Source organism: Phragmites australis, chromosome 5, assembly GCF_958298935.1.
Source record: "Phragmites australis chromosome 5, lpPhrAust1.1, whole genome shotgun sequence".
Lineage (NCBI taxonomy): Eukaryota > Viridiplantae > Streptophyta > Magnoliopsida > Poales > Poaceae > Phragmites > Phragmites australis.
The window spans coordinates 3,905,624-3,977,712 of NC_084925.1; the positions used below are offsets into that span (position 1 = coordinate 3,905,624).

Below are 72,089 nucleotides of genomic sequence, written 5' to 3' on the forward strand. Positions count from 1 at the left end.
AACATTACAAAATTAAAATAACAAAACATAAACATATTACGGATTATCACACAAAAATAATATCAAAGAATTTATCATGTATTTAAAAAAATAATATGAGATAAGGTGATGACATTAAAAACAATAATAATTTCAAAAAATCAAGGAACAAATAAAAGTCAATTTGCATAACACATAAAATGAAAATTATAAATTAGATCTATTTACAAATAATAAACATGATTCCAATATTATGAATAAAAAATATATTTATATTTTACATTCTAATAGTTAAATATAAATAATTGATGTATCTTAGCATAACTATTATTAACATAAATATCTATAATTCAATCGTAAACTAAATTTCTAGCTCGTGTCGTCGCACGAATGGATGCGCTAGTGTCTTACGAAGCGGAACACAAGAATTTCACACAAAACGGTTCAATTCCTGAGCCCACGAATCGGTAAAAGTTTCCAGCCTTCACCATCGTAATGTTTTGAACCGTGGTACCACTCCAGAATTGGCGTGTTAGAAATCCAGCACGACGCCGTGTCTTTCAATTCGCCTCCAATTTTAAGCAAAATAAATGCCGCGTACTTGTGCTATCGTGCATCCATGCCTTCCCATATATATATATATCGCGCGCGAAACACTGCAAACCCTGGTTAATTATTAATTGCAGGTACCAGCTGCCTGCTGCCGCACGTACAGTACGCGCCATTAATTTCTTCGCATCAACAGTAGTACCGTGATTAATTTCATATCCATAGGTGATCTTATGCCACCGCTACTAAAAAAAACCATCACTACTAGTAATTCATAATTAGCATTACTGTTGGAATCTGGCAGTGGTAATCAGATCCCAAATTCAAATTTTAGATGCCAATTTTTTTTTTTTGCTGCATTTGGACTACATCATTGTAGTATCTACACCCTTGCACAAATTGCGTCATTTTTGGTGCACTTGAGGTTCATGGGATCCAAACCCGTGGCCGCTCGCCTTGAAAGTCAGAGAAGAGTTTTGAGAAGTACATTTTGTATATACAGCATGTTAATCTTTATTATTGATTAAACATTGCATATATTATTATTTCACCATAGGATTACTAGTTTTTTCCTTTTTCATGTAGTTTAATAGTGCTAGGTACCATATGAGTGAACAACGAGCCCGATAAGTTACAGATGTCAAAGTATTTATAAACCGTATTTATGAACCTATATGACTTTAAATAAAAAGTTTATCAACTACAAAGTTATAGATCTCATAAAAAATTATCATTTTCATATATATAAAGATGGTCTTCATCCGATATAGTATAAGAAAGTTATGAATTTCTTAAAAAAATGCAAAAACCATTAGTAGTGTCGGTTTTTAATATGAACTGATACTTAATACTTCCTTTTTTTATCATTATCAATTTTTAACATGAATTGATACTGATAATAGTTTTTAGCTATCGATTCTTGATATAAACTGATAATAATAGTATTAGTGTCGATTTTTAATACAAACTCGAAGTGATACGTTATCACTGTTAGTTTTTAAATAATCAACAGTGATAAAAGATCGTGGATTAATGTTTCTACAGTAGTGCACTTTAATGCTACTATGTGGCGCCAACAATGAGACCCCTCGACAAAGCAAGATCCTACGTACGTAATGAGTGCATCAATTAGTTGCGTGCCTCTCATTTTAAAAATTAAGATAATGCATTGAAGGGATGTACTCAATCTCAATTAATACGGGGTGTGCTCCATGTGGTGAAGTTAATTTACTCGATAGCAAATCAAGTGTAGCTGCGTTAGCAAGCTAGGGAGGAATCCCGTGTGGGTGGGGTACGTTGCATCTCCCACCGGTTAAGCTAAACATAGGGGGCGTTTAGATGGCTGAATTCGTATCAAATGCGTCGATCTGTAGGTGATTTGGCTGAGAATTGGATCCGAATGATTCAACATTTTGGCATGAGATCAAGTATAACCTTAAAACTTGATGATTCACTGTGATTCTCGTCCTTAATGTGTAGATTTCCTTATATCAAATTGAATCCAGTTAGCTAGCTAAATGGTTTCCAGAAATGATTCTGATTCACACCAAAAAATCATTTTCAAAGAGATCCGGATCTGAAATGTTTCTTAAGAATCCAGATCCACCGAACCAGCCCTTAGTTACTTACAACCTTACTTATGTGTATATATACAGAGAAAACTCACTATGATGCAAATATCATTTTTGGGAATTTCTCCGATTCATAATCTAATTGGTTCCGGTCATTAAACCACTTCATCTAAATCCTGTAGACGAGGATCTCCACATAGAACATGCATGCCTTATACCCAACCCTTGTTGTTGCTGCCAGAGCTGACGACAATTAATGCGGCATCTGAGGAGTTGTGGTATAAGACCATCTCCAACGGTTTCCCTTCAGGGACCAAAATCCCTTCACGACGGGATTTTCGTTCCCTTCAGCGCTCCAACGGTTTCCCTTTACGGTTCCCGTCACGACGGGATTCCCAGTGTCATTCCCTTCAGGACAGGATTCTCTCTCCATTCCCTTCGCGATTCCCCTCGAGGGGAAGCTGTTGGAGATGAGAGGAAATAAAGGGAATGAGAACGGGGAAGGGAATCGGGAAGGGAACGAAATGAAGGGAATATAGTTCCTAATATAGGTCAAATTCCCCTCTAATCGATAATGTTTACAGTAAATTTTGTTTCGGCACAACAATGGCGTTGAGAAACTTTGCCATTTTGTATTTGCAGGAATTTGACCTATATTAGGAACTATTAATCCAATTTTTGTCACAAAATGGGGGAAGACCTTATAAGCCCCTCTATCCAAACAAGCCTTCATATTTAATCACAATTCAATGTGGGTTCCTTACCCTTAGACCTAGCTAGCTACAAACGTATTTTATTTTGGTTTGATCTTAAAAGTAGATTTTAATCATTATTTTCTCATAAGAATGTAGTTATATAATTTTTATACACTAAATATATTTATAATTAAATAATTATTTGATCAAAATATATAAAGTTTGACATTTTAAAATAAAACGCATCTTGCATCGTTGAACGGTGGGAGCAGTACGTGACGAGCAGCTAGCTATAGCTCCCATCGCATCGCATGCATATGTCTATGTAACAGTAAATTGGGTGGGCAGAAAGTACGTGCCTGAATGAGCACTTGAATACCCCTTGTGCTGTCAAATCTCCCCCCTTCTCTCTGGATTTTAGATACTCTCCGCTGAACGGTAGTGCCATGGCATGTGATGTTGGGCTCTGTTTGTTTGCTATTATTGTTTATAGTTTCTCTAGAACTAGAAGCTAAAAGTTAATAGTTCAAACAAATGGAATGGTTGAAAAATGATTTTAAAAAAGTTAGATGGCTCTTCTGGGGTATAAATTAGAAACTGTTGAAAAATTAAAAATTTATTATAAAAATCAACAGTTAAAATCTAAAAGCAATTTTTCAGAAAAACTAAAAGCATAATTTTTCAGAAAAACCAAAATCAAAAGCAGCAAACAAATATGCCCTTAGTACATGACACAGACTTAACTACTCTTCTCTAAATCTAAGTCATTGAAGAATTTCTAAGTATTTTTCTCTGTTCTTCTTTCCTCGCCATTGCTTAATAAATATCACCACTCTCACAAATAAATGAGGATGTCACTAATGCATGACCCTGCATGCACACTCCGATTAGGAAAGCACCCTGGGATAAGAGACCACTATTTCTAACCAACTTGCCTGCTTAGTTCGCGCGGAGTGTGCAAACAAAACATAAGAATAATCCATCTATTCTTTCCCTATTCACCTAGTCAGATAAGTATTTTTGTTAAAAGTTGTAAGCAAACCAAAATGAACTAGAAGCAAGTTGGAACAAATGTGCAAGCAAATTGGCATGAACTCACAAGTCATAAAAAGCAAATAAAAAAAATATTTGTTTCGGTTAAAAAAATAGAGCTTGCTGGTGCAAGCAATTGGCCGACAGTGACGACCCTTATTACTGCCGGTTTATAAGCCACAATAGATGATTCTTCTCGTGCGTTTTATGAACTGGCAATGATGCTCCATCACTACTGGCTCATTAGGTACCAGCAGTGATGGGCCAATATATATGACCGATTTTGTAGTAGTGAGAGACGCAAGGCAAGCAGGGGAGGTGATACCAGGGACGAACACTATGACAGGCGTAGGCACCAAAGCTGGGTGGCTGCTGCTGCGGGGGAGGAGAGGGCGAGTGAGGACGCATGCGAGTAGAGGGGAATGAGATAAGGAGCAACATGTGGATGCAAGCATCGACACATAGACGGCGCAATTGCGATCGAACGACAGAACGATGTACAGGCGGAACGACAAAAGAAAGCATGTTCTAAATTTAGTTTTTGCGAATAAATAAGTCGTCCTACTGTAAATAAAGGAAAAGTAAGATTATTTAATCTAATTTCTTAATCCTTAGGCACAAGTCAAAGAGTTATATACGTTTGCAATATACGGAGAGAGTGATGTTTCACCATCCCTTCTCTATATAATTAATACACGGTTTACGAGGGCATCTATCTGGCTATACATACCTACGTACGGTGAACATCAGGGGGCCCAGTCGGTGTCGTAATTATGGTCGGCACGTACGTATATGTACGGCCTACGAATTCCCTGCAAGGCTGCAACCATGCTGGTCTTGGTATGTAGTAGTGCATGCGTGCGTATTTACGTTCATGCATACGACTCGCACTATACTCGTCTTTTTTTATCTCAGTTAAGTGTAGGTTCGTGCGTGGTCCATGCTCGTTTGATCTTGTTTACGTGATGTATGCTTCCATGCTGCATGCATGCAAGTACGTACACATGTGTATACTTTTTTTTTTACCCTAACTGCTGGCTGCCTCTGATCTCACTAGTCGCCACTCACCATATCGGTCGACAGGCAGTTAGGTACGTACGAGGCATGGTAAAAATTTAAGGAGGATGGCGGGTCTAGCATTTTCAATTTGGGTGTATATATCTATTATGATCGTGCCCGTATGCAGCCGTGTGCGTCGCGCCTCGCTCATGCCCGCGCCGTCACCGCTCCCCACCTAGTGTTTGGATTCTCTCATAAATATTTTGGTTTTAGATTCTCTCTGAAACTTTTTTTTTTCAGTAACAATAATTGACATACATATACAACATGAGCATCATCTTTGATCATTTTTGAACAATTGTTGCATGCATTTGCATTTAATTAGAATTGATCAAATTCATGAAAAGTGAGGTCATATGAAGAAGCTTGAAATTTCACTATATAACTTAGATCTAGGGATAATTTTAGAAATTAGCCCATTAATTAAGATGAATATTGGCGATTTTTTCCTTATTTTTGGGAATTCTTTTAAAGCTCTAAAAATTCATGAAATGTGCAAAAACAATCAACTTTAATGAATTTTAATTTGAATTCTGTTCTAGCTTTTTAAGTGCAATCAGTTAAAATGGGTTGCTTATAGATTATACAACCTACACAAAAATTGGTAGATTTTTTGGAGTCTTTTAGAAAGTCTAAACTTATAGGGAAAAGAGATTGAAAATATGAATTTTTGAGATAATCTTGTAACAGCTGAACAAAATGGCTGAACCGGAAAAGAATGGGACAAATATTTGGGTGTACATCTGTACACCCATGTACACCCATGACCTCACGTGTGCCCGCCCCATGTAACTGGGCATCCATGCATGGTCATTCGTCCATCGACTGCTTTTGCTGTGTACATGTAGATATATACAAATGCCATTGCAGAATTTACCGAGTACTATACGGATTACTAGTAACGCGTTTAGGCGCGCGGCATATATACTTTCTCGTACTTTATGTTTTTTTATTTGGACCACACTAGTTTAAAATCCTAATTAAAAACCCCAATGTATCATGAAATGTTGAAACTGCACACTGGCAACAAATATTATATTGCCGACTGGAAAATCTTCAGAAGCTCAAACTAATTTCTGGCAGTAACCTTTAGCAATTAAGACTGAGGAGGGACAAATAATTAAGGTGAAGGAAAAGCAGCATATCTCTGGTCCCACCTGTGTCTGATCTTCAGAATTAAAAGGGGAAGAATTACTACAGGGCAGGCAGTGATAAGCTTGATCTTGATCGGCTTTCTTCTTTCAAGCATTAATTCATGCAAATTAAGGCAGTGCCCAGTGCATAGCATTTTTTTAGATAATTGAACAAAGTTCCGACCTTTTGCATCGTGTGATACATATAATCCTAGTTTATTATTACATCATCTCAGCTCATAGTTGAATGTTAAAGAAAATGCAAGCGTAAAAGATTATATGAATGTAAATAATTGATCGCATAGTCTAGTATTAAACCGTCACCCATTCTTGACGAAGAGTTCCATATACAGTGCATAGCATCCAATAATGCAAGCATGGTATATACATATTCAGGTGTGTGTGTTCACCTTCCGGATAGATATGTTCTCAGGAAAGTTAATTTGATTGGCATTAATGCAAAAGTCATCAAATTCTCCAGTTATAGTTGCTCCTGCCAGCAGATAGGATTTATACAGGATCTAGAGTTTTAATTTACAGAAACTTCCAATCATGTTCATCCAAATTCAGATCAGAAGCACTGGTGCAGTGAAGTACTGGCATCACTCCTTACTTCAAAAGAACAAAGCAAACATTTGGAGGGAATTGAAGATTAGTTGCCATCAAATTAGTGTCTACCCCTCCTAAATTTAGATCAGTGTTGCATGGCTTAGTGTTTTGAGCATGTTTTTTGGATTTATTAGTGCATTCTGAGATCTTAGAGGGCTAACTGGATATATGAAATGCTTGAAATTTGTACATGGTTCTTTTTGTAAAAATCCAACTGATGAACCATAGAATATATGCATTGTGCATCCTCTCCACTACATAATATAATGTTTCTCCCTTTGCTTGACTTTTTAAAAAATATATGTCCACTAGGAAAAGCAAAAGTGTATTGCAATGTTTCCACGAGAGGCGGAGCTAGAATCAGCCCAAGCTTAGGCTGGGCAGTGCCTTCTTTTCAATTCCTTGAAGCTTTTTTCTACTAATTTTTCAATCAAATTTCTATATGATTTTAGTTCTACACCTAGGGCTGGAGCTCAGGCTGACATAGGCCTGGCTCCACCACTAGCTAGTTCCTCTCTCTAAATGACTAGAGAGCTGGCATAGACAAGGAGACAACAAAATGATTAGACTACGCTTAATTACTCTAAAAAGAACAATATTCAATACATGCATGTACACATACAAAGTAATCCCTCCTTTTAAGAATACAAGTCGTATTTTGTTTTGGCTCGGTCTCTAAAGTTAGACTTTGACCATTATTTTATCATAAAATACACACCACTTCATAAAATATCATCACTACCAGTTCAAAATCAGTATCACTTTAAGTTTTTAAACTGGTAGTGATTAAGTAGTAGTCGATAGTATCACTGTCAGTTTTGGAACCTGTAATAGAGTTATCACTGTGAACTGGTAGTGATAGCCGGTCCTAAATCCGATGTTTTTGGGACCAATTTTTTAAAACAATATTTTTGGCCCCCAACCAGCCCCTCTAGATTACACACAGTCGTAACTCACAAGTCATAAGTTTTTTCGCACGAATTATGCATGTGTGGGGTTTGTGGGAGTCGAACATGAGATATCTCACCTGGTGCATAGCCTTCTTTCCATCTCACATATCACTGATTGCTGAGTGCAATGTGATATTTTTTTTCCTTTTGACTCTTGTCAACTAAAAGTTCTAACAATTATTTGAACATCAAAATTATTTCAAATGAAAATTTGTCAACTACAAAGTTATAGATCTCGTCAAGAGCTACAATTTTGATATAAAGTTTGTCTCTATCTGACTCTATTTGAAAAAGTTATAAATTTTTGAAATTGATCATCACTAATGATTCGTGTTACGGATCATCACAAGTTATGAACAATACTATCATTGCCGATCGATCCGTAGTAAGAACCGGCGCAATAAGGTATTTTTTGAATTGACTTTTATTATTCATAATTTGTGACGATTATTTGGGCATCAAAATGACTTTTCATGCATTGTTCAGTAAAATCGGCATAACTTTTATATACAAAGTCCAATTTTGATATTCGACCTCTATTTTTTAAGCTAACGAGGAGACGCATCTAAAAATACCGGTGTTTATTTGGGCATCTATATTGCTTTAAGTAAAAAAAGTTATCAACTACAAAGTTAGAGATCTCGTCAATAGCTATAGTTTTCATACAAAGTTTATCTCCATCCGGCTCAGTATGGAAAATTTATGAATTTTCAAAGATGAACTACGTTTTATTGTCACTACCGGTTCATGGCTAGAACTAGCGGTGACAATCAAATATCAATATGGGTGATTACTGTTGCTTTTTTGGGTAAAAATTAGTAGTGAAAGGGGGTACAAATGACCCTTTTTGTAGTAGTGATATAGTTTATGGCTGCAAAACCAATATAGTTTGAAAGTGTTTTGAAATATGAATCTAGTTGTATAACTTTTATACACTAAATATACTTATAATTTAACAAATTATTAGTCAAAATATATAAAGTTTTATTTTTTAAAAAATAAAATACATCTTGTATTTATGAATAGAGGGAGTCAAATGTAGCTATTCATTAGAGGCATACAAGAATAATGCACGTCTATTTTGCATTGGAAACACTACCTCAGAACAGGTTATTACAGACGTATTTTAATCCCTATCACACACACCATTGGTTCCATCTCTATAAAAGAGTATGTGATATTAATCTTGTTACAGACGACTACAACTCTGTTTGTAACAGAGATTTGAACAAATGGATTTTCTGAAAAACCATCTGTGAGTACTAAGAGTCACATACAATTTTTGTTGAAACTCGTGTGAATAAGATGTCACAAACAGATTTTTTTGGAAACTATCTATGTGACCCCCCTAGAAGCCATTTTGCTTCTTGGTTGCCCTCATGATATGGCATACGCACTTAATGATTCACAAATTAAACAACATCACATGCATTAATCATTTACATATCACACATTGCCACATTGTTTAGAACATCAACTACACATTATTCAGAACTTCATCACAGACATTTACATATTACAAAGTTTAATGACATCACATATTATTCAGAACACATAAACTTAACTAGCTATACACAATCCCTAGCTATCCATGTTTTGCTTCCAGAAGGGTGAGATGATTGACATCATTAACATCCAAGGGGCCCTTCACTACAGTGAAGAACACAAAGTCCACATGACCGAAATTGATGCTAAGCATCCGCACTGTGGTAGCAGATATAAGGACAACCCCATCCTGCTAGCACCTGATAGTGGTGAATAGAGACATTGCAGATCTGATAGCACCTGATAAACACCACATTATACTCAGTTACACAGACCAAAGCAATCACTAACAAACCCTATTAAACAGCGATGAAAACCCTATGATACTCACCTTAGTGCAAGGAAGGGGATTCGACACCCGGATCTCTCTCCTCCGAAGCTAAAAAATCCTAGCTAACCATCACAGAATGGGCTCACATATGGCAATGAGGAGAGCGAGGAGGTTGAACACTCATCGTTGCTTTATATTGAGTGAGTGAGGGAAGATGAGTGATTGTGTGTGTGGGAAGTCAAAGAGCGAGGGAGACAAGCATTCAAATTTAAAGCAATACTCGAGTCTTTAACTACATAAGTTTTTTTTTTGCAGAAAATCTGTTTGCCTATGAATGACAATGATGTCGCCTAGAGGGGGTGAATAGGTATTTTTTTAAACTTCAACCCTTTGTTCAATAGTTGGCCTAAACTTGCAGCAAAAATAAACTAACGAATTTTTCATAAGTGAAAAATCTAAATATGCTAGGATCAACTAGTGCACAATCATCCTAAACAAATATGAAGCTTACAACCCTATGGTGACAAAGATTATTCAAATCTGACAAGATAGGCAAGAAACTCTAATCGGAAGGACTGTACTGTTCATCGGATGTTCTGATATATTTAAAAATAGCTAGATTGAATCTCATAAAATTAACTCAATGCACATACAAATATGCATACAAGCAATTAAATCGATGTAATACACAAGAGTAAGAAAATACGAAGACAAATAATTTATTACCGAAGTTCAGATATCCACTGATATCCTACATCTCCGTTGAGAAAGCTTAAACACACTTGAGCTAGATCTCTTTCAACCATTTTCATCATGAGGTTGCACCCGTGCACTCCTCATCTCCACTATGGCCAACTCTTCCTCACCCCATAGATGGTGAGTTCCACAACCAGTTCTGGGACTCCTCACAATCTTCACTTGAGGAGATTGCTAGTAAACCACCACCAAGCCATCTAGGAGACGGTGGTCTCCAAGAGAACAAATTCTCAAACTCACACATGATCAACACCGAGTGCTCAAACGCACGCAACTAATGCACCAACCGTGGGCTACCAAAGCACCACACCTCTCACATCTCTCTCTACTCACCAAGACACAAAGGCCTTGGATATCACCAAGCAGTCCTAGGGAGAGAAGGGGAGCACTCAAAGGTGGAACACAAAGTTCTAACATATCTCAAATCTTTGCAAGCACTAGAAAAACACCTTAAACCCCTCCAAATACTTGCCCCCATGCAAGGAGGCAAAGGGGTATAAATACTCCAATTCTAAAAACTAGCCATTGGACAAACTCTGCACTGATCGGAATATTCGATCCTTTGAATCCCAACGGTCAAACCTAAGAAAAACAACACATCGGAACATCGGATCCAAAACAAGCTCGAACATGAGAACACCAAGTTTCTGAAAATTGGATGTTCAGATGGATCGTAACATCTGAAATTAGGATCAAAACATCCGATCAGCATAGCTGACACTCAGAAAAACAACGATAACTTTGACTCTGATGTCCAATTTCAATGATCTCGGACTCTACGGAAAGCTTACTCAGAGGGATACACATTCCAACTGAGTTAATGACCTCAACCACATTAGATAAAAACTAGGAACACTTCAAAAGTTGATTCGGAGACTTCCACTCATTGTACAAAGCACAATCTCCTAAGATTAAACTAGGTACCACATAGAACATGCCAAACACTACTAAGGCTTGGCCACTACCACTTTTCATCACAAAGTCTGACAAAAACAAAGGGTTAAATCTAAAACACCTTTTAAATACCTCAGGCTTTTAAAACAAATTCTCAACACAAACCTATCCCGCACTTAGCAAATGGTTTGAGCACTCGACATAACAATCGAGCAACGCTTTCGCCAGGCCCTCTTGATAGTATGGCTATCGATCCTATAACACGGTCTCCCACCAAACTACTTGAGACTGGTAAAACTAAAAAACCTATTCTAGTTATACTTTTCCCTTGAGCAATCCCATCGAACTTGACGAACACATCATCCAAGCCCCGATGCTTCTCATAGCTCTTCAAGGCTCGTCATCAACTCATATTCTCTTGATGACGATGATCATCCTGGCTTCCATCTCAATCTTCACTTGATCTCCGAAAGCTTAATGAAGCTCTCTTGATAGCTTCCCATGCACCAAGAATAGGAGACTTCACACTTCGCGTCATCATCATTTGGTTCACCACCAAGTCATGAATCGTAAGCATAAGCATATAACTTATCCACTAAGCTTATCTTGATCTTACTTTTTCAACTTGGCATATTGAATATCTCAATTCAACTTATATCTTCTTATAGAACTGAACCTCAACTCACTCTCAAGCACAAAGCACATGAGTTAGTCCTTAAAACCTAATTGACAACTTTATATCTTAAGTTACTTGATCTGCACAAGTAACTTGACATTCATTCTTGTTGTTAATCTTCACATGGAACCTAAATCCGCTCACTCTCAAGCACATAGCACATGGGTTAGTCTATAAAACTCAATTGATAATCTTATACCTTTAGTAACTTAATCTTCACAAGTGACTTAACATTTACGCTTATCGTCAATCTTCTTGAGCTTCTCCTTTATCTCATGAGCATCACCTAGAGCTCATTCATATTGATGCATCTCTCTTGATCATATGATATTACTCAATGAATTCATGCTCAATCATCCATGCATTACCTATGGAACAATTTACCAATAATTCTCAACACAATTGTTAGTCCATAGGTGTTATCATTAATTATCAAAATCACACTTAGGTGCTAGATAAACCTGTAGTCTATCATACAGGCACAGACATATCTTACAAGAAATCGTCCATGACAATATCACAGATGAGTTTCTCTAAACATTATCTATGTCTGTATGATAGAAATAGACAGATTTGTAAAAATTATTTGTGAATTTAGGTACACCCAGACGATGGTCTTATTACAGACACATTTGTCTTAACAACCGTTAAGGGTATTTTTTCAGTGACGGGTCCTAAAAACCATATGTGATATTTGATCTGCTTTCACTAATTTTGTGGTAGTAAAGGTGAAACAAGCATTGCATTTATAGACAAGACCATTCAAAATACTCACTCTTATTACAAATGTTGGTCATTTTAGCTTTCTAAACTCTTCTCTAAATGCAAATCACCTTATAACTTCTGTGCACCTTTTTTTCCTTAATTGCCCTTGCTTAATAAATTCTATCGTTCTCACAAATAAATAAGTCATCTTTTCTAATCTAGTATAGATGAAGGGTAACAAGATCATTTAATTTACTTTGTTAATTTTTGTGCATGAGTCTAAAATGGCATGCATTTGCAATAAGGAGTATGAGCATAGTGTTTTTTATGGAGGCACTACTAAAAAAAGGCCAAACACAACCGTCGTTCAAAAACATCATCTTAGTCGGTTCTTTGCCCAATCAGTTTGTCCAAAGAACTAACTTGTAAAAGGTTTGTCCAATCGGTTCTTTGCTCCAGAGATCACTTAGAATTGCACATTTGGGTTTGAAGCCAATAACACAGTCAATTTTCTATGACAACTAATTATATCTTTTCCCAATCGGTTCGTGGATAGAACCAATTGTGAAATGTAAATTATCATAGTTGGTTCTTGCCAAGAACTGACTGTGATAATCCTCTATAGTATAGCATCTCCCCTGAGCATCTCCTATTTAGACCAAGTAGAGCTACCCGAACAGTAGCTGTTGTGTTTGAATAGGAGCTCCTCAGGGGAGGTGGCCATTTTCAAGATTTCATTTTAAGTGGCTCGGGTTTTGGAGAAGGCTTTAATTTTTGGTGATGCAAGGTGAGTAGTTTTGATCTATCAAGCTTGATTCCATATATTAGATCTAGAAATAGTTAGTTACCTAAGGTTTAGGTGTTGTATGAGATGCATATGGTCCTGGACATTTGGGCTTCAATTTTTGATAAATTCTTGGTGCATGGCAAAGATCGATCCATATGAATCTAGCCATCTAGTCATGTAGAGATCCAAAATATTGCTCTAAATTAAGGTGTAAATCTAGATTCGATTTAAGAAGGTTCACTAATGGGGAATTTTATATTTATTTAATTAGACGAATATGGCAAGGTAGCATTAGATGTGCAATATTCCATCTCCGTTGGATGAAATTCGATATATTGGGTTAGCTACATTTTTGTATTTTAATTAATTTTAATTACTTATAGTTTCATTAATTAAACTAATTGACACTTTTTTTTTCCTAAATTTATAGATGCATTGAGAATGGATGTACGAAGCGTTGAGACATGGCCAAGAGTACATCGATGGTGCATCTGCTTTTCTAAGAGCCGACGAGGAAGACAAGTTAAAGAAGAATAAACAGTATATACTTCGCCCATGCATTGATTGGGGCAATTAGAAGATGTGGGACGACTCAAAGCAGATCAGATCACACTTGATTCGAAGGGGTTTTATTGAGAGGTGTACATGTTGGACAAAGCACGGTGAAGAAGAGCAAGAATATGGTTATTACATCACCAATGGTGAAGAAGAGCAAGACAAAGGTGGTTATAACATCACTAACGTTGAAGAAGAGCACGATGAAGATGAAGTTGTGTTGGATGATGGCAACATTAATGTGGAACAGATGTTGCACGATGCAGAAGCTTTATGTAAAGATAAAGGGTTTAAAAAATTCGAGGCCTTGACCAGAACTTGAAGAAACCTTTTTGTTTCTATGTTGTGATGAGAAGTATACATTGTTGCATACGGTGCTCGAACTTCTGAAATTGAAGGCAAGGCACTGTTGATCCGGTAAAAGTTTCATGGAGCTATTACGTCTCTTAGTAGACATGCTTCAGAAGAGAAACGTATTGCCCACTAGCATGTATGGAGCAAAGAAGATTATTTATCAGTTGGGATTAGATGTGCAAAAAATACATGTATTGCAGTACCACTATATCCCTCTATCGTAAAGAGTATGCAAACATGGTTGTATGTCTGGTGTGCAAAGCATCTCGATACAAGAAAAATGATGACTCTGATGATGGTGAGGTGCCAAACAAAGGAACTCCAACCAAGGTGACATGGTATTTGCCTGTAATTCCTTGTTTGTAGTGTTTGTTCATAACCCAACAAACTCTTAATTGCTACATTGGCATTCCGATAAGTGTAAGAAAGATGGAAAGTACAATGTTAGTTCACAAAAAATGGCAACCAAGTGGCACCGTGCTCTGTGGATACAATGTTTACCATTATATGCGTGCAATGAAGATGAACCTCAAAGAACTCATGGAGGTGTGTCATTCACCAAATATGGTACTAGTTTCACCTTTTCATGTTCAATTGATTGTGACATGTTTTTTCCTTCCACAGTGCAAGGAACGTGATCAGAACGCACTTCGTGATTCTGAGCTCTCAAAAATCTGATGCGAAATGTGCTACTTCTTACTGAGAGAGGTCATCAACTCGACATGAGAGTTTTATGACAAGGGTTAGATGAAGGAACCATGATAAACTTGCCACTTATGATGGATTTGTAATAATGACTTGTGGTACTGAACTTATCTTTCGTCGATGCTCTTTTGATGAGCTTTGTGACTACATGTTAATATCTTTTGTTGATGCTCTTATTTTAGTGATTGAGACTGTCGGTCTCTATCTTTTGTTGAACTTGTGCTACTCTATGTTATGATTGTTTGTGTTTGTACATGGTAGCAGGTGAATTGTGAATGTATGTGTGTTTGTTGCTTTGTTTCAGAGGGCATGTCTAGTAATTCCTGATGCTAGCCCACATTTCAAATATATGTGATGCTTGCTGTACAAATCACAGTCAACTTTTTGCTTGAACCGACTATGAAATTGAATCACAAAACAATCGGTTCAAGCAGAAATCAACCATGATAATGTTAATACCACATTCGATTCTAGCTATGAACCGATTGTGATAATGATATTATCATGATCTGTTTAGTGTTGGAACAAAATGTGATAATGGTATTATCACAATCGGTTTAGTGCTAGAACCAACTGTGATAATGAATATCATAATCAGTTCTACAATCGATTGTGATAACCCTTAATATCACAATTTGAAACCCAACTGAGATATGGCTTCCGAATCGACTGTACGTAACCTTAGTGAGGGAGTACTATATGAGATCACTACTACAAAAACTATTTTTCAGGACATCCAGGGTGCCTTTCTACATGTGGCTCGGACCACCTATGGAAACAAATTTACATATGCGGATTTTTACGACAACCGCCTATGGTAATTGTTGATTTCCAAAAGTGGACGATAAAAGAAGCTGTATGTGTAAAAGGTCATTTTCAAAGGCAGTTGCTTATGTAAACCGTCTCTGGTAATGGATGATTTCTAGAGACGAGCGACATAAGAAACCGCATGTGTAAAAGGTCATTTCCAAATATGGTTCTTTATGTAAATCGACTCTAGTAATAGGATGATTAGTACAGGCGGGCCACATAATTCATAACTTTTTCATACGAAGTCGGATGAGGACAAACGTTATATGAAAATTGAAGCTCTCGATGAGGTCTACAACTTTGTTGTTGAAAACTTTTCATTTGATGTTATTTAGATATTCAAATAATCGTTTGAAGTTTTAGATAGAAGAGATCAAAATGATTACATATGCTATTAGTATCACTAGTACTTCTATTGTGGGATGGTAAGGATGTATCGCGCAAGCTGAAAGGTCCTGAGTTTGAGTGTCACGAACTGTATGCGCACGTATTTTGCGCGAAAAATAACATGACTTGTGATGACGCGGCCACAGGGGTGCCTAGTTGGGTCAATTTTTTTCCGATTTTTTGGGCCAAAAACGTTAAGGACTGACTACCAAAGGCGGTCTGCTTAAGAAACCGTCTGTGGATATGAGAATTATCACAAACGGTTCCTTAAGTGAACCGAATTTAGTAATCAATTTCCACAGTCAGTCTTTTTTACGTTTGTGAAAATCGTCCATTTCTACAGGCCTTCAGCCAGAGACGAGTGGCTAAACGTGTCTGTAAATTTATTACCACCCATCTTTGTAAACTGTTTCAGTAGTAGTGGATGAAGGGAGTAGTTAAGAAGATATAAATTTCGTGCTAGTAGTTGCGTTGTTATCATGGTTTGCGTTGTTGGATATAGTTAGATTAACTACAGCAATTATGTGAGGTGGAGTACATGTTTTGCCGCGGCACCATATTTAGTGCGTACTGTTATGGCATAACTATGCCAATCTTGAGCTTTCAGTGCAAACAAACAGACGCGTCCATCTTACGTGTAATCAGTTGTTAAAAAAAAAACTAAACTCTCGATGCATTTGCGTCTAGCAAGCTAAATCCAAACGAAGCTATGCATGCATGGGGGAAATAATTTTGCACGACGAACTTTGTTGGCCAATTCTAGCTATGCTGTTAATTCTGAAGGACCCACCAGTGATAGCATGATCTCTCCAGCATCTGCCTGCAGCCTACTTCATGTGTTTTTGTTGTGCGCCGGCCAGGCGAAGCAGAGAAAAGCCTACGCACCCGGAGCCTTCCCATCTCCTCTCTCTCCTCACTGCTCCACGTCGTACACCCATCGACATGACCTTTCTTATCTGATCAAACTGGTAACATGACAAAAGTCCATGCATTATACCCGCCTCTCTCGCTCCAACGTTGATGTTACTGTGTGGCGGCCACGTAACTCGTACCAACACAGGACTGTACGCTTTCTGGAGAGAGAGAGAGAGAGACCAAAAGGGCAAGCCCACGAGCAGCTTCTTGCCTGCAGCGCGAGGAACCCACACACAACACTTATTACCGTGCATAACATGCAGCGCACACAGAGCTCAATCTCTCTCTCTCCACTGCCTTTTTAACCAACCACAGTCCACAGACCCTCTGCTTCACAGTTCACACACACAGCTCTCGTCGCTTTTCCTGTGCTCCACCCCCTGCACCCAACCATGATGAGCGGTAGGATGATGGACACCAACGCGATGGCGCCAACCGCCGACGTCGACTTCGCCTTCGCCCCCATGCAGCCCTACGTCGGCTTCGACGCCGGCATGGCCATGTCCAGTGTCGAGAGGCCGCTGCTCCAGCATCACAACAACCTCTACGACAATTTCGACTTTGCCGCCGCCACCGCAGGCTTCCCGTTCCAAGAATCGGTTCTCCTCCCGCCCACGAGCCTGCCGCTGGCTCCGCCGCCGAGCATGGCGATGGCAATGCCGTCATCAATGCAGATGCCGATGATGACGCTGCCGGGCGTGCCGACGGCGGAGATGTACCCCTTCGGCGGCGGGTTCCTGAAGCGGGAGGACGGCCCCTTCGTGGACGCCGGGGGCGGCGGGAGGATCGGGCTGAACCTCGGCCGGCGCACGTACTTCTCCCCCGCCGACGTGATCGCCGTGGACCGGCTGCTGACGCGGTCGCGGCTCGTCGGCGGCGTGGGCATGGGCGTCCTGGGGCTCGGGCTCGGCGCCGCGCACCAACACCAGCCGCCGCGGTGCCAGGCCGAGGGCTGCAAGGCCGACCTCTCCTCCGCCAAGCACTACCACCGCCGCCACAAGGTCTGCGAGTACCATGCCAAGGCCGCCGCCGTCGTCGCCGGCGGCAAGCAGCAGCGCTTCTGCCAGCAATGCAGCAGGTACGTGTACGTCGTCCCGTGCATGCATGCATGCCACTGGCAAGTGCTCCCGTGTGAACGCACACGTACGCGCACCCCGTCGGCCAGACCGTCACACAGCTCCTGCCTACGTGTGCCGCTGTTGAGATACCTTTCCTTGTCTCTTGCATTGTCGCTTTGCGTTGTCACGTAACTTACGGGCACGAGTACGTGATGCATGGGCATGAGATGCGATGCATGCACAGCTAGGCTCCACATCCATGCATGGATGCCTGAACACGATGACCTCTAGCGTACATGTAGAGTGGTCTTCCTCTTCTAGTCTGGTTCCATGCAGGTGCAATCATGCAAGCATATACACTCCTACCTTGCTACTGTTCCTCCATCTCTCAACTGATCACTTCTTTCTACAGACTACATAGTTGTTGCAAGTAGCTAGCCAAGTACTCCCTCCGGTCAATGCATGGAACTACGGAAAAAATATCTGTGAAAAGGCTGCAACCTTTCCACTCAGCAAGCTAGGGCCTGACGCTGTTGATCATTTCAGATGATGCGTATCACATCAGATGTGATCAGATTATATCAAGATCCGGGCGTCAGGTCTGAGCGTATCGGAATATTTTCCACTTTACAACTAGCTACCACACACTCATCACTTCAACTGGTCATATATACATATACATATACATACATAGACATGTATACATATATATGTGTATATATACATTCATACCTACCTACGTACCAACAGGTCATGTATAGCTGGGTACATATACACATATACATGTATTGAAAATAATAGTGGTATTTATCTTGGTTTATTTAATTTTTGGTTAGGTTTCATGTGCTTGCTGAGTTTGATGACGCCAAGAGGAGCTGCCGGAAGCGGCTCACCGAGCACAACCGCCGCCGCCGGAAGCCGGCCGGCGCACAGGGCAAGGACTCGTCGCCGCCACCAAAGAAAGCGGACACTAGCATCACCGCCTCCTACAACAGTGATCACAAGAGTAAGCTAGCAGCCTGAGCTCTAATGTCAGTATGTGGCTTTTTTATCTTCTAACCTAAGGGAGGACTTAATGACAGCATGCAGGGAGCATTTGAAATAATTTAAATTTGAAATGTCGACTTTCAGATCCAAAGGCCAAATAAAACCTTGGTTTCAACTTTCAAAAACAGATCTAGGTTCCATTTTTTTTTCTTGTTCTTTTCAGTGTGCAAGCTGGATATCCATTTTTTTTTGTCAAGGATGAATTTTATAAAATAATCTAACATACATAGATCTTCACGACTTCACCATACTATCTGTGAATTTCATTTATCTCAAGTATCAAATAGTTAACTATTCAGTACAAATTAAGCTCAAGTACATCAGTAGAAATAGATCATATGGACATGATGGCAAGATGTCACAATCATGTAAATTTATTAGTAGGTCCCTGTTTTAAAAAGCAAAATCACCTTTTTTTTTCTCACTGTTTTCTCGAAGCTATGTATATAGCTCCACCACAGTATATTTATCCAACTGCTCAGTAGTAGTACGTCTCAAAAAAAATGCTCAGTAGTACAATCGATGTGCAAGAACGTTACAACAGCGTTCGACCAGCTAGTATATGGCTATATGCATGTATATATGCCAAATGCCATGCCACCTGGATGCTACTTCATCATATCTGACCTGATATATGTCTGGTCAGATTTTTTTACCCGCAAAAAAAAAAAAAAATCCGACCAGACGTACATGCATGCATGGTGCCAAAGCTTTGACGTATGTGTAGGATCATACTACACACACTAGCTAGATTGCAACCCCTGCTACATGTGATCAGATATATGCATGCATGCTTCGATCTTTTAGCTTTCACCAACTTTTTGAATGCTATGTACTACTCCGTGCTAACGTGCCCATGATTACGATAACCAGATGCGAGCACCACGGCAGCCAAGTTGACGGCCATCTCGCCGAACGGTAGTGGCGTCAGCTGCCTGGATGTCATGGACAACGGCCAGACGAGCAGCGCGGCGGCGCCGACGGCCCTGTCTCTGGCCGCGCTGCCGCTGCAGGAGAAGGACGGCGGCCTAGACACCATGCTGATGCAGCAGGTGCAAGGCCGTGACGATGAAGAGCACCAGCACTTCATGACCTCACTTGTGCTGCAGGCGCAGCAGCAGCAGCAGCACAACGGCAACGGCCACGGCCACGGCGGCGGCGACAACATCTTGTCGTGCTCGTCGGTGTCAGATCATCAGCAGAACAGCAGCTGCAACGGTTTCTTTGAGGTGGACTTCATCTAGTGCGATGCATGCACGTAAAAGGAGAGGGGGAAAAGCCTATAGCATGCATGGCTGCATTATGAGACGCGCGTGAAAGAAAGGAACAAGTTAGTTGCACTAGGGTAGCCTAGCCTTTTTCTTTTTACTGTGTTAGTACTTGAGCTAGCTAGCGTTGGCCTTTTACTAGAGGGGAAAATGCAGGTGCTTGTGTATTATTTTGTCTTTTGGTAAAATGTAAATTAAGTGTATGTGTGCTAATTTAAGGTGTATTGTGTGCATGTATGTGTGTTTCTTGGTTGGCTAACTCTTCTTAGATCTTGAGTCTTTACTTTGGAATCGACCTGCTTGTCCTTGAAGTTGATTGGAGCTGAACTGAACCGTCACATATTTCAGCCTGTCTTGTGGTAAATGTTTGGACATCTTGACACGGTCCTCAACTAGCAACTTTGCTCTCAATTTAAAAGTATTATATCAGAACAGTACTCTTCATATCGATCTAATGGTATTATTTTTATGCCACCAATCCGGAGGAAACATTGGGGCATATGAATTTTACGAGAAATTTGGAGGAAACAAGCAAGTCAATTCCCATAGGAATCGCAAGAAATGACTGTGTTCCTCCAAAAAAAAAAATTTACAAATCTTAAGAGTCAAAGTTGAGGAAGTTTAACCACTCAAATTTAAAACATCATATATTCTCGGAATTCCTATACTATTCTAACGAGGGACTACTACTAACTACAGTACACCACTTATATTTTGAAAAGGAGTATACAACCACACTGATTTGTTGAATGAAGTAGCAACAAAAGTAGAGTAAATTCTACGCCACACTGAAACATCGTTCTCATTCCCATTACTTGCCTGAACACTGGATCGAATTGAAAGACGATCTTTCACCGCAATTAGGGTGTATCTGCGTATTGAAAGCTTGGATCGCCACACATTTACTACTTCACTGTAGACTGTAAGAGTTTATTATGGATTCTAATTAATGGAAATTAAAGAGGTAAGTACGTACGATCAAGGGGACCGGCCAGTAGCCGGAATCGCATCGAGCGGTCTAGCATGCTCGCATGGATTGATTGTGTTGTGAGTTAAGTCGAACGGTGGGCCAGGCCTAGGAGAGAATACGAGAGGGGCCAGAAAGTTAGAACACGGATGAATTATATATGTCCAGAGACGATAAAAGACGGGAATATTTTATGTACTAGCATTTTCACATTTTCTACCCTCCAATCAAAATTCCATTCTCTCGGGAGCGGCTGTTAAAGAAAAAAGGTGTGTGTCGCAACTTATCATTGACTTTATATTTAGATTATGTATTTCCTTGGTCTCTAGTCCTGTATGCATGGGGTTACAGATAAATATATATTAGATTATGTATTTCCTTGGTCTCTAGTCCTGTATGCATGGGGTTACAGATAAATATTGTGAAAGTAGCGAGTGGCCCGCGCAATTGCGCGGCTAGAGATAATATAGTTTTGATGTGTGGAATAATATAAGTTCATTTAAAAAAATAAGTATTAGCTTTTTTGGAAGAAAATAAGTACAAAATTATTACTCGTGTTTTTATGTCCCATACTAAAACATTAGGATCGGATTAATGTTGGATGCGTAGTAAAAATCACTGGTAGAGGTATGGTAAAACATGATTATTCCCGAAGATGCTAATCTAAAAAAATATGACATGGAAACTATGGATTTTGTACAATAGCTAGTAAATCATGGCCCAGGTATGGCCACGAATAGTAAATATCTATGTATACATATAATGAGCATATAAATTGAAGTTCTAAATTTCATGGTTCAAAAATAATGAAGTTCTAAGTTTTTTCGAAATGATGGCACGAGTATTTCCGATTTTATTATAGAAGAACATAATTGACCTAGTTTATGAGAGAAATCGGGCCTGAAAACTATACACCTGCACGGTTAATTAGAGGAAAAACCGACAAATTAAACCCTAAAACGACAGGACGACACCGAATCAACTACAACTAAACAACCACAAAATGGCTCACAAACCACTCAACACAGCTCTAAGATGACAAGGTTTGGCATTGGTCATTGTTGCCTAGCTTGTCGTAAATGACATAGCAGCTCTGACTTCCCATAGCGGATCATGATCTCCAACCTATCATCATCACGCTCGCATCCATAGTAACCATTGGCACCTCGAGACATACCCTTGCTTCATGTCATCGTTGCCCAACTCTGTCGTACCCCATCAACGTAGCAGCTCCGACTCCACCGCACAAGCTCCTCTCAAAGCGTGTCAGCCGTCCCTCGAAACGCAAAATGCAACTTCTTTTGAGCCTCCAAGAGGCAAGGTGTAATCAAAGCCATCGCCGAACTAACCAATGCTACACCAAGACGTCGGTGACCACTAAATTACAGTGATGGATTTCCAAAGCGACACCTTCGAGGAGGACATGACGTTTTTGCACCGCTGTTGCACGTCCGGAAGGTCGAATAGGGTTTTCACCCGAAGAATCCCCCATGGGTGGGACGAGGGAAAACGTCATGACAACGCCTCTAGGGAGAAGAGCGGCGCCCGAGGACGTCACCATCATCGACACCGGTAAAATGCTAGGCAAGGCTTTCGCCCGAGCCTCCCCCATCCCACCCTGCTTAAGGCAGCAACCGCACTTCATCTCCTCGTACCTGCCTCGTCCCCGAATCAATATGCCACCAGGCTCCCTGCGGGCCAGATCTGTGAGAGGAGAGAGATCAAGTAAGTGGAGGGGTCTGGCAATGACACGGGTCGGGATGGAGCACGAATGACAGCAAATGGGGCTCGGCTTCGATGAACTGCATGCACAGCACTAAGAATGGCATCGTTGTGCACGGATTGATCCATGTCATCCTACACAAAGCCGCACGGAGCCATGATGCCCAGCTCAGAGTAGGCTCCAAAGTGCCAAAGCTGCTTGGCAACGAACCCTGCACTACCAGCACCCTGGAAGCCAGCAGACTAGCGGATCCCATCATGGAGATTATGGCATCGACGATGTGCACCCTGCGCGCCCGATGCCTAGCCACCACCGTCAGTCGAGATGGTGTAGCCAAAATGGACATATTAGATCGTGATTGTGATTTTGGTGATTAATGACAACATAGTCAATGGGAATAATATGTTTGTCAAGAATATATGTTAGTAGGTCTCATGAATGCAATATGTGAAGAAGTCACCGTAGTCGGGATAAAATTTGGTCAAAATGAAGAAGTCTCAGGAAGATTTGCCTCACCGGATGGTCCAATGATGTGGATGTTGAGCTCACCGGAGCATATTTGACAAAGGGGGAGAGAGGCCTAAAGACCTCACCGAAAGATCCAGTGATTAGCAAGCGTGCTCACTGAAGTAATTCTTCCATAGAAGGGTGTCATGCTGAAGAATGAAGGCTAAGCCTCACCGGATAGTTCAGTCATCAAAGCATGGCAACACCGGAGTGTTTCTGTCTAGAAGACAAAATAGAACAACTCACCGGATAGTCTGGTGATCAGAGAAAGATACACACCGGAGCATTTCCACCAGAGAAGGTTGCAGCTGTGGAAGATCGAAGATCAACACGCTAGAAGGTCCGGTGATGAAACAAGACTACACCAGACAATACACTGGACAATGAACATTACAAAGAGGTAGAACGAAGTTCAAGGCATCGAATAGTCCAGTGAGGAAGTGATGTGCACCGGATGCTTACACCAGAGCAATTTACACAGAGAGGATGCACTTAGCTCGGATGCTAAGTATATATTCACCGAATAGTCCGATGATGAAGATGAAGTATATACTAGAGTGTTTGGTGTTCACAGAGGTTTGAGTGGGGTTCCAACGGCTAGTTTGTGAGAGTGTACTCACTGGATAATCCATTGTTAATACTATTATTCTCACCGGATCATCCGGTGTTAACAATTTTTCTAAGCTATTGGGTTAACAGCTAGTGTGCGGGTTTGAGGCTATAAATACCCCTCCACTCAGTCATTTGAGGTAGCTGGAATCCTGAGAAGTTCATATACACCTGAGAAAACATCCAAGCCACTAAAGTGCTTAAGGTGATCGTCTAAGGTGATTAAGCATACCATTAGAGAGTGATTAGTACTTATAGACCTAGAGAGTGTGTTGCTAGGTGATTGCTGCCTAGAGAGTGGATCAAGGAGTGATCCAAGCTTGTACCTCTTGGTACGCTGCCACCTTTGAGGCTTGGTGACTCGCTAGCAAACTTGTTGACCCTCCGACTCGGTGTGGAGCGATGACGAGAAGCATGTATGAATATGCGGAGACCCTTGCCTTGGTGGCTCAAGCGCTGAAGTGATCACGGCGGTAAGGAACCGGAAGAGAGGCTAGTTGTGAGACCTTACCTTGGTGGCTTAGTGGCTCATCTGGGTGGAGGTCTTATCTATGTGACTTGTGGCTCAAGAACATATTTTTATGAAACTCCAACGTGGACTAGGGGTGGCACTAGTGCCATTGATACCACTGGATAAACATCCTTGTGCCGAGTTACCTGTACCCTTTTAAGCCAGACATCTTATGTTCTCTCTACCTTATTTATGTTTCCGCATTTTACATTCTTGCAATTTACCTTCTTAGATAGGTTGCAAACGTTTTGATCGGTAGAGTAGACACACTAGATAAACCTAAAGCACATGTAGATAAAAATTGATATAGATTTATCTTGTGTAGTTTTTGGAGCACTAGACACACTAGATAAACCTAAAGCACATGTAGATAAAACGTTTTGATCGGTAGAGTAGACACACTAGATAAACCTAAAGTGTACTAATTCACCCCCCCTAGGACGTCACTGATCCCTTCAAATGGCCGCAGCCAGGTACCATCGTCGACCTTCGTGTGGATTATCCTGCACCCTCACTGATCTAGCCACCGCTGCGTGGATCTAGCCACCGCTGGTTCGATGTCCTACAATGAAAAAAGAGAAGAAGATTGTCATGGCGGCGAGCACCAACGCCGCGTGGCACCATTGCGCCACCACCCGTCGGCCCAGCCTCTGATATGGCCACAGGCCACTCGGATCTGCCGGCCACTATGAACCTATTGAAGATCGGGCCAGCGACCTCAAGCCCCGCTACCGTCAATCACCATTGTGGGAGGAGCAACCCCGTTGTCGCAGTCCTCGCCACTACGTAGGCTTCCGGTAGCCGGCGTAGGCGGCGGCTAGGTAGGAGGGAGGGGGTGGCGGCACCAGGGGTGTGGAGCTGCCCATGTCACCCCCTTTGCTGTCTTTTTTCAGTTCTATTTGGATGATTTCGCGAGCTCATGAAGTTCTAAGTTTTAGTAATACAATATTGTATTAAAGTAAATGCAAACCATATACTTCAATACCCAAAGCTCTAATTCACTTCATTCTTCATATGTTGTTCGTAAAATATTCGAGAGCTAAACATTCTAAAATTCTAAGGAATAATCTAAGAAACTTATTCTATAAATCTCCTTTTTGTTGCATTGTCTCGTTGTCGTAATGCAATTTCTTACTGCCCTCATGAGCCTCACATAGTGCAAGCTCCAGTATCAGGTGTCTAGAAAACTACATCGGCCAGACATGCCATTATCACACGCATCCTTGCGCACAGGTTGCACAATGCGACGTGTGCACGGAGCTAGGGACGCATTGTCTGGTAGCTCGGCCCTCGTCGGTAGTGTATGCTACACGAAGAAACAAAAAACTCGTTTGGATCTTTACCAGGTGACACTCTATCCAACACCCCCTTAGTTTTCTTTTATAGCTCAGCAAAACACAAAACAAAGTCCGACTTGTACTTGACTTGAGAACCTAACCTACTACTACTATGTTACGGAAAAAGAAAATAGACCTGCCTAATCTTCTACGTAGTGGAAACACAGACACCTAGTCCGAAACCAACTAGACAACAAAGATTAAACTAACAATCTCCACCTTAATCATGTTGTCTTCTGTTGATAATCCATACGCCAATCTTCTATCTGTTTTCAGCAAACTTCAACCTTCTGAGAGACTTAGTTAGGATATCAGCAGGTTGGTATTTTGTGCAAATATGTTGCACATCTATCATCCCTGATACTACACATTCTCTAATGTAATGGATCGTGTGTCGAAGTGTTTGCTCCTCTCGTGGTATACTGGACTCTTGCTCAACATAATCGCTAACTGATTATCAATCTTCAAAGTTACTTTTTCAAACTTTGTCTTAAGAATATCAGCCAGTAACAGCCCTAGCCATACCCCTTGATATGCTGCTGCATAAGCTACAATATATTCTGCTTCACAAGAAGATAATGCGACTGCCTTCTGCCTTTTTGTGAACTCCAACTGATTGGACTTTTTCCAAGGAAAAACACCATGCCTGAAGTACTCTTTCGATCATCAGTGTCACCAGCTAGATTACTATCCGAATAACCAGCAGACACAAATTCTCTTGCTTCCCATAGATGCACCCATAGTTCAAAGTACATTTCACATACCTTAGTATATGTTTAACAGCAGCCATATGTTTTGTTGTGGGATTCTCCATATACTTGCTCACCATGCCGACCGAAAATGCCAAATCCAGGTGCATGTGTAGCAGATATCTCGAACTCCCAACTATACTTCGATATAGGATCTTGTCTACAACCGGGTTTGTGCTATTCTTGCTCAACTTCAAATGTGGTTCCATTGGCACTTGTGTTGGATTACAATCCTTCATGCCAAACTTATCCAACACCTTTGCTGATTGACAGAGTGTTATTCTTCCAGAGCTCTGATGAACTTCAATTCCTAAATAATAACTGAGTAACCCGAGATCACTCATGTTAAACATCTTCTTCAATTCATTTTGAAGACATTGATCTCTTCCATACTTTCTCTGGTGATGATTAAATTGTCCACATAAACTCCAACCAGCAAGTTCCTTTTTCCTTGGCTTCGCTTGTACATAACATGCTCTAACGGACACTTCTCAAAATCAAGTGCTCTCAAAGACTTGTGCAGCTTTGAGTTCCAAGCCCTCGGAGCTTGATGCAAACCATATAACACTTTGTGCAGTATTAACACTTTTTGTTCCTCTCCTTTCTTTTCAAATCCAGGAGGTTGCACTACATAAACTTCTTCTTCCAAATCCCCATTGAGGAAAGCTGATTTAACATCCATATGAGAATATGAACTGTCTCTAATCTTGCAACTAGGGCAAAAACTTCATCAAAATCAATGCCTTGTTATTGAACATACCCCTTTGCAACTAGTCTCACCTTGTGCTTGACAATCTTGCCTTGAGTGTCTTTCTTCACCTTGTACACTCACTTCAAACCTATAGGCTTGTGGCTTTTCGGCAATGGAACAAGCTACCATGTTCCATTTCTTGGATAGAAGACAAATCTTCTTCCATGGCTTTCCTCCATGTTGGGTGTTATTTTGCTTCTTCAAAACTCATGGGCTCTTCTTCCCCCAAGCAAACAAAAATACGAGTCTTCCAACTCTGTTGGGGATGTGGTATCATAGATGCTTTTTAGGTCACACATTAATTCGTTGTGGTGCTTCAGAAGAGGAGCTCACATTAGGCTCCACACTCTGTGGGGCTGCAGCCGATGCAAACGCTCCTAATGTAGTCGTAGGAGTGCATGGCGTTGATGGATCAGGTGTCCTTATGTTCGGCGTAGTAGGAGAGTGATGCACCAAAGATGGAACTTCTCCGATCATCTCAGAATTATCCACGTTGGAACACCCAATACTACTATAGGGATCAGCATTTTCAACTGGAAGGTAATGTATTGTAAATATATCCCCAGCTTGATGTATCTCTAGTACGGGTTCTTCACTCCACATGCACTTCTCCTCCTCAAATATTGCATCACGTGTCACCACAGCTCTTCATGCTACTGGATCATACATCTTATTGCCCTTTGTTTTTTAGTCATACCCAATGAACATCGTTTGCTTACTTCGCTCTGCTAGCTTTGAGAGATGTGGTTGTCGGTGACACAGGAACCAGGGGTCTCCGAGTCCCGAGGCCAGAACAGCAGAGTGCCATGTGGCGCCCTCCTGCGGGGGTTATCTCCCCGAGGTACGAGAAGACCAAGTCCCGGGAGAGGGTGCTCGGGGCCATGAACAGTGCTCCCCGAGTACCCGAGTTCCCTGATGACCCGAGAAGACCAAGTACCAGGAAGAGAGTGCTCGGGGCCGCGAACAGTGGGCCCCGAGCGCTCGAGTCCCCCGACGACAAGAAAAGCCAAGTACCGGGAAGAGGGGGCTCGGGGCTGTGAACAGTAGCCCTCGAGCACCCGAGTCCCCAGAGGACCCAAGGGAAGGCAATTCTGGGAGAGAGTGCTCGGGGCCATGAACAGTGTCCCCCGAGCACTCGGTTCCCAGAGGACTCGAATAGTCAGTTCTGGGAGAGAATGCTCGGGGCCATGAACAGTGGCCCTCGAGCACTCGGTTCCCCGAGGACCAAGAAAGGGCCTATCCGGGAGAGAGTGGTCGGGGCTGTGAACAGTGGCCCCCGAGCACTCGGTTCCCCGAAGGCCTGAGAAGTCCTTCGCCGGTGGTCCCCACAGCGGTCCAGTGGTGAGGTATCAGCTGGTGAGAGGCCCAATGCTGTATTTAAGAGGGCGTGTGGCCTGTCACTTCTAACTGCCCCCCTCCCCCCGCTTGCTACCAGTCCCTACCACGGCCTGGCAGGGAGGCGCGGGGATATTTAATGCACGGGTCCCATCGCGCATCATCCGGCATGCCTCGGGATAGCGCCGCAGAGCTCAAGGCGCCCCGCCTGCCGCCCTATCGTGTCAGACCTGCTCTGACCAGGCGAGCACGTCGGGCTGCTCGGTGGCTGCCCGGTGGGCCCTCCCCGCGGCGCCCGTTGAAAAACGGCATGATGATGAACAAGACCGGACGGGGGCGTGTTTTCAACCCTCCCCGTCACCTCGCGCAGCAGCCCATGATGATTGCTTTCCATTTATGGCACCTTGGAACTCGCGCCATCCTTTCTGGGCACGCTATCGCCCCGGCTGGTATTTAAGCTGGGTGGGCTCCCCAGAGAAAAAAAGAGAGACCAAGTGGAGGTTCAGTATGAGCTAAGTGCAAGACAGAGCAGTTCGAGACCAGTTCGAGATCAGTCGAAGAACAAGGAGCACGAAGCTCTAGACTAGACAAACATTCTTGTAACCCAGCATATACTCAGAGAGACATTCTCAGAACATTTATAGCTTACACACAGGAGTAGGGTGTTACGCTCAGTGCGACCCGAACCTGTCTAAAAATCCTCTGAGCATTTACTACTTCCTGCATCCGATCATTCCATTCCACCTGCATCTCATTTACGTCCATTTATTTCACCTGCAAAGCGGATTCAGAATCATCCACCCAGCCGAATCTCAAAGGGGGTCCCTCCGGATCCCCGCTTGAGGAGTTCACCCTCTGACAGTGGTGTTATTGTCTTCACAAGCGCAACACTCACAAAAGTGCGTAGGTGACCAACACTTGGCTTGTGTCCATAATAGGCTTCGTAAGGAGTTTTTCCAATGATACTTTTCGTTAGTGCCCTATTTAGAAGATAAACGGCAGTGGATACCGCTTCTCCCCAAAATTCCCCTGGGATTCCCATCCTCTTCGACAAACTCCTTGGCATGCGACCACCATCCAATTCCTCCTTTCAACTACTCCATTTTGTTGGGGAGAATAAGGTGTTGTCAAATAACGCCTAATTCCCAACATATCATTGTAGTCCGTAAACTCATTGGAGGTAAACCCGATGCCTCGGTCAGTGTGCAAAGCTTTTAGCCTTAGATCTTTCTCCGTCTCAGCTGCAATTTTAATCTTCTTGAATGCCTCAAATGTTTCATCTTTTCTTTTGAATAAAGCCAGCCATATATCTTGTACAGTCATCGACCAATAATACGAGATATTCTTTTCCTCCATGTATAGTAGGGGCGATTGGGCCACACAAATTACCATGCCAGAGCTCAAAGGGATGAACTGCCCTAAATAGTGATGTTGTCGGAGACGGATTCTACTGTTGTTTACCAATCATACAACCATCGCAGACATGGTCCACATGCTCGATGATGGGCATACCATGGACCATCCTTTTGCCACCTAGATCTTTTAGAGCACGAAAATTCACATGCCCGTACCTAGTGTGCCAGTGCCGCGCCTCTTTAGTGCTTCTTTCCAAGAGATGCTCCAGGAGAGTTGGGTTGATTTGTAGCACATACATTCAGTTTCTCAAACTGCTCACTTTGGCCAGCAAGTTCCGTGATCTACCCAGGATAGATATCACACCTTCTTCTATCTCAACCTTGCAGCCATTCTCATCGAGCTGAATGATACTAATTATATTGCTTCTAAGCTTCGAAATGTAGTAAACCTACGTGAGGATATGATGTTCACCACCAAAACCCTCCAACAACACCGAACCTCTTCCTTGTATCTCCACAGTTGAGCTATCACCAAAACTAACGGAGCCTCTGACAATCATGTCAATCTTAGCAAACTTCTCCACACAGACAGTCATATGGTTACTTGCTCTAGTATCAAGATACCAAGCCTTGTTTTGAGTGCCACTTAGCTTGGGCACTACCTTCTCTTCATGCAAGCAAAACACGTCATTATAAGCCAGTACAGAATAAGTAAACTCGCATACCTCATCCATCGATAGTTGGTGATCTTCATTATTCTGCTTCACTATAAGATTGGTTCTTTCTCTGTGGTTTGGCTTTGGACAATCCTTTGCAATGTGCCTGTATACGTTGCAATTGAAGTACTTGCATTTTTCAGAGTTTCCTGATGCTCAATCATTTGATTGATTGCCATTTCCTGTGCCTCCTCCTTGTTCGTGACCACGCCCTCAGCCTCTCCCAGATTGGCCTCCTTTCTTGGCTCCAGAAGAACAATCATCCTTCTTGAACTTTGTGCTTCTCGCTTCCCACTCAGCTTGGGTGATAAGAAGTTGATCTCCTCCCTCCTTTAATTCCCATCGTCCCTTGAGTCCTTCCTCAAAGGTTCTGAGACATCCAATCGCCACAGGGAGTGACATGGTTGCGACATCACTAAATTGTTCAATCGTTCCAATGATATGGAGGAAACGATTTGGAACCGAGCTGAACAATTTCTCGATGGCATCGCTATCTTCGAGTTTGGCGTCAACCTTCGAGTTTGGCGTCGAGCGAGCGAATCTCGCCCACCAGCTTGGTGAATTTCACAGAGTACTTGGCGATAGTCTTCAATTTCCCTATTTGCATCTTGTTTAGTTGTCGTTTCAGCACTTAAGCGTGTGTGTCGGAGGGTTAACTCCTATCGCAGGGATCCTGAGGGACCCCTTTTTGAGATTCGGCCGGGAGGATGATTCTGAATATGTTTGCTGGTGAAATAAATGGATATGACTGCAATGGCAGGTGGTGTGGAATGATCTAACGCAGAACGCAGTAAATGCACTGGAGGGATTTTTAGACAGGTTCGGGCCGCACTGAGCGTAATACCCTACTCCTGTGTGGATGCTATAAATGCTCTAAGAATGTCTCTCATTAATGTCGCTGGTTACAAGAATGTCTATCTATCCTAGAGCTTCGGGCTCCTTGTTCTTCAGCTTCTATGCTTGTACGAAGATGTTCTTCGATCTCTGAGCGAGTGTCTGAGAGTTCAAGCGTTCCTCTGTTCGCTTATTCACCTTGGATCGCTTCAACTTTGTCCGTGCCTATCGGCTGCCTTAAATACCCGCCGGCGGTAGCGTGCCCCGAAAGGGAGGGCACGAGTTCCAAGGCACCATAAATGGAAAGGGAGTCATCATGGCCTCTGAGTGAAGTGACGGGGGGTTGAAAATGTGCCCCCCGCCCGGTCTTCGATCGCCATAATGGTGCTAGCAACGGGCGCCGTGGAGAGGGCCCACCGAGCAGCCGCAGAGCGGCCCGGTGTGCCCGTTCGGTCTTGTTCGCCTGCCACAGCAGGGCGGCAGACGGGGCGCCTCGGGTCTCGCGACGCTATCCCGAGGCGCGCCGGATGACGCGGGATGGGACCCGTGCATTAAATGTCCCCACGCTCTTCTGCCAGAATATGGCAGCGACTGACACCGAGAGTGGCGGGAGCAGTTGGATGTGACAGGCCACGCGCACTCTTAAATGCGGCATCGGGCCTTTCACAAGCTGAAACCTCACCGCTGGACCCCTGTGGGGGCCACCGACGAAGGACTTCTTGGGCCGTCGGGGAACCGAGTCCTCGGGGGTCACTGTTCACCTTCCCAAGCACTCTCTCCCGGAAATGCCCTCTCTTGGTCCTCGGGGAACCGAGTGCTCGGGGGCCACTGTTCACGGCCCCGAGCACTCTCTCCCGGACTTGACTGTATGGATCCTCGGGGAGCCGAGTGCTTGGGGGCCGCTGTTCGCAGCCCCGAGCACTCTCTCCCGGAACTACCTTCCTTGGGTCCTCGGGGTACTCGGGTGCCGGGGGGCCACTGTTCGCAGCCCCGGGCACACCCTTCCCGGTACTCGGCTCTCCGGGTCGTCGAGGGACTTGGGTGCTCGGGGGTCACTGTTCACCTCCCCGAGCACTCCCTTCCCGGTTGCTTGGTCTTCGCAGATCATAGGGGAACCCGGGTACTCAGGGACCACTGTTTGTGGCCCCGAGCGCCCTCTCCCGGGACTTAGCCTTTTTCGTACCTCACGGAGGTGAACCCCGTGGGAAGGTGCCACGTGGTTGATTGCTGGCCTGGCCTCGGGATTCGGGGATCCCTGGTTCCTGATTCACCGACAGCGTGCTTTCTTGATACGATCTTCTCCTACACGTATCTCCTTCAGTGTGTTCCATCCTTCTTTGGCTGTTTCCTTCTCCGCAATCGGCATCATCATGTCATCTGGGATGGCTTGACAAATGGCCACCATCGCACCTTGATCCTTGTCACCGTATCTGTCCCCGTCTTTGATTGCCGACCATACCCCTAGCGAACGCAAGATTAAATTCATCTTGATAGCCCATATGTCGTAATTTGTTTTGCTTAATATCTGATATTGGATCAGGATAGAGGCGCTTCTTGTTGTCGTCTTCATGATCTTGCCGTCAGACTTGGAATTGGAAATCTTTGCAACATCATCATTACCGGCCATTGCTTCGCACGTTTAGGCTCTTGATACCAATTGTTAGGTAAAATTACCCAAGTAGCTAAGCAATGCTGCACAAAAAAAACAAAAAAAAAACTCGTTTGGATCTTTACCAAGTGATGCTCTATCTAGCGCCCCTTTTGTTTTCTTTTACAGCTCAGCAAAACACAAAACAAAGTCCGACTCGTACATAACTTGAGAACCTAACCTACTACTACAACGTTACGGAAAAAGAAAATAGACCTGCCTAATCTTCTATGTAGGAAACACAGACACCTAGTCCAAAACCAACCAGAGAACATAGATTAAACTAACAATGGAGGCACTGCAGCAACCCAAACATAAGCTTGTGCCACTCACAGGTATGTACCAGTGCCTCGCGCCCTCACCCAAACATCACTAATAATTGAACCATGCGTCCCGAGCAATGCTGTTGCACCACCACTACTGCCTTGAATCACCACCTCGCTCACTTTGTCTTCGTGTCATCTTTCTCTCGCGTGTCTCCCAGCAACTCATCGAGTGGTGCCTACACTGCTGCACCGTGCCAAGCGATCGATATGCTTTCCAAAGTCACATCTGATCTCGCTGTTCGCATATTCACCTCTTCCACTATGCCCTGAGTCTCAATAACTTGCCTCCACATCCTCACCATCGCTGGTAATAAGACCCATCACTAAGTTGTAGAAAATGTCCAACCCTTGAAAAGGAGTTCTCAACTCTCCCAAGGCCACGTCATGTATATATGTTGCTGACCAAATGACAGTAGATGTTACAAGTCAAGTCCTAGCCAGATTGTTATACCAACTTGATCACACATGATAACAGTCCAATCAGATTCTAATAGATCATATGGGTCACGTACAAATCAATTCTATCTCTAACACAGCCGAGACTTATCTTTATCTCTAACATTCCTCCTCGACTATAACTTGTCTAAGTTAAGACTGCACTTAAATTCTTCTAAACTCCACACTAACAGCGGTTTGGTGAAGCACTACTACAAAACCATAGATCATTGTCGGTTGTAAAGGGCCTTTCATTGCCGGTTTCACATCCAACAGTGAAAGTCCGGGCCAATCACTGCCAGGTGCACAACCGGCAGTGTTTCCCCCTCTAGGAAATAAAAATAAATAAAATAAGCTGGCTTGATTCTGAGCCGGCTCGGCTGTCGCTCCCGTTGAGCGGACGATGCTCCCGCCGCTGAGCATTGCCACCACCAGAGAGGAAGCCGGCGTCATGTCCCGTGCTCCATCCTTGTCGCCGGCCTCCAGAGCTGCCCAGAGCACGTGGTCGGTGACGAGATCCAAGTTGGAGGGGAACCCGCTGGCGAGCAGCACATCAGTGGAGCATGGCCTTGCTGCCGCCACTGCCGCTGCACAAGAAAACGCAGTGTCACGAAGGCCACCACCACAACATACACGTGTTCCCAAACAATTCAAACCCAAATCTTTTCACACAATTGTAAGGTAGCTCAAGAAGCAGCCCAATCCCGCACCATATTCTGCAAATTTCAGCTCATTCATCCCAAACGCAACTCTGAAATGTACACTTTCGATGCAAAATCCCATCCCCAGAACACGACCAAACCCCATGAGAAAACCAATCGAGACCCGACCCGCAGATCTAGGAGCAGTTGCGCCTGGAGCCAAAGTGCCCATCCTAGATCTAGATCCACATGCACGATCTCCTCCTTGAGCTCGGGGATCTCCCCCTTCTTGGTGGTGGAGAAGTATTTGGAGTCGTGCCCGCTCATCTCACCCCGGTGAGCTGAGCCTACCCTGCCGACAAAGCTTTGCCGCAGCCAGTGGTCGTGGGGTGGGGGCGCTTGATCTCGTGCACCGTGGCGGTGTGTGGGGATGGAGAAGGCCGCAAGGGGAGGGGGTGGGAGTTTGGGGATATGAGAGATCGGGAGGTGAGGCAGAAACGACAACGATGGAGATCTGATCGATTGTGCAGCAGCAAGGGAGCAGAAGCAAGGGAGCGACGGTGTGGGAGTGGGAGGAAGGGGAGCAGTGGAGGGGCAGTGGCGGGGGAGTGAGAGCAGGGGAGCGGTGGCGCAGGAGCAGGAGGAAGAGAGGCAAAGAGATAGAGGTAGGATAGAATGAGCGGTTGGGGAAGATAAGAGAGGCGAGCTGGATGTGAGCCCTTAGCCAAAACTGAAATCTATTAAAATTTTGGGTCCAATTTAAGTTTCACTGTCGGTTCATGGCGAGAACTAGCACTGATACTAACTATCAGTGTTGGTTCTTAGCTGCTCCATCATCATTCGGGCGCAGAAGGTTAAGAACCGATAGTGATGAGCCACCATTTATGGTAGGATCTGTAGTAGTGAACTCATTTGCAACTTGATCTCCAGTTGGCACAAACTGAAAGTCTAATAATTTTTTAGCAACACGCTCTCTAACAAAGTGATAATCAACTTCAGTATGCTTTGTTCAAGCATGAAAAATAGGATAAGCTGAAAGATAAGTAGCTCAATATTGTCACACCATAACCGCGCTGCCTTGGGACTTTTAACCCCTAATTCATCAAGTAAAGTTTGTACCCACATCACTTCAGCTATTGCATTAGCCAACGATTTGTACACAGCTTTCGCGCTAGACCTCGACACAGTAGCTTCTTTTCGTGCACTCCATGATATAAGATTTGTACCAAGAAATACTGCAAAGCCTTCAGTGGATCTTCTATCATCAGAGCATCCAGCCCAATCTTCATTAGAAAATTCACTAACCAACATAGAGGATATAGACCTCCTTCACATGTGCCTCGAAGTAGAACTTTCTTCATTGCCTGATCCTTGATAAAGAAAAAATGAGGATGAAATTCAAGGAAGATTTTATTGTCGGTGACAAGACGATGGACAGAGATGAAATTTTGGTAGCTTGAGGAACATGAAGAACATTATTCAAGTGAAGATTACATCTAGGGGTATAAACAGTAGTATATCCAATATGGTTAATATTCATACCTGCACCACTTGACGTCTTTATCTAATCTTTGCCACTGTATTTCTCATGAACATTCAATTTGTCTAGCTCGCTTGTGATGTGATATGTGGCGCCAATGTCTGTGTACCAATTTGTATCCACTCCATATGAATTTGTAGCATTTGCAACACTCCTCTCATCTAAAACAAAGTCTGGATCAAACCAATTCAACCAATTTGTCGATGTATGCCCATTCTTGTAACACAACTGACACTTAGGTCGATGAGAGTTGTTCTTGTCGATGCTATTGCTATTGGTCCAAGAGGTATTTGAGTAGTTCCCTCGGCCATGATCTTGGCCACATCCATGCCTGTCACGATCACCCCGTGAGGCAACATTGATAGATGATTGGGATTGTGAGCTTCCTTGCAATAGATTCATCCGGGTCTCGAAGCTTAAGAGTTGTGCATATAGTTTAGTCATCGTGATAGGTTCTACTCTTGCAACAATAGCTAAGATAATTGGATTAAACTCGATGTCGAGGATAGTAAGAATATATGAAACCAACTCTTCGTCATCCAGTGGTTTGCCGGTGGACGTCATCTCATCACCCAGCATCTTCATCTTCCTAACATATTCAGCCACGAACATGTTGCCCTTCTGTGTAGTAGCCCATGCTACGCATTGACAGACCTCGCACACGTTTGAGACGAAAGCATGTCTTTAATGGCTTTCCAAGCTTGTGCAGCAGTCCTCATTGCAACAACTTGCGTGAGCACCTATCTAGAGAGAGACGACAAGAGATAGCTAAGGACTTGTTGGTCCTGAGCTATCCACTGCGCATAGGCTGGGTTCAACGCCTTGACCGGTTGATCTCTGGCAATGGCATCAATTTCCTTGGGTGGAACTGGCTCGATGCCATCGAGATAACCTTCCAGAAGTGCACCACGGACTGCAGGGAGTACTTGCATCTTCCACAGCTGCTAGTTGCTCTTGTTCAACTTCTTAGTGACTGGATGACCTAGTCCTGAGGTCACAATCAAGCCTCCTGCAGCACCAGACAAGCTGGGCACTGTAGCAGATGTCGCAGTAGAAAGAATTTGTTATTACGACGCACAGAACAACAAATGAGGGATGTCGCATTACCAATGGAGAGGCATAGCAGGTGTCGTGTGTCGTGCGTCGCACAAATAGATGGGGCCACGCATATGCGACAGCCAATAAGACATCGTAATAGCGAAGCAGATGCAACAACCGACAAAGTCAGGTGGCAACAAGAAAGAGGCAACATTGCAGTAGCGAGTGCATCAACAATGGAAGCAAAGCGTGGCCAGATTCCCCAATCGGCGAGACAAACTAGATGGAATCGATGGATTTGTAGAGGAGAGGCTCTGATACCATGTAGAAAATGTCTAACCCTGGCAAAAGTGTTTTGACCTCTCCCAAGGCCGCATCATGCATATATATTGTTGACCAAACATGTAGAGATTATAAGTCAAGTCCTAGCCAGATTCTTATGCTGACTTGATTGCACGTGATAACAGTCCAGGCATGTTTGAATTCGATTGTAATAATCATCTTGGTCACGTACAAATCAATTCTATCTCTAACACAGCCGAGACTTATCTTTATCTCTAACATAAGCTGCTCCTGGCACTGCAATGCCTTTCTGGCCGTCGTCGACCGCTTTATGATTTCCCTTCAAGCCATGTGTGCACTCCAAAATGGGATGCACTACGTAAGAAACCCATCAAAGGAGACACATCATTAGTGACGACCCCTCAGTACACATCACTAATGTGTTGCCTAGGCTGAGACCTGGCTAAAACCTGTCACTAATGAGAGGTCATAGTGATGATGAGGGAACGATCCATCACTAAAGATATTAGTGACTGGTCACCTCAAAGCCTATCATTATTGATAGGTAGAGAGAGTATATATCACTAAAATGTAGCCTCCTTATTAGTGACAGGTTGTGAGAAGACTCGGCACTAATGTGCTGAGGACACCGATCGCTAATTAATGTCTCACTACTCACTCTCGTGTGCCATCAACCACTTCACTCTACTCACTCTCGCCTAAGCCATGGACGCTCCGATGCCATCACCATCTCCGACCACTCCATAGTCTCCATTGCCACCACCGACTCTGCTTAACCCTCCCACACTGCCTTCGTCCGATGATGAGGTAGAGGTGGCACTGAAGTTGTCGGATGATGGGGTGTTGTCTGCCAGCTCTGGCAGATCAGAGGCCTTTAATCTTGACTGGGAGCACTTCCTTTACGAGCCGACTCTGAAGAGGCAGTGCTTGGAGGAGGAGGAGGATGAGGAGGAGCAGGAGGAGGAGCTAGAGGAGGATGACGACGATGGGTGGGATGTATGGGAAGACTTCGACAACGACGACGACAACATGGGCCCCAACAATAACTTCTAGACGTCGATGGTGTAGGCACAGCTAGCGACAATGATGGCAGGACTTTAGTTAGGGTGTAGGATGTTCTTTTGGGATGTTCTATCGTGATGCTCTTCTGGTTCTCTGCCGAAGATCAACTGACACCCCGGGCCCTGTTCTTGCTCTTCTTGTTGTTGGAGAGCCAGCATGGTTGGTGTCACCATGGCAGCTTCATCTCCCTAAGCCTGTCGACATGGCCTGTCTTCTGTGGTGTTGGTGTGCTTGGTGGCCTCTCACGCGTAGAGTCGTGAACAATGCCCAACTTCTCCCAAGTTTTGTTTGTCTTGGTGCCAAGCTAAGGGATTGCCTTGGCATTCTATCACCGGTAATTAGAGATCCTAGCTTTGCGTGCTTGCCATGGTTAGTCTCAACCATGGCAACTTGTGGTTCATCGTGCAGCTACACTACGTAACAAACCAACATTAGTAACACCGCATTAGTAAAGGCCGGCTAGAACCCATTAGTGACGGATCCAGTGTTAACGCGTCAATAATGTCACCTCAGGCTAGGACTCGTATTAGACCCATCACTAATGACAATAGTGACGGATCACTTGATAAGCTATGACGAATGACTAGAACCCATTAGTGATGGATTATGATGACATCGGTCATTAGTGATGGGTAATAAAAATACCCATCACTAATGTAAAATTCATCAGTAACGGGTGTTAAAAAACACCCGTCACTAATGGGCAGGCTCGTGCGGAGGTAACCTTGGCCTGGGCCGCATCAGTCTTTTTGGCCAGCCCACGGAAGGCACACATAGCTTTAGGGTTTCCCTCACCAGTGGCAGATAAAAGGAGTCGGCACAGAGTCACAGAGGGGGAGAGAGACCAACGGGTGAGAGGGCGGTGGTGTTGAAGAGATTGAGGGGCGGCAGCGTGGTTCAACGGCACCGACTACAAGCCAATCCGGCTCAATTGAGGTCGACAAGGAGGCTGGGACTCGTGTGGTGTTAAGGGGAAGAGCGGCAGCCACGGTCTTCTCAAGGGGGGGGGGGGAGGGCTCTCGTAGTGGTGGTGCCGACCAGATCCCGCGACCATAGTCTGGATCTGCTCCAGACCAGTGCAGATCAGCGGCCAAGGGGCGTGGGGCGGTGCGGTGCGGTGCTTCGGCTGGTGATGGAGGGAAGCCAGAGGCGGCGCAATGCACGGGTCAAGGCGGTGCAGTGGCCGAGCGACAGAGGCGGAGGGAAACGCGGTCAGGTGGTAGAGAAGAGGGGAAGCCAGAGGGGTAGCAGAGAGGCGGTGACGCCGAGCCCCTCCATGCTGCCACTGCCGCCGGGCTCCTCCAAGCAGCAGCTCGAGTTCTCCATCACTAAAGTCCGCGCAAGAAAGGTAAGTACTTCTAGTTCGATCAATTCTTGCAGTTGCAGCACATCAACGAATTGGCCTGCTGGTGCTCTATGAAATTTGATCAATTTCTTCTTCCTCTATTTGGTCGTTTCTTCTGCAGGATCATGAGCGCGCCTATTTCGACTCTGCTGACTGGGTCCTTGGGAAGGTATCCAATCCTTTTCATCCAAAAATGAGCATCTCTGCCTTGGCAAGTTTTTATATGTACATAGGCTGTTCTCTGAAACCTTGCTTTCTGATGCTTTGCTTCAGCAACCTGCAAACAGCAGCAGTGCACGGGCTGCTATCGAATCCTTGAAGCCAAAGCTAAAGGTCAGTAAAAAGAGGCCAGCCCAGTGACTTTCAGAACAGCTGCACTGTACTGCACGTATTTATCATTCAGTGTGTTGCATTGTGATTGAAGCAAGAGAACTACGTTCTTCTTTTTGCGTGCAGAGGACGCCTCATCACCAGCTTCCCCCTCGCAAGCCGACCCGCGTGTCCGGCTGAGCCGGTGCAGCAAGGTAGTAAAGCGTCTCATGTCTGAAACTACAATCTCTGAAACTCGCATGTCCTGATCTCTATATTCCAGTTAGCACCGTGAGATGTGAACAACAATTCCTGTGTGATCATGCAGGGCTCACAGGGAAATGCTGAAGTGATCAGAAGAGATGGGGATTGTTGGGATTAGTTATTTAGTTTGTTGCATTTGATAGAAAAAACAACTCTTTCATCGAGTGACTAATGCATATTTGCTTGTACATTTGCTTATAGCTGCTGAAACTAATACATATTTGCTTGTAGACCCGACCTGTCACTGATGTATAGTCAATAGTGACGGATCAGGATCTAAACCCGTTACTGATATATAGTCATTAGTGACAGGTCGGGATCCAGACCCGTCACTGATATAAGTTATTAGCGGCGGATCAGAATCCAGACCCATTATTGATATAGTCATTAGTGAACGGGTATGGATCCAGACACGTCACTGATATATATAGACATTAGTGATGGGTCCAGACCCATTACTAATGCGTCCATATTAGTGATGTGTTCAAAGTGACGGAAACTTTACCCATCACTAATGAGGGTTATCACCCGTCACTAAAAATATGTTCTGATATAGTGCTACTTCTATTCTTCTCTCAAGATTCGTGTGTTTGTGGCCCACTACAATGTCCACTCTGTCTCTGGGCCTTCTGCCATGGTGTGCCTTTAGTCAGGATATGGCGTTGCTTAATTTCGTGGCAATGCAGGTTTAGGAACACCAGGCGAAAGCCTAGTTCGGCATCCTGCCGATGCTAGCGCCGACAATGCCCTCGAGCATTGTTTTCCTCTCTAGAGGCAGTGTGTTGGTGTTCCCTGCTGATCTCAGGAAGGTCTTCGGGTGAAAACTCATTTTCGATGTTGGATCGGTCGATGGCGGCATCTTCGGAAATGTGCCCTCCTTGGAGGCGTTGACTTGGAGAGATCCTCCTTGGGGGTTTGACTTTCTTTTGCTTCGGGGCATTGTTGGCCATCTGGGGCCTAGTCTAGCTAGGCAGATAGCCAAGAGTTAGGGTCATCTGTGTTTCTTTGCAGTGCTTTAGGACTAGTTTAGCTAGGTAGTGTGCCTGTTGTGTGTCGTGTTGTTTGCTCAATTTTTCCTTAATTAACGGAGCACTTTTGCCCATCGGATTTTCTTCTTAATCAATACAATAGGCAGCTCTCCTACCAGTTTGTTTCAAATTTTAGCAAAAAAAATACTTTTTTATGTATTGAGTTTGGATACTTGAAGATGACACGTGTAGATTTATCTCGAAAAAAATCTTTCATAACAATATACTTTCTGCTATGTTTTATCATATATTACAACAAAAAATAATAGCCAAAGTTGTATTTTGAGAACTATGTCGATGTCCAAAACACACCTATTTCATACTGGAGGGTATAATTAAGATAGTTTGGTTTTAAAGATATATGACGTGATTCTCTTAGTAAATTTGTCCCATCAAATACAACCGAAATACATGGTGTTAACTTTGAATCGGAACGCATGACTTTCACCGGATTTCAGGTGAAACAGTTGGATAAAAATCCGCCTATCCAAATGTCAGCACTAGCAGAATAATTTAGCCGTATGAATTTTAAAAGGACACAGATCTATTTTGGATTGTGGAGTAATGACTTCAAAGTTACATGCATTCAGATCTCGAGCGCTGCGTTTCAAAAGGAAGATTTAAAGCATGCGGGCACATTGTGTAGGTTTAACGACTCTAGACTTGACGGAAAACCTAGCGATTGATGTGCATATATATCATAGACTTGTAGGCCGTGCATGAGCCGAGCCGACCGGATGCAGAAGCTACGTAACATAGCTGCAGCTGACATAGTGGAGTACAATTTAGCAGAATATATATGTGGGGTCTACAACGCTCTGTGGCGGTAAAGATGCTACACGGCTAGCCTGGGAACGGTTTGGATCATGTAGGTAGATAGGCAGCTGCGAATCCAGAGCCACTGTATAACCAAGGTAATCTCCCTTCTTTTTTCTCCTTTTCTTCTCTTTTTCTTCATATTCCATGCCTAACAATTGAGGGAGCTGGGCTTAAAAACACAGGTTTAACTAATCAAGGAGCATTTGCCAAGATATGTACATAAAAGAACATATTATACAGAGTTCATGCTAAAGTAAGGTTCATCAAGACCCTCCAAACCTAAAAGTACGGGTGGGTTGCGGTGCAGTAAAGGAGGTTACAATGAAGGCTGGGATCCTGGAGTAGCAAATGCGCCTCTGGCCAGAGGTAGTGGAAGTGGCTGGCCGGCAACAATCCGGACTTCCGGAGAATGTCCACGGTGGCGTGGAGTGGTTCATCGTGTGAGTGCAGCAGCGAAGACACAAAGCTCGCCGAGGAAGAAGGAAAATGGAAAAGGAAGCTCGACGGATCGTTAGTTGGGAAAGTATGAAGAGATAAGGTGAGGTCCTGTAAGGTCAGGTTGTTCAGCATTTTGTTAGGTGGCAAACATTTGCAATGAAGCCTACTGAAAAATTATGGGTTCTTTGTTTACAATGCATAGGCAAATGAACTCTTTTGGTAGTTAGTTTGAGTGACATCACTTAATTTTGACTCGACTATTTATAGAACAAATTTAAATTCAAGTTGTTATTGATGCTAATTAACTCTGGGTCAACTTATTTTCTGTTCGGGTCGGGAAGCATGGAGATCAGATTTGGTGGGTGTACACCATCTGTAGCTAGGCTATTAAGTTTGTGTTAGGTATAGCAATAGCTAAGAGCACCTCCAACAATGCCCAAATCAGATAGCTCTACGGTACCACGTTTATTTCCCGTTTCACACTGAAGGATAGAGAGGACGAAAAAGGCTAGTATTATCGTGTGCAAGAGCACTAGTCTTGCACGTGTCCCAAAGTCAGCCACGGGACCCACCATGTCCCTCCTGTGAGAAAGATGATCGAATGTGGATGAATAAAAAACATTTTACATGCAGGATCCATAACAAAGTGTTAAAAATTGGATTGTTAGATGAGTAGATTTTTATGCTATCTTTTAAATGAAGTGGTAGTGAAATAGCATAGAGCTAGCAAATAGCTCTAACTTTTTTTTCAGCCGGTATTTTTTTTAGAACTTTTACAGTACACCTAAATGAGTGTATGCCGTCTATTTTTCTCATCCGGTGGTTTAGATTGGCCCAATAATACTCTATCGCTCATCAGTATCATGGGTATCATTAAAGAGTATCATGGGTATCATAAGGGTAGGATTGGAAACAAAAAACCATGATAAACTTGTAAATTATATGTTTAATTAGAAAAGGTCAAAATATTAGTTTATTCTTCGGATAAGCTTTCACTTATTCTGTTCATTTCATTTATTAGGGTTTCCACCCTCCGTCGATCGATCTTGATGGATGGTGAAGGTCCGAAGTCCGGTCAGTCAATGACGTAATTACCCCTAAGGGTATCAAGATAATTACAATAATACCTACTAAAATGAACGGTTGGATCACAACAATGATACTCTTCACCATCTAGTATTATAGTGTACTGTAAAGGTTCTCTTTTTTTTTTTCAGTGGCTAGCTGAGCTAGCTTAGGGGTGGCACAAGCATCTGCACCCCTGGACACCCCATGGCTTATACATCCATGAATTCATTGCGACATACTGTAGTACTTGTGGGCATCAAACGACAGAGCAATGCAAGTTTTACATGCAGGCAGGCATGCTGGCTAAGCAGAAAGTCTCCGTGGGATTGCCATGTCTTGTTGTCTTTTGCCTACATGTCTGGTTTGTTCATCCGTATTCGCTACACATTGTTTTAAAATATTTATCGCCACTATTCAGGATGTGCCACCAGTGTGTTTCACTGACATTTGAGTCTAAAAGCATTAGCATATAAGAGCACCTCCAGTTTTGCTCCAAAACGAATCGAGAGAAATCCATAGTTCGATTTTCGCCGATTTATACACTGGAGCAGGCGAACTTGGAAAAAGATTCCTCTGCTCAAATTGTGTTTTCAGTTTGACACGAGGGAATAAAAAAGTCGAGTGGCACAACTGATTTCCGATCGTCGTCCTTCCCACCATATCATGGACACGAGAAGATAGAGAGCTAGATCTAGGGAGCAACCGTCAGGGCATCACCCCGTTAGAAAAAAATGAGGTTATCGCCCCCCACTAGACAAATTTAGAACACGTCATTCTCCTTCTATCTTCATCCTCCACTCCGACCACGGCATCGTGGGTGTGTGGCACCAGAGAAAGAGAAAGGGACGCCGGTGGAGGAGGAAGGCCAAAGGGTGTGCCGTTGGTGCGCAAGACCAATGTAGAAGCTCCATCTTCCCGCGCTTAGTTGTTTTTTTACCAAACACAGGTGAAACATAGGTGTTTAATTCTTGTGCCAAACTTTTAGCGAGCCAACGAGTTGGCAGGGTTAGTCGGGGCTCAATTCAAATGAGCCCTAATTCTTTTGGGCATTAGGCTAATTCGTGTGTGGTTCTTTTGCCGGTTGCTGGTCTGACAGTGTAGCCCTCCGTGAAGGTTGTCTTACTAATTTGTGGACACCATATGGCCGTACCCAAACCATTGCGACGCAAGCAAGCAATGGCCCCCATGTCGACCATTCCATTTCGCTCCGGGTAAGGCCGTAACTACTGCCCAAATTTAACCATACCACCAAATGAACCCCCGGATGGCACACATGCCGCACGCGGCCAGAGGCGGCGGTAGCCCACCCCACAAAGAGCGGAGCAGCGTTTTAAGCCCACGAGCGTGCATGCATTGCCAACATGGCCCGGGAGAGATTGCTTGCTTAAAAAAAAAAGGCATGGCAACTACACATGACTAATCAAGCACATGCCTGCGTCAGACAGAGGAAACCAAGAGAGCAAGTCTCCTGCTCCCATACGAAATACAAAATAATTCTACGAAAAACGGATGGTAGTGAAACGACAATAGGATTACGCAGAAGGAAAAAGAGAGAAAGCAGCTGATGAATAATCTCTCGCCTGGCTGAGGGCTCGCTCAGTCAAACCCGCAGGCAGCAGGCGGTGGACGGATGGGAAAGGCCGATGGGCCTTTGCTGTGACCATGCGATACGAGAGGTGGCCAGTGATCCGTTAAATCCAAAAAGCCTTGTCTGCAGGTGGCACGCTACGCAGTTGCCTCGGCTCGGCACATGGCAGCCTGCACCGCACCGGCATCTGGTGGGGCCAGCCACCTCGTGATTCGTGAGGGAGTTCACGGATGACCGTCAACACGCCGTGCCAGAGAACGCAGGAGTTCTATGGTGGCACCATCTGAATCTACTCTAATCTGCTCTGCTCTTCTAGTTGTACGATTCGATTTGCATACATGCTGGTTGGATTGAATACGTAGTTGAAGAGGATAGAGATGAAAATAAACGGAACGGCCAGAAAAATCTTTAGCTTTTTCATTTTCATATTTTCTCACAAAAACGAAATCAAAAATATAAAAACCAAAAATAGGTACAAACTCAGAAACATCTAGATATAAAACAAACTAATCCAAACAAAAACATACTAATATTAATCAGAAACCGATAACTAAAAACAGAAACACCGACCTAACCAGCGAAACTACCATTCTATGAGGTACTATGAAGAGCAAGTGCTTCCGATATATGTGTTATTCAATATTTACAATTTCTGGCAGCTCTCTGTCGCCGCAGTTCGGGGAAAGCGGCAGAGGACAGCACAGTGGAGCTCCTCGGCATCAGAGAGAGCTGGGTGAAGCACTGGAGCCATGGGTCTTAAGTGTGGTCCTTCACGGCAGTGCCGACAGAGGTGTCCCACGGCGCCGGAGTTGGAGAAGAAGCCATGCGCGCACGAGCTCGGCTATGGATCAACGGTGCGGAGCTATTGCCTTGGGTCTATATCTGAGACGACTGCAAGGGGTACTTCACCAGAATCTTTCAAAACAATCTCCTTTCCAAACCACAGGAAAACACTTAGATTGACGATATAGATTTCTCAAAGTAACCAATATACCACTCTTATGCTCAAAGAGAAGTGCATGTTTTAACATGTAGAGCAAAATTGCATAAGGTTACAGATGCAAAAAAAAAAAAAGAAGAAGCGGCCATACCTTGTACTGATAATCGTCGGATGCAAAATGTGCCCCATTACCATGATCTGTTCATTGTGAAAAACAAAATCAGGAAAATCATTTGAAGTTTTCAGTAAGCAACATTTACAAAGCTCATCAACAAATACAACAGCAGTGAACTGAGAAGGTTGTGGGTTAGCGGTGGTTAGATATGCGGTCCATGGCCCTAACAGAGAAGGTTGGGAACTTTGGCATACAGCCAGAGGGGTATCTGCACGGACACCTACAGTCTAGAATGATCAAATGGATTTAGGGTTGACATCATTTACCATATTACCCCTTTGGTGTTGAACCATTGAACCATTTGAATTCTGAAAATAAATCCCTAGTGTGAGAAATTAAACAGAAAACATTAGACATTACATGCGCATAAATACTTTACCTAACACATACATAATCAACATCGAAGCAAAGACCCTCCATCATTAGTGAACACAAAATGAACTTCGAACAGGGAACCCTAGCATTCTCGATGTTCCATTAGAGATTTTGCACCGAACACCTCAAGCATCCGATTTCCCCTCTAATTGCGCGCTCGTGTGGTGCAAACACACAATAGCACGGCATTGTGCCCAAATCGACTTCACTGGCTAACTACACGGTATCGAGCTAACCCAGTCGAGAGCCTAACTTTGCCTGAAAACTATTGCAAGTAATCATGGCAGCCGCGCCACCATCTCCACTGAGCGATGATGCGACACACGGAGAGGAGATGATCAGGGGTTTCACCTACCACCACTAGCGCGAGGCGGCCTCCACGAGACAGCACGGAATAAGGGCGCGCTTTCACACAGCATTTGGGATTGCGACGACTCTTGGGAGGAGGAGGAGGAGGAGGAGGCGGCGGAGGATTCCGGGCCGAGGACGGCGGCGAGGAGGCGGCCGGCGCCGGAGACAAGGCCGGCGATCCATCCTCCCGGCTGCGGCGGCGAGGAATCGTCCGCGGCGGCGGCGGCCATATGCGAGGAGAGGAGTGTTGGGTTGCGGTGCTTGAATGGTGATAAATTTTTGAATTTCCCAAACGCGCGGCGCAACCGCCAGGAATGCCTCGGAGGCCGATCGGTATACTTTGCAATTGCAACTAGTAACTCATTCTCAACTGTCAGATGCATTAGGATCTCTTTTCAACTGTCGGATCAAAAATCAACAGATCAGATCAGATGCTACAATAAAATGTATTGCCTTCTCCACTACAGAGGATCGGGGTCTCTCGGTGGTGGTTACACGTAGAGCTGTCAAAAAAAAAATACTCAAAGCTTGGTTAAGTTTAACTCATTCTAATTAGATTTGAGTTTGATTTGATCTCAAATCGAGTCAAACTCGAGGCTAGATAAAGACTCGCGAACCTTACAAGCTCTAGCTCGATAAGGTTTGAATTAACGAGTATTACGACTTTTATTTAAATTTACCATCTTATCTGATCTTCAAGGTCTAAGCAGACTTGTAAGGACCGAAAGAGAGGGATCATTGTAAAAGCCTAGCTAGATGATTATATCACCACAACTAATTAAGATGGTGCTTTGCCTACTTGAGTTTTCTTAAGATTTCTTTTGTTACCCAGCTTAAGCGAGCCAAATGCAAACGGGCCCGAGATTAGCTCAAGCCTATCCTCAAGCTCAATAGTCATTGTAGTCTCGCTCCAGCTTAGCTCGATCTTTTGTCGAGCTCGAGCTCAGCTCGTTGGTAGACCTAATTACATATGGGTGGGTTGGTTTTCTCTCACTGAAAGCGTATTTCACATCCCTCTTGTGGGACCCGCATGTCATTTGTTCACCTGATTACGGCTTCCTGTGGAGAATACGAATACAGGGTTTTGACCATCACCTGTTGAGGGATGCATCAGGTACAAACGCGTCTTAACACAAGAAGGCCCCGAACGTGTAGCTATAAAGAGTTGAAGACACACGAATTTAGCTGAATTCATAAAACCATCTCAATCGGCCTAGGATCGAGAAAAAACAAGGCTGTTGTTTAGTAATTAAATTATGATCCATGCGTATGCACGAATGCGCCTCTAGATTCAGGGGCGGATCTAAAGGGGGCTGAAGGGGTTCAAGCCTCCTACTGGTTAGAACGCTATTGAAAGAGAAGGTAGAGGAGGAGGAAGAAGAATAGAGAGAGGAGCAGAGGAGGAGAAAAAAAAGGAGAGAAGAGCTATCTATATCTCGTTTCTGCGTCCGCCACTGCCTAAATTTATAAATGAGAATTGTCTCCGGCACAATTCAAGAACCAAGAGACGAAATCGCTTGATACACGACCATGGAAGTGCATTGTCATGGCACAAGACATCACACATCAGCTCCAGGACCTTGTGAAGTCCTGATCCGTGTCGAACGCAGGAAGTGGTCAGATGCCCAACTGTCTGAACGCCGCTTCTCACTCCCTTCCCGCCACCTCGACCTGATTCGCTTCCCACTACGTTCACGCTATATATACCGAGCTGATCGCCACCTTAAAGCCCACTACGTTCGCATCTGCATGCTCCCGCTTGGCTGCATGGCGCCCAACAAGCTACCCTTCCTCCTGGTCGCGCTCCTCCTCGCGGCGCCCAGCCTCGCCTCCGGCTTCGACATAACCAAGATCCTGGCCGGCTTCCCAGAGTTCAGCATCTTCAACACCATGCTCACTGAGACCGGCCTGGCGCCCGCCATAAACAACCGCGAGGCCGTGACCGTCCTCGCGCCCAACAACACCGCCATCGCCGCCGCGTCCCGCGGCGCTCCCCGCCTCCCGCGCTCCTTCGTCGTCGACCTTCTCGCGCTCCACGTCGTGCTCGACTACCTCGACGCGCCCAAGCTCGCCGCGCTGCAGCGCGGCCGAAAGGGCGAGGGCTCCGTGCTCACCACGCTGCTGCAGTCCACCCGCGCCGTGCCACGCGGCGCTGGCTTCCTCCGCATCGCCTCCGGGGCCGGTGACCGCATCACGTTCTCCTCCGCGTCGCCCGGCGGGCCCCGGAACGCCACGTTCGAGAGGCAGGTCGTCGCTCAGCCGCACAGCGCGTCTGTGCTGCAGGTGAGCGGCTTCGTCGTCCCCCCGGGCATCAGATTCCCGCAGCCGTTTCCTCCGAGGGCGAGGCACATGTCAGGGCCTCCGAGCCAGGCGCCGGCGCCGGCGCCTGGGCCCCAGCCACCGGTGTCTGGGTCCGGCCCGCTGGTTCCGACCCCGATCAGGCCGGTGCCTACCCCTAACCTCACAGATACTCCACCGCCGGTGCCAGAGGAGTCAGGAGTCATTCCGATACCTAGCGTGCACGGCGGCATGGCAGCGAAGCTACCATCGGCCGCCGGACACGGGGCGGAGAGCTGGTGGAGTGGACTTGCCGTGGCGCTCGGGATCACGACTTGCCTGCTTGGGCGTTTGTAATAAGTAGGGTAGCCTGCCACAGATTGATGGGCAGCGAGTCGGCCATGCTTGGCTTAACTTAGTTTGATCCATTTTATCCCTTCCATTTCGTGATGTGTAGTCAGTTTTCTATAAGATGCAACATGCAAATTTGATTTGATATGATACTAGTATCGAACAAAACAGAGTTTTGCCTTGATTTGGCTACGGATAACGTCCAACACATCTCTCACATTCACATTCAGATAATTTGATTTGGCAGGTAAAAGGAAAGGAATTGCTCAAGAATTCCGATCCTTCTCACATTCAGCAGAATGACAGTAGTCTAAATGAAAGCAGCTTAAAAAGCATCCCTAGTACCAACTGCCATCATGTTTCATCACTCATAAGATTAAAGCTAGGGTCCAGCAGAATTGGTCATCACAGGCTCACCCGATGACCCGAACATACATGCTAGAGGCATATTACATCCATAATCTAAACATGGTGCACGTCTTCTCACTCCGCATCCTCTATCTCTGTATCCTCTGGAACGCCTCGAAGATACAGAACGTTGTTGCACCTGTCGATTGAACAAACATAAATGAATCATCGTGGGACAACTGGGTATGCTATGCAACAGAGCTCAGCTTGATCAAATATCATGCAGAACTATTGATAGAACATCCGAATTCTAAAAAGTTTACAAACTCAAACTGATGTCAGTTTTCATGGATCCCTAGCTTCCTTGACATGTAACTTCTGCAGATCCAAACTACCGTATCTTCATAACATCAGAAGTCAGAATAGGACAGCAAGATGATAGCATGCAACCTTTCCCCAGGTTATATCTAGATTAACAATACTATACTACTTGACACAAGCTATAAGCAAAGGATCAAGAAAGACTACCTGATCAGAATCTCTCCCAGGTTTCCAGAGAATTGCCCATCAATGTACTCCTCTGTGTTCGCAAGCTGCACGCAGTAGATAAAAGGCAGTAATAAGCATGATGTTATATATTCAATAGATAATAAACTTTAAAAAAAAAATCAATAGATGATAGTTCTAATAGTAGGACAGCCAAACTGTAGTACCTGAAGATTCATATAGGAGTCCACAGAAACAAGATACCCTGGGAAAGTAAAATAAATGTTCATCAGTATAGTTAAGGGCAGGGGCAGCATATGGAAAGTAAAATGTAAACAAACTGAACACAAAAAAGAGAGAAATTACCTTTGTACTCCATACCCCACTTAAGTTTGACAATTACAGGCTTCCCTGTCAGATTGTTTAAGAAAGGTTTTGGGTTAACTGGCACAGTCTGCACAAAGTAAGTGAGCCATAAGGTCATGCTTTATAATGGCTGGCATATACATAACAGACTCTCATTTCACTCCTTTGACTTCTTTAGTTCTTCTTCTTTTTTAACAAAAAGGCAGGAGCACTGCCATTCACTTAAGAAGAAAGCAACTTGTTTAAAGCGCCAAGTTTTTGACCGGAACCGGCACAACCCGAAACACCGCATGCGGACTACTCCCAAAAAGGTACTTCATTTAATCTTCATTATTAGCAAAGTCCAATGGTAGCTTTCCAACATGAAATGGTGAAGGAAGGCACAATATTTTACTACATGATAACACATCATTCTGGTGCATAAATAGGATCAGAACAATATGGGCTCAGCCTTAATTGAACATTGGACTAATCATCCTGAACAAATTGGATATCATGGCAGAGATGTGTAAACAGGTTAATCAATCAAGAACGGTATCTGCCTATCTAAACATGTCTCCTATTGTTTCTTAAATTTCTAATGCAGCTATAGCAGTTGAACATTTGAACAATAGGGTAGGAATTATTCTTAACAGCTTAAACCTTGCCTAACTCGTTAGGAATTGCTGCTTTTCACCTGAAGGTTGATATGAATTTAAAACTTATTCTAACTAACTGTGCATGGATCCACTTGCAGACAAATCATAAATGTGGATAAATCTTTGGATCGAGCTAACAGAAAAACAAGTGCATGTCAAGCTATGAGACTATAACTGGTACTGGCAAAGGTGAAATGGCATCCATGACTGATACTGCTATGAACTTTCGATGGTGTAAATATGACTGAGATAACAAGCAATGGCATCCATGGCAAGAATACCAGATACAATCATATAGGCAATCCACAATCGTTGGCTACATGTGTACACAAGTATAGTGGCCAGGCAAAACAGAAAAAAGTCCTATCACGGTTTCAAATCTGGTTCTTGGCTAGACAAAAAAAATTGGCCACATGCCCACAACAATGCTCAGGTCAAACAATCCCAAACCAAACAAAGAATTAGGGTTGTCAAGCCCTAAACTTTGTTAAACAAATCTGTTTCTTAATTAAACTAGAGATAGATATCCAAACAACCCCTAAAACTGCAACGGTGCGCTCTTAAAATTACGACTTCTCTGTTTACCTTGACCCAAACTCCTCAGTGGATTGACACAAATATCCCAAATCATACATCCAACATGTATCCATCTATCTTGCTAGAATTCGACCTAGGTGTCTCAATACCCTATGTCCTTAGGCTGCGCACTACTCCCAAGCACGGCATAAGCAACATCAGCCGGGTACGAGAATAGTTGACACCAAATCAAACGATGATTACTCAGAAGAGCAAACAGATCCAGTTCATAAAACGCCTAGGACGAGAGGCAGAGAGAGCCAGAGGAAGGAGGGGAGCTTACCGCCATTGGAGTAGACGAGAAGCGGCCGCCGCCGGCGCGGATCGAGGAGAGGGAGAGGAAGGCGGCGAGGGCGAGTAGATGGTGCGGGGGGCGGATTGAGGCAGACGAAAGCCGAAGCGGGGTTTAGGTCTTGGGGAGAAGGAGACTGAGTAGGGGGCGAACCGCCAAGGTGGGTGGGCTGGGCCTGATGAGCCTGTGCCTGTTTATTTTCTTCATGGGCCTTAGTGTTGACATTTTTTATTTTTTTATTTTTTCTATTAAATATTTAAATAAATAGACTCCTAGCGGCAAGATTTGCAGAAATACCCGTCTATCGTCCTCTGAAAGTGCTGCAGCAGTTTCAAAGAGCGGTAAGGATGGTCACAGTGGCAGTGTCGCCCTAACTGCCCTCTCAAAGGGCGGGTAGGCCCAGATTTAGTGAAAATTGTTTGTTTTTTAATTTAACGTTTGTATAGCTCAATGTGGAAAATAGTGCACATTTGTTCGGTGAAAAATATTTGAAATCGATATGTTGTAAATTTTGGATTAAAATGGTCAAAAAGTGGTCAATACGGAATCATGGAGTAGTGATATTTTGGAAATTGTGGATCGTTGCAAATTTATCGATATTTGTTTATGTATTTGATGTAAAATTGTATCAATAATATTTTAGTGACATATTATTGAGAGGATACGAAATCTAATTTCGTGAACAAATTATAGATATGAAGCACTCTTAGCATATTACCCGACACAGAGGTTACAAACGGTGACAAACATTACATGAAACATACGGTGGTAAATATTACATAGGGCCCTAACCACGAAGATATGATGACAAAAAATGGTGACATGTACGATACTCATAAAGACATGCTTAATAGTGTGTTGTTGCTAATCCTAACATATCTTAGAGAGTGAAAACATGCCGGGTTACATTATATACTTTCTACTGAGTGCATCTAGGATATTTGCTCTTTCTCAGGGCATCGGGACCAGCTGCTTTAGCGCGACAGGCTCTCTTCCGCTTCCTTGCCCTATCAGCTTCGCGGGCTTGAGCCGCGGTATGGTCATGCGCTGTCTTCCTCATGCGCTCCTCTTCCTGCCACTTCGACCGTAGTTCCTCTTGCTGTTGCTCGTACTCCTGGCGTGCGTACGCTTACCTCCTCCACCACATGCTCATGTCGACCCACCGCTTTTGGTCTTCATTTTGCTCAATGTCGAGCCATTCAATGAAGTCACAGATAGCTGTAGGAGACTGGAAAAATAAAACAAGATGAGAGATTAGTAAAACAGTGCGTGAAATTGGGAACAAGATGTGGAAAGTGTCACATGACTGATCTATGTCGCTATACCGATGGGTACTCATACGGTTCATGTTGAGGCTTGTCATATTGGTAGTTGGCACACATGAAGAAGTGTAGGCCATAGGTGTAGGAGATGTCCTGGGACTCGCAAAGCCTATAAAAGTCGTGATAGAAGCACATTGGTGGTTCGACCCCCTGAGGGATAAAAATCCCCTAATATTTTTTGGGTGAGCTTGGTGGAGTTGAGGAAGATATTGCAGTTGAAAGAACTGAGAAATGAGTGGTGTATCCATGGATGAAGGTGGAGTTATTTATGGTGGCGGAGGCAGATGCATAGAGTGAGTGTATGGGCTTGGTGGGAGGTTGGAGCATTGGATTCCCTACTTAAAAATGTAAAAGTTGTGGCATTGATGCTGGGCAGAGATTCTATGTGTCAAGATACATGTGTTGTCATTTAATTTATGGTTAAAGCTCTCCCGTGTGGTCACTTCTTGTCTACAGCCTGCGTTGGACAGATGTGTTGTCATTTCATGATTAAAGTTGAGTCGTGCGGTCACTTCGTGTCTATAGATTACGTCAGAACAGAGGTGTTGTCATTTCATAGTTAAAACTGAGTCATGTGGTCACTTTGAACATAGTCAGTCAAAAACACCCACATGACAGGCCACGTGCGCAAATTAGTGAACATGGACAAGTTTTTTACCTCAGTGATGTTTATGTGACGCTTGGTGCGCAGGCCAAAGTACTTCAGACTTTAGCGTAATATTGCAGGCTCTGCATATGGGTTTATCGTATTCATTATAACTGTATAAATTATGTAATTTTCAGATGTCATACTTGTTACTGTTTCGTAATGGTCTATAATTACATTGCTTAATTAAGATCCTGGTGCTTTCAGACCTCCAGATTAAGGGATAAAACACTTATAGAATAGAAGAATAATGCAAGATCCTGAATTCACTCAAATCAAAAAAGAAAAATATGACAATATAGCTTCGCAATGTGTAAGAGATCACACCATGATAGTATTAATTATTAATTCATGGAGTCGTACTATAATTTGAAACAACTGTCTACTGATTAGAGCAAATCAGCATGAAATACTAATCTAATTCGGTCAAGGGTGCAGAGTTCATCACAAACGGCTGTAGTAACCTAATAAAGCGAAAAAGGTTATGTGTAGAAATAAAGCATAGAATGGTCCAGAATTTTTTTTCCCCAAAATGTTTAAAATTAATGGTTGACTATTCCAACAAAATGTTAACCAGCTTCCATCACATTCAACTGCCACTCAACTAAGAAATGCTCCCTGTTGAACTTGCAGTTTGGACCTAGCAGGTTGAGATTTTGGCACTAAACTCAATAATTAATGTTGCCAATGCCGTTTTTGAACGGCAAGTAGAAATCTGCGCTTCATTTTCTGCCAATCTAAACCACTGAGCCAGAACCTGAGAGCCTACATGTTATGCCTCCTGTGAAATTGCATTATTGCAACATTGTCTGATGCCATTATGTAACAATCAATACTGACTACTTTTCATCCCTTTCTAATTTCAGTTGCATGATTAGAAGCTGCTGTTCAACATTTCTACAGGCATCCATCTCATGTCCTACGAGCATGAATAACACGGGGCTAACGCAAGCACAAGCACTACTGTATGAGCATTTCACTCTTGCCAATTAACACATCCAGTGCAACAGGACGAACTACGATAGTTGACTAAAACTATATGTCATAATGTAAAGTTTGCGATTCTCATCAGCAGCTCACCAGGCTTGAAGAAGACGGAGAGTCCGAAATCGGTGGCCTTGAGAGAGAGCTCATCGTCCTTGTTGGCGAGCAGGAAGTTCTCGGGCTTGAGGTCCCAGTGCATGACCCCGAGCGAGTGGCAGGCCTCGACCACCCTGACGATGATCCGCGTGAGCTCGGCGGCCTTGCGCTCGCTATAGTGGCCACGCTGTATAATGTGGTTGAAGAGCTCGCCACTGGTGCAGAGCTCCATAACGATGTGCACGTAGAGCTGGTCCTCGTACGCGCCCTTGATTGCGACGATGTTTTTGTGGCCGGAGAGGTGGTGCATGATCTGGATCTCACGGCGCACGTCCTCGATGTTAGCGCCCCAAGCGGAATCTCTGATCTGGTTGGGGAAGCGACCGAGCGAGAGAAGAAAAGGTGGGTGGGATTTGTGGGGGAGTAGGAATTTTAATGGGTTGGGCAAACGGGAGGAAACTGCTACTGCTTCATGGCGGCTTCTCTCTTCTCTCTTTGCAGCCGAGGTGGCCAGCGTTGATGGGGTCAGAGAGGGAGGGAGGGAGAGAATGGGTTGGAGGAGGCGGAGGCTGCGGGGGGGGGGGGGGGGGGGGGGGAGGACGGGAGAAACGATACATTCTAGATGTTACATACTATCCGATGGCTCACGTTATCGATTACTCTATACTAAAGTGTCTGGGATCCCTGGATTCTCAGGACCCGTAGTACTGTAGCTACTGTTTATGTGGGACCTACGTATATATACACACATATATTTATACGTATATATGTGCATATACTTATATGTATATGTATACATATACATATAGTATATGCATATGTATCCGTATAATACAATTTTTTTAGAAATTTTAGAAAAATAGCGAAAGGTATAATAGTTATACAAATAAATCGGCTAAAATAATCTAAAATGCACAGAAAAATATCTAAAACTAAAAAAAAATGAAACAAATTTTATTAGGTTCGTATTACTGTCGTCTACATATTAAAATTATGTGCATACATAAAAATACTACCGTTTTCCCCTTAATAAAATGAAAATATTAAATATTAATAAATTTATAAATAAATATTGAGATGCCTAAAATTGGTGAATCTAATTTGTTTAGTTTTCTTTGTCATGTTCTGTGCAACAGAAAAAAAAAGGCGCGACGTAGGTGCACCAATCCGCTAGTTTTTGCTAACGTGGCCTGGAACGTGACTGCGTTTAGAGTTATCCAAATCAGTATTCTGCTGGGCGTTGGCCTGTTGTACTCTATAAATTACAAAGAAGATGTTTAAGGAGACTTTTGAACAAACATGTAGAGGGCAAAAAGGAGAGATAGGAAAAGAGAAAAGAGCCGATCTGACTTGCTAGAATGCTTCCAGCAAATTGAATCAGAAGGAAGCAAGCAAATTGAATCATAAGGAAGCAAGCACCCATCGTGGCAGAGAACCGTCCGATCAAGCTGACCTCATAGCCCACCACCGCACCGTGTCCTTGGCCCTAAGCACGTAGGCGTAGCTCCGGCACTTGGAGTAGGACAGCACGCCGCCGTAGAGCTTCATCTTGACCGCGTCGTGGGGACAGTGAGAGACGGCGGTAGTCCAGAAGCGCAGTGCAAACGCGGTGGTAGTGGCGAGGTGTGTGGAGTGGCGACGAGAGGGTGCGGAGCACGGGTACCAGCCGCCGGATTCGAGGAGGGAGCTGCCGGATCTAGCAATCAACCCTTCAGAGAGCGTGCAGAGTGGGCGAGTGGAGGTGGTGATGACGGGCGCAGAAAAGAGGCAGCACTGGCGGCGAAGGCACGTGGAGTGGCGATGGCGAAGGTGGCGGTGACGGCACAGAGCCGGAGTCGCTCGTTGGTGGGGCGGGGTCAAAGCGGAGGTGGGTGGCGATGTTGCGAGCAAGGAGCGACCGAGCGGACGACAGTTCCATATTGCACGGACTTTAATCGCTGCTGCTCAGATCGAACGGTCCAAAACAATTTTGATGACGTGGATAGAGTGAGAAGACAGTTCCATATTGCACGGACTTTAATCGCTGCTGCTCAGATCGAACGGTCCAAAACAATTTTGATGACGTGGATAGCGTGAGAAGCTTCAAATACGACTGCATTTAGATATAGAAGATTAGTAGTACATGTCTCTGTCTTGAGTGGGAGCAGCGCTTTAAATAAAGCAATAGCTTGCAAATGCAAATAGTCTTTTCTGATGCTATGAACATCACTAGATCTTCGTATCCAGAATTTTTTTTAAATACCACCATGCCTCACATATGAGTTAGAGAATATTACGTGTATATCGTGCACATTTATGCAGAGGACAAGTCTTAAAGCAATAGCTTGCAAATGCAAAAAGTCTTTTCTGATGCTATGAACATCACTAGATCTTCGTATCCAGAATTTTTTTTTAAATACCACCATGCCTCACATATGAGTTAGAGAATATTACGTGTATATCGTGCACATTTATGCAGAGGACAAGTCTACAAGTCCGTGTACAGTTGTAACTTTACAAAGTGTAGTCCCTGAGTATATGATTGGGAAATCCTCGAAGTGGCATAACACTTAGAACACTACAAATGCATAGTGTGATTAGTGTCTATATTTATTTCTTAAAGGTGTGAGGATGCATTAAATTGGTGTATATAGATAAGTACTTCAATGCATAGTGTCTATATGACTTATCATGGCTAAAAGTTAAATATCATAACATATATACTTCAAGGACGCTAGCTTACTTCAATGTATATTTGTTGGTTTGTAGTCTCTTAGATATTGAGTTCGTTTTTTTCAAAGACACTATCTCATTCTCTTTATTTCTTAACTATCCTGCCACGTTATCTTTCGTCCTACGTGAATGTCTAATTAGTTACTAAGACAATAGCACTGGAGTAGCCTTAATTACTAACAAAACATCCCAGGCGGCAGGTACATGTGCAAGAAAAATCTGAATTGCAACCAGGATCAGCTACCAGGAATCTGTACATGTGTTTTCCGCATCAGAACATGTGATCTATGAGCCTTACCTCTCGTTGGGACAGGTTCTTTTAGATTTTTCTAAAAAAATAGGAGCTATCTAAATAATTGGCTTCTAACTTTTATTTCTGCTAACTTTTAGCTGGTTGAGAAAATGATTGTGACTAAAGTAAACTAAAAACCAAAAAATATATTCTAACGAGCTTTTCTAGCTTATTTTCATACTAAGAAACTAAAAATTTATTATAAAAAATAACAATTAAATTCAACAGCTAAACCACATTCACTTACTCGGCTAGCTAGAAGCTTCAAAATCATAACCTATATAAATAACCCCTTAATCTCATTGCAGAACACGCCACGGTCAGTCATACAAGCTCACAACAATAATCAAAGCATGCCATGACCCCATGATCCATGAACAACATTGCTGATTATTATTTTTCCTTAAATAACAAGGAACATGATTGGTGCGATCGGTCGGTCCGTTCGTTTGTTCGGCCGTCCAGCCATTTAAAACCCGGTCAGTGGAAGCGCACGAGCACGGACGGACGAACCAGTCAGGATCGATGTATGTCCGTGCCGATTAGTAGTTGGATGGTGCACTGGCACAAGTGTCAAGAAAAATTTTAGTAGTAATTTATTTATATCGATCATATAAATTTGTGTATCTCATTAGATATATAGCGAAGTGGTATTAAGATTATTTTATCTCAAACTTTGCTCTCGCCTATTAGTAGTATTAGTATAAAACAGTTTGAAAAGGTCAAGGTGTGTAGTTCCATAATTAATCCGTATGATTAAGCGCTGCTCCAACGTGTTAGGTGATGCGAAGGATGCAACAAGGTAAGCATATCGTCTCTTCCAGGCTAGCAGCTGTGCCATTTCATTTTCAGGTGGAGTACTGGACAGCCAGGAAAGGCTGTGGGAATCCGCGCCAGAAAGACTGGCGGGCCCCACTTACCCTTTTGAAAAAAAAATCTGAAATTTTATTCTCAAATCTTTTCTGAGCAAACTTTTTTCAAAAACTTTTTCTTAACCTTTTCTCGTGCAAACTTTTTCAAAAAACATTTCGGAAAATTTTTCTTGATACATTTTTCCGATAACTATCTCAATAACTTATCCATAACTTTTATGGGAAGCTTTCAAAAAAGAAAAGTTACAGATAGAAAAGCTTTCTAAAAATGAAAAGCTACGGGTTACTATGTCTTCGCGTGTGCGCCAAATAGCACGATCCAATCCGCGCGTATCACGTAGCAGCCATGCGTCGGCTAAGCAAATGCCTTTGCTTAGCTTGCTTTAGTTTAGGGTACTACGTTCGGTCAAAAATATATGATGTTTTTTATTTTTTATTGTCTACGACACAACTTTGATTATTATTTTTTATTAAAATATAGTTATAACATCTAATAAAAAATAATATTATAAAATTATTTTTCAAGACAAATCAATATGTGTGATTTTTATGTTTCTAAACTAAATATGTTGGAGATTATTGGCGGTCAAAGTTTTAAAAATTTAACTAAATCTTAGTCAAAACTATCAATATTTATTACCGAAGGAAGTACCTTGATGCGACTTGCTACAAGTTTAGGGTTTAGGGTCCGTTAGTTTTCATTATCACGTCTAAAAGATACTAGAATTTCTTAATATCACAACTTTTTGCAGTTTTGAGGAAAACCCATGTGTGTTTGGATGTTCTAGTATTTAATGCAATATATCTTTGGAGGGATAACCAAGCTATTGAATTTGATGTTAAATTTAAAACAACCTTTCGAAATTTAAGGAGAAAGTAATGGATATATTTTGATTTTATTCCTTGGAACCGTAGAAAAGAAATGAAAGAATTAGTGCACCATATGTGTGTATAGCATAATGCATGCATACTATTAGAAGGATAACATGCCAAAATGTGATGGACATGACGCGATGCACATGCAAGTGAGCAATCAGTTAAGCACGGTTTTGGAAAAAAGAAAGAGGTGCGGAGTTTATCTTTAGAAATTCCAAAAATATTATGATATTGATCATACCTTGGTTTACGAAACTATAGTATTTGTGGCATCAAACACCTCAAAGTTTTTAATATTATGGTACTTTTAGAAAACTATAGTATCAACTAAAAGCTTCAAAAATGTTCTTTTCATTCAAAAATGTAAGATATATTTTGTTTTAAAAAAGTAAAAAATATTATGATATTGGCCATACCTTGGTTTACGAAACTAAAGTATTTGCGGCATCAAACACCTCAAAGTTTTTAATATCATAGTATTTCTAGAAAACCATGGTATCAAAAACTTCAAAAATGCTCTTTTCATTCAAGAAGGTAAGACATATTTTGTTTTGAAAAAGTCAAATTTATAAGTTTTGATTGACACTTAGTTAAATTGCATGCATATTTAGTATACAAAATTTGTTTCAATACATATATATTTCGAAATATTTTTAATTTGATGTTAATTTTATAGTAACTGACAGCATATTTTAATAGAAATTAACGATCAAAATTTATCTGTGATGATTTTTTAAAATAAAATACGCCTGAGACTTTTTGAACGGAAGAGTACCATGTATCCAAACATGCGGTTGACAAGTACACCAAAAGTACCATCGATTCTCCTAACGCAGACTCGTGGTTATCATACTGATTTTTGTTGCATCTCTGTGTTCACCAAACTAGCCCAATGCTACTAGCCTACTAGTAGTAGTTTTTTTCTTTTTTATTTCCGCCAACTTGGTCCATGCCATGTGAACGGTGGGCAATTTTGGAGCAAGTGATTTGTACTTTGAAGGTTGAACCCAAGTCTCAACCAACCAAATACGTACACCGTGCATATGCTTACCTACGCGAGCAAGATTATTTACACGGAGGGACTAGTGCAACACGGGCCCACCCAACAACCCACCGTGCGTCGCCTGGGTTTGGACGGGACGCACAGCTTTGTTGGACTTGGGCGGTTGCGTTGGACCGGCTTTCCACCGGTATTGCTGTACAAAATTGATAGTAGATAAAAAATAGGAATAGAGAGTGAAAATTTTGTATTGGTTTATAAAGTGTTTATATATTTATATATGTTGAATATATATGATGAAAATATATCTATTAGAAAGATATCTTTTCTTAATAGATGCAACTTTAAGTAATTGATCATATGTTAACACTAAAAGTGTCTATTCGTAACACTCTCCTTTTATCAATTATTCCAGTTGTAAACTCCTTATTAAAAACTTCTCTAAAATCCTAAGAAAAAATATAAAGAAAAAATAATATATTGACACGTTGATATGTCATTAAAACTCATTATGCAAAAATATGAGGAGAAAATGATATGATATATATTTGTTATTATCTCATTGTAAGCTCATATGAGAAATTTAGATAGGAAAAATTTATCAATGAGCTGAAAGAATAATAATTATAATCTATTGATCATATTAAAACCTTCGAAAAATCTCTTAGGAAAATAGAAGGAATAATAGTGATATGCTATTAAAACTCTTTTAAAACTAATGAAAAAATAATGAGAAAGGGGTACAACATATATTGATTAGTGTCTCTTTGTAAATTCATATGAGAAAACCTTTAAAAGGAAAAATCATAAGCGAATTTAGAGAACAATAAATATGTCTTCACCTCCTTTAAAAACCCAAAAGAAAAAAAAATAAGAGATATGATATATGATCTTGTATAGATATTGCCTCATTAAAAATTTTATATGAGAAATAATATAGAAAAAACTCATAAACGAAAAGAGTACAATATAATATGAACATATTATTATTCAGGGATTAACTCCCCGTGAACCTTGCAAATCTCTTAGTCGACGCATACAAAATCTATGAATATATTTTGGAATGTGGAAGTTGGTAAGAATTTAGTGAATAAATCAATAAGGTTATCACATGATTTAGTTTATAATATTTTTTATCTCCATATTATTTTGCGGTTCATAAGGATAGAATAATTTAGGGGTAATATGTTTAGGTTATATTGCTCTTTATGTAACTTATTTGTATTTGAGCAATGCATGCAGAATTATCTTCATAGATAATGGTTAGGCCATCTCCAAGAGAGTCCTCAAATCTGCCTTTTCCCGTGCTACAGTGTTTTGCGGTCTACTGTAGTACTGGAAATTCATCTCCAACAGATCCTCTGTCCAGTGCGACAGTGCTGCTACAGTAGAAAATATAAGGGATGCTGTAATAGTGATAGGGAATGCTGTAATAGTGTTTTGAGGATGAAAATTTGAGGTAGCTGTTGGATATGATCTTAGTGATTCAATATAACAAATATCACATGATAGTTATATGTGGTTTATCATTCTGCGAAACCATACACATGTATGTGATGTTTCAAAATGATAGATGGAATTAGCCACTTTAATATGATTTGATGACTCATATGAGAAGACTCTATCACCAAGAAATCGATCATTGATGTAGAGTTATAGGGATCAGTTATATAGCTAGTATCTGGATATCCCACTATGGTCGTATCTTGGTTTTTCTGATAGAAAACCAAGATCTTTGGTGCCATAAAGATATATGCGGGATATCATCTTTGACTCCTACCTAATGGTGTTATTGGAGCTGTGCTATTTAAGCTAATAAGTTATTTGCAAATGCAATATCAGGCCTGTTGCAATTTTCAAGATACATGAGCACTTTGATAGCATTAAGATATATAACTTTAGGTTCAATATCTTTTCATCATCCACCCAAGATATGAATCGATCTTGATTTATATTTAGAGATTGAATGATCATAAGTGTTTTGATGGATATGATTGTTCAATATCATTTGGATATTGGTGGACTGATAGATAAATATTCAAGAAGGAATATGCTCAAGTTGTAGACTTAAGTAAAATTTAGTTTTAACTAATCATTCATCTCAAATTCTGTCATAAGATGATTACATACTTTGCTGTGTGTGTTTTTGGAGATGATTCAAAATTCAATTGAGATTTCATTATGAACACACATATGTAATCGTTATGGTTGGAGTAATCATTCTGTGAAAGGAACTCATTTATTCAATTATACCACAATCAATTTGGCTACTTAAAGTCATAGAGTGACTTTAAGTTGTATACAATATATATTACGATTTGCATTTAGATTCAGAATATGAAGTCTATTAGGGACTTACATGTTCAAATCTATCCAATTCATTTGATCTGCCAATGATATTGAATATAAGAACATAATTCCCACACATACTATAGGGTATGTAGCATCATAATTGATACCGGGTCTCTATATGAACCCTTGTGCTACAAGCTTCACTATTTCACCATCTAATGGGAAAAAAAACCATTTTGCTTTCGTAGAAAAGATAATTTGTTGTTGAGCAAAAGCAATTCTCTTTAATTACCACATTTGGTTTGACCAAGTTGAGTGCTGAAGCACTCTGCCTAGGACTTTTGGTCAGAATCCAATTGAAGGTGTACGACCATTTTGAGGAGAAATATATGTCGATAATTTGTAGTCTTTGGTATTGATTGAATCTATGGAATCAATATAGTTTGTGAAAATATTATCCTATTTAACTCCGTGTATTTCCCAAAACAATAGAGTTAAGGTGTTTTCATGACCCAACGTTTGAATTTGTGTACACATTTTTGCTAAGCATTTGAATGTTGAATATCCATAGGTGTTTGGATAGTGAATATTCATAAGGTATTTATCAACTTGATGTTGATTTGTATTTACTATCTTGGAGGATGTTCTCCCACTGTTACTGAGAATGCTTGCAAGAAGTTATATCCCTTGTGACCAACCATTATTCTCCCCCTCTTATTATGGTTTCGGAGTTGAGTGTTTTTGTTAGATACCTCCACTCTTTTTGGTACATTAATAGCGGGAATCGAATTTGATGACATCTTGATGATGAGTAAATGCATCTGACAGATTATTTGTCATATGTTATAAATATAAGATATTCTGAATAGGGGTTTAGATCTTTGGTACATGGATATGAGGACTGAATGTGAACGTGTATGACATTCTTTTATGATTCCTGACATTCTTTGTGGTATTTATCTCCTCCTAATGCTGGGAATTTTCATCACAATATTATGAGCATACGGGCAATGAATATGTCTCCTTTGGGGGACTCAAGGTATTATATGATTGATAAATAGTTATACCTCATATAGATCCCTAATACTCTTTGATGTATGATGTAGGGTGGTAATATTGGTATGTGCAGAACATAACAATTCACAGATGGGAAATACTTGGTTGAGGCCAAATTTCCACGTATTAACTATAATGGAGGGAACCGTATGATTGCAGTTAGATGAATTTGGTTTAATAATGCGATGTGTAAAGCCGCATGTCATCAATAAAATATTAGCAAATTGCAATTCTATGGTTGGTCATGTGAATGATTTAATGAGAGATTCAGCTAGACTATTAATGTGCACATAGGATACTTAATACAGTAGTGCTCAAAATCAAACAATAATTGAATGCACGTTAAGGAATGACATTATCTATGTGAATGGATTTGATCCTGCGTCCAGGATTATTTGCTCTAATTTTTTTTATTAATTGAGCAATGAGTTTGGAAAAAGTGTAGTGCCTTATGGATAAGGACATATTTTTGTAAATACGTCAATCAACATTATTAAGTACCTATATGCTTCATAAAATTACTGAATAGAGCCTCTTGAATGCCTTCAAGAAAATGGTTTGCACATTCTGAATTCTAAATTCCTTGCGACACATGTGGTGCACACAAATCTGAAGATTTTAGGAATTGATACTATAACCAATAGAGTTGTTAATAATTTTTCTCATCATCTCTAAGGTAGAGTGATCAAGGCAATCATGTCATGTCTTGATGTGATCAAGATAGAAAAATTATTTTGTACGCAATATGTGGTACGGGAATTGATATATGTATAGTATAATACAGATGGTATATAGAGAAGCTTGTCATATCCATTATTTTTTCGTTAAGAGGAGAAATTCCTCTTTTTTGTTATCATGGATTTCAATATAAGATCATTGTGATGGATATCTCTATAACTTAGTAGGGTACGAGTTGAATCGAGATACAATAGTGCATTGTCGATTATGATTTGAGTACTCATATAGAGAGTAATTATGGTGCGACCAATGCCAACAACCATAATATTGCGTGCAATGATTGTCATAATAATTCATTTACTCTTTTTAAGAGTTTGAAAATATTTGATTTCCCTAAGTATAGAGTTAGTGGTACAACAATCCAATAAGCATATTTTCTCTTCCATCAGATTGAATCCCTTAGAAATCTATATATTGAAATGAAAAATTTAATATAAAATTCTTATTAGATATATATAGAATACATACAAACTTTATGTAGTATCATAATACTGATACAATATTGTATTACAGCATTTAATGGGACGTAGATAACATGGTATCTAAAGAATTGAGAGACTAGTTAAGATCTTAAAATATGTCGTGCGAAGAAAATTTGACAAACATATTTTTTGTGCTCATGGGATCTTCTAATTGCAGAAAAGGCTGGTTGTTACTTGGTTCTTGTGGAACATGTTGTGAACAACTAGCCTTCTTGGTGGAACGTGCTTCCAATCTTTGCCTTTAAGCAGGTTAGTTACGTCCCACAGATTGTAAATACAGATCAACTAAATATCTCGGGTTGCGGCATTTCTAAGTCTGCTTCTTGTTGTGTTTGTGTTTATCATTGAAGTTCTTTGGATGACATCTAAGAGAGCCATCAAACTTGTTGTTACACTAGTCATTAGCATGTACTTCAGGTAAAGGAGCAACGCCGATTGGATGCTGATGATGAGTCTTTAGTCATTCATTAGGTTTTTCAGTCTAAAGTAATACATGTATTAAGTCAGAATAAACTTGGTATTATTTGGCAAAAAGCAATTTTGAGCAGATTTTATGAACAACATGATTGTATTCTCCGACGGACTTAAAGTCTTAGAGTCGGAGATGTGTTCATTCATGAAAAATAATTTTGCCTTCTGCTGTTCATATCTAGATCTAGCCATAGAGTGCTCGGATTCGCTTCAATCAAATACTCAGATTTGAGATCTGGATAGATATCGTAGCTTATTATGTATAAAGCTCCATATTTTACTTCATCTGGTAGTGGTGGATCTCCCTTTTAAGGAGGTTTGAGTGCCGCTACTATTTCATGGAATGCTAGACTAACCTTGACGTCTATTGCCCATGTAAGATAGTTGTGACCGTCAAGCTCGAGTTTATCAAATTCTTTTACGGTCATTGTATCATACATGGATTTGACCATATATTTGATTAATGTACTATAGGTAAATTAAAAATCATCATGATAATGTTGTAATAATGATGCAAAATTTATAAACTCAAGTTGATACTTGATTAATGTACTATAGGTAAATTAAAAAAATGAGATGTCATTCTTCTCCAACGCTATGTTCAAGGTATGACTATCTTCGATCTGCCTTGGTGCTTATAATGTGTTGATGCATTGGTGCTTATCGACGATTTTGACAGAGGCAAGAGATGAAGAACGGCATCGTCCAGATTCATCAATGAGGTCAAGATCTCCATCTGTTCTTCGTGTCGCGTAATGGCGAGAAGACCTACCGATGGAAGCCAGTCGTGTCTGTTATCAGTGCTCCATTACTTGCCTACACCACCAGCCTCTCTTCTGCACCACCATCGAATGGCTTCTCATTATGTTCTGGGTACCGCCTTCATGCGGATTGCCGATCTATCATTGGCCACCGTGCTCAGATTCGTCGTGTGGTCTTGTGTTCTTCACCGATGGCTTGTTATGCTCGTGATTATAGATCAAAAGTGTCGATAACATATTGCAGTAGAAAACATGAAGTAGAGAATAAAGAGTGAAAATCTTGTATTGATTTATGGAGTATTTACATATTTATATATGCTAAATAGATATGATGAAATAATATGTCTATTAGGAAGACACTCATTTTCAATAAACATAACTCTTAATAATTGATCATATAATAACACCTAAAAGATGTCTATTCATAACAACTGGCATCAATACCCCAACCGCCCATCCACACTACAAGTTCACCGGTCATCGCTTTCTGCTCGACCATTCGGAGCCCTTTTTCTCTAACAAAAGCTTTCCTAGCCATATTACTTATATCATATCATATGTTGTATTTATTAATTAGTGGCTCCTTTAAAAGCTCTACAGTCATATTTAGATGAGATGTGCTAAGAAAAAAAGAGAAATACTAGAAAAGCTCATAAAAAACAAAACATATAGTCCTTTATTCGGCTACTTAACAAACCGTGAGCGACGGATTTTAGTAGACTAATAATCGTGTGCGGTACAGAGACAAGCATTGGCAATGAGATTTTTTTTTTTAACTGAGGCAAGAGGGATGCTAAAAAATTTATAGAGCATAAGAGTAAAAGAGAGTTGGTTACATAGTGAATAGTCTCGCGGACGCTAAGTATGGGAAGTTACATTGTGTTAACAAAGAACACGATTATCCTAGGTCTAACAAGTCGCCTAATTTATAGGTTCCTACTAAGACACACGCTCTTGCTTCGTCCTTTATTTTCCAAAATAAGATCGGCACCGATGATTCAGATTATTGAAACACTCTAGCGTTTTGTTCTTTTCACATTTTTCCTATCAAAATATTCGGTTTAGATTTGTTAACCAGATTTCCGCTAGGTACACATACTGCCATGGGTATCCGTCCCGACTCGCGTATGGCAGACTAAAAGCAAAAGATTATTTAGGACCGAGAACGACGACTAGAGAGGGGTTAAATAGGCGTCTTAATAAAAAAAATTATGGCCTTTTCCTATGTTCAGCCAACACACTTCAAAAATGAATTCAATAAAACTCAACGTTGAAAACACCGTTAATCCGGAAGTTCTGGATTAGATCGGAAGTTCTGGATTATATCAAAAGTTCCGACCAGAACAAAACAGAACAATGATTCAAAAATTTAGAATCCAAACTGGAAAATCAAATTAATAGTGGGTCTCATGATTGGAATTAAATAATAGGTTCCACAACATACCAATCCATAACTGAACCCCACATAAAGCTTGAATCTTGAGAAGAAACACCCAAATATAAAAAAGATGAACACCGGGTGAATAAAGTCTCTAAGTTGATACATAAGAGCCAAGAGAGTTCAATATCCAATTGTATACATTTGTATACGAATTTTATGCCTGTGGCAATGAGAAAAACCATTCCAACAAGGTGAAAAATTTCAGCTTAAGCACGAAAACAAAAATCACAACCGAATGATGAAAAACTTGCAAACTAGAGGAAAACTAGAAGCAGGTGAATTCAAGCATAAGAGTAAATATAAATTTCATTGCTTACAGAGGTCAGCTCTATCTTAGCCGGATTATAAAGATTTTTATTTACACAGCTCTAACTTAATACATAGGCTAAACACTCATCTTTTCCTCCTCTAAAACCTCGCACAAAGCTCTCATATGAATGGCTCAAGAGGCTTAAGTAGTTGGTTCATCTCCCCACATAGTCCTACCCCTCTATTTATAGATCTTGAGAGCTTTCTTGTATACCAAGTTTTCTTATTTATAAAATATGTCTATCTTATAATACACTCCTAGTTACCACTAAGGGTATTTGGGTCTATGTTCTCCTCCATCCATCGAACGACCGTGATGTCTTTATGACTTAGCTTTATCTTGATGCAAGCTTCGCGACAATGTCACGTGCACTTTCACCCTTCCCACAGTTTTGAGGCTAAACCGCGAAACCTCTTGACTTACTACCACTTGCCTCCCGATGTCGACACGTGTACTCTATTTTGCGATCTTGACCGTCAGTAAGTCTCTCCTACTCTCGATTCCTCGGGTCATCTTGTCACTTGCACCAGTATCCCTTTCGCTTTACTTTGTCAATACGTTGTCTCCATCCATCTTTAATACTTTGCTTGACCTCCACGTGTACAGCTAGGATCACTTTTAACTCCGTCCGACCTCCTTGATTGTCTGACACTAAGCACTCCGCTTGACCTCAATTATCCTGCCGTTAACTACCAAGTTGTATCAATTACTTACACATCATAAGACAAGCAAACACATTTTTTCAACTCCAACTTCAGTTAGTCTATAATCAAAATTCTCAGTTGAAATTATATTCCCAAGAATAATCATGAACATGAGACAAACTGACTTCATTTAGAATACCCAGAAGTTTCGGTACTCAGAAGTTTCAGGTTCAATTCAGACAGGGGCTCTCGGTTTCGGTTTTCCTGTGAAACCGAAAGTTTCGGGTCCAAACCGAAAGTTCCGGATCCATACAACTGAAACTAACACCGAAAGCTCCAACGATACAAAAATTCTGAACACGGGATAATCACTGGATGTTCCAGGTTCAGACTGAAAGTACAGATTCACCAAAATCAACATGTCAAAGTTTAAACAAAACCGAAGATCATCAAACCAAATCAGTACGCTCATTATAAGCAAACTAAATCATATTTCAACTTATTCCTAACATTACCGTGATGCTCTTGCTAAGAAAGAAACTCCCGGAGTGGTACGTGACGTTAAACGAAGTCATCTTTCCAATGAATACAAAAGCATGTCTGTCGAATAACCAACTCTTCGCTATGAAATTAACCCTAGCGAGCTGTATCATTAGCATCTTGGAGAACAACTCTTATTTTATTATTCATTTTCATGATCGTTAAAGTTGGGTTATGATTATTGCTATAATTGTGCTAACTTAAAGTAGAGTTTCCAAGTTTGTATATTACCTCCAATCTCGATTTTAACTAAAGTTTTGCTGTATCTAGAGCTACATATTGAGCCATAGTTTTAATTAGCCTACAGCAAAATCGCTGAATGATCTTTGTATGTACTAATTATAGGACCCTCACGTTATTATTTAGATGAAGAAAAATGGAAATTTCTACATTAATTGTAGAAAAGTATAGCTATAAATTATCAAATTAATCCAAGTAAAAGAAAAACATCTAGCAATTGATGCATGGTTGAACTACTATTTGTTGGTTCAGAATAACTTACTGGCATCATCAAATATATTAGGTAGATAATTCTAGCTAATTCCAGGGGAAGATTCCATGTCATATACAACTCTAGAAATTTATCTATAGATACCTACTTATATTTAAAAAATAAAAATAGGAAAGAAACCTCCATATCAACCATAAATAATATACAAGATATCTATTTCTATTAATAAAAATTCAGATTAAAAATTGCAGAAAGATAATGGCTGTCTCCGAAGAACAAATATATAAAGTGTCCCTACAAGCAATAAGGTTCTATCTTTAAAATTCTAAATAAAATATTGATTACTATCCAAGTACAAATATATAAAAAATCCATATGCAATTAGTAAATATGAATTAAAATTCCACAAAAAACATTGACATATGTCAAAGTACAATTATATCAAGATTGTATGTATAAGAAAGTTGAAGGTAATTAAGCATACAAGGATCTATTGTATATTGACCGTTATTCCTAAAAAACAAAAGTGAATAAGAATGGATCCAACAACTAATCTTATGAAAAATAAAAATTAAATAGATCAGGGACTTCATCTTTAGGACCATTGTCAGAAAGTGGGTTTTTCTTTGGCCAAATAGTAATTCAAACTTTGAAAAAGCATGAAGAGATTAACAAGACTTCCTTTTCTTTTGATTAAAAAAAAGTAAAAGTTTGATGTAGAGAGAGTGTGAGGGAGGGAGATAGTGAGATTTATCTTTAGTTGGGGGTCCAAGATTTAAGAGTGTGTGTAAGGAAATAAACACTTTATGGAAAATGTTATGATATGTATAATAATAGTCCCTCTAATACCATTTAACAAGCTAACTTTTGTTTAAAAACAACTACATATATAATTGTCATAGAAAAGTATGTTTCTGATTTAACTCATGTTTGTTTTTATTTTGGATTGTCATAATCTGAATTATATGGAGAAACTCATTCCTACTATATTATGAATGGTGAAATTTTATAATACAACTTAACTTTTAGATTGTGAAAATAAAAAAAACAATCAGGGAATTAAATCGTGGACATACAGCTGCTGATTATTTCATGAAATTCTAGAATTGGTAGCCCATGCGGGGTTGATGAAATCTATTACAAATATTAAGAGGTCAGGTTACGGTAGATATTGTTCATGTAGGTCTCACATATATGTATATATATGGATATATATTGTATATATACATACATATATATATATATATATATATTCGTATATATATGTATACATAATTTTTTTGCAAAATTCTAGAAAACTAGCGAAAGGAATAATAGTTATATGGATAAATCGGCTAAAATAATCTAAAATACATAGAAAAATATCTAAAAT

The 72,089-nt window shown here is 41.8% G+C and overlaps 5 protein-coding genes and 1 non-coding gene across 7 annotated transcripts; 2 read left to right on the forward strand and 4 right to left on the reverse strand.

Annotated features, from left to right (window-relative positions):
* The first annotated feature begins 17,165 nt into the window (after nucleotides 1-17,165).
* Nucleotides 17,166-20,533, forward strand: LOC133917385 (squamosa promoter-binding-like protein 5). Its single transcript, XM_062361288.1, has 3 exons — nucleotides 17,166-18,015; nucleotides 18,832-19,001; nucleotides 19,916-20,533. Exons 1-3 carry the CDS (start codon nucleotides 17,330-17,332, stop codon nucleotides 20,284-20,286), a joined length of 1,227 nt encoding a protein of 408 aa, XP_062217272.1. The 5' UTR covers nucleotides 17,166-17,329; the 3' UTR covers nucleotides 20,287-20,533.
* Nucleotides 20,534-36,701: 16,168 nt separating this feature from the next.
* On the reverse strand, nucleotides 36,702-36,840 carry LOC133920267 (small nucleolar RNA Z247). The gene has a single exon (XR_009910082.1). It is a non-coding gene; the product is annotated as a small nucleolar RNA Z247 (small nucleolar RNA).
* A 9,768-nt stretch (nucleotides 36,841-46,608) lies between these two features.
* On the reverse strand, nucleotides 46,609-47,780 carry LOC133917358 (uncharacterized). The gene is made up of 2 exons (XM_062361262.1): nucleotides 47,402-47,780; nucleotides 46,609-46,694 (listed from the first exon to the last, which is right to left on the reverse strand). Exons 1-2 carry the CDS (start codon nucleotides 47,778-47,780, stop codon nucleotides 46,609-46,611), a joined length of 465 nt encoding a protein of 154 aa, XP_062217246.1.
* Nucleotides 47,781-49,145: 1,365 nt separating this feature from the next.
* Nucleotides 49,146-50,060, forward strand: LOC133917386 (fasciclin-like arabinogalactan protein 3). Its single transcript, XM_062361289.1, has one exon. It carries the CDS (start codon nucleotides 49,147-49,149, stop codon nucleotides 50,029-50,031), a length of 885 nt encoding a protein of 294 aa, XP_062217273.1. The 5' UTR covers nucleotide 49,146; the 3' UTR covers nucleotides 50,032-50,060.
* Nucleotides 50,061-50,221: 161 nt separating this feature from the next.
* On the reverse strand, nucleotides 50,222-52,885 carry LOC133918474 (probable small nuclear ribonucleoprotein F). Of its 2 annotated transcripts, none has more exons than XM_062362363.1 (5): nucleotides 52,723-52,885; nucleotides 51,226-51,313; nucleotides 51,087-51,124; nucleotides 50,902-50,966; nucleotides 50,222-50,572 (listed from the first exon to the last, which is right to left on the reverse strand). In XM_062362363.1, exons 1-5 carry the CDS (start codon nucleotides 52,726-52,728, stop codon nucleotides 50,509-50,511), a joined length of 261 nt encoding a protein of 86 aa, XP_062218347.1. In that variant the 5' UTR covers nucleotides 52,729-52,885; the 3' UTR covers nucleotides 50,222-50,508. The 2 variants fall into 2 exon arrangements, with proteins under 2 accessions (XP_062218347.1, XP_062218348.1); XM_062362364.1 differs by having other exon boundaries at nucleotides 51,226-51,270; nucleotides 52,723-52,877.
* A 2,856-nt stretch (nucleotides 52,886-55,741) lies between these two features.
* LOC133917359 (calcium-dependent protein kinase 13-like) lies at nucleotides 55,742-57,327 on the reverse strand. Its single transcript, XM_062361263.1, has 3 exons — nucleotides 57,233-57,327; nucleotides 56,965-57,034; nucleotides 55,742-56,146 (listed from the first exon to the last, which is right to left on the reverse strand). Exons 1-3 carry the CDS (start codon nucleotides 57,325-57,327, stop codon nucleotides 55,742-55,744), a joined length of 570 nt encoding a protein of 189 aa, XP_062217247.1.
* Nucleotides 57,328-72,089: the final 14,762 nt, after the last annotated feature.

Excerpts from the sequence above, each read along its gene's own strand:
- LOC133917358 (XM_062361262.1), bottom strand. The coding sequence starts at position 47,780 with ATGCATCTGACAGTTGAGAATGAGTTACTAGTTGCAATTGCAAAGTAT. Across the intron at positions 46,695-47,401 it reads GCCGCCTCGCGCTAGTGGTG|ATCATGGTAATGGGGCACAT; the intron begins GTAGGTGAAACC and ends CACAATGAACAG.
- LOC133917386 (XM_062361289.1), top strand. The coding sequence starts at position 49,147 with ATGCTCCCGCTTGGCTGCATGGCGCCCAACAAGCTACCCTTCCTCCTG.
- LOC133917385 (XM_062361288.1), top strand. The coding sequence starts at position 17,330 with ATGATGAGCGGTAGGATGATGGACACCAACGCGATGGCGCCAACCGCC. Across the intron at positions 18,016-18,831 it reads TTCTGCCAGCAATGCAGCAG|GTTTCATGTGCTTGCTGAGT; the intron begins GTACGTGTACGT and ends ATTTTTGGTTAG. Across the intron at positions 19,002-19,915 it reads CTACAACAGTGATCACAAGA|ATGCGAGCACCACGGCAGCC; the intron begins GTAAGCTAGCAG and ends TACGATAACCAG.
- LOC133917359 (XM_062361263.1), bottom strand. The coding sequence starts at position 57,327 with ATGAAGCTCTACGGCGGCGTGCTGTCCTACTCCAAGTGCCGGAGCTAC. Across the intron at positions 57,035-57,232 it reads GTGCGGTGGTGGGCTATGAG|AGTACAACAGGCCAACGCCC; the intron begins GTCAGCTTGATC and ends TGTAATTTATAG. Across the intron at positions 56,147-56,964 it reads GCAGTCACGTTCCAGGCCAC|ATCAGAGATTCCGCTTGGGG; the intron begins GTTAGCAAAAAC and ends TTCCCCAACCAG.
- LOC133918474 (XM_062362363.1), bottom strand. Across the intron at positions 51,125-51,225 it reads GTGGGGTATGGAGTACAAAG|GGTATCTTGTTTCTGTGGAC; the intron begins GTAATTTCTCTC and ends TTACTTTCCCAG. Across the intron at positions 50,573-50,901 it reads CTGGGAGAGATTCTGATCAG|GTGCAACAACGTTCTGTATC; the intron begins GTAGTCTTTCTT and ends TTCAATCGACAG.